Below are 72,089 nucleotides of genomic sequence, written 5' to 3' on the forward strand. Positions count from 1 at the left end.
TCTTGTGGTATTGTTTTTGTTGTTGAAGAACATTTGGCATGTATAGGCTATTATATTTTGTCGAATTGTGGGTTGTAAACTTTAAGCCATGTGAAAACGGCCTATGTGGTCGTCGAGTGGGATGCTAGAACCTATAGCCACGAGTCTTAGAAACTCAAATTTTGTTAAGGTGGCCATAATTTGTGTCATGTATGATGGATGATTAAGGCCAAGGAAAAATTCATGAAATTGGCATAGTCTACTGCAGTAACTGTTGCGGACAGCAGCAGTGAGATGAGATTGAAAAATCACTAAAAATAGTATAAGTAGAATTAAATAGTGAGTAAATTATGGAACTGATCCTTGATGAATCTATTTTTATATGGACGAAACGAAACGACCATATGAGCAGTATACTGGGAGATATTAAAGTTCTCGTGAGACAGGGCCAGAACGATTTCTGGGTCCCCTGTCGTGACTTTGAAAATTTACCATAAATTATCCAGAAAGAATTAGGAGTCATGCCTTATATGTACAGATTCCATTTTGAGTCTAGTTTCATTAGAAACAAACGGCACCAGTATTAAAGCCCTGTACAGAAAGATATTCAAGTTGTAACGAGCGGAGGTCAGAGCAGTCAATCCCTGTAACATGGGTGACTTTAACTAATAAACTGTACCAATTGGCCCAACCAAAATTCTAAAAATAAATCCATGGATGGATATATGAGTCTAAATTCAGGAAAATTTACGAAACCAGTTTCCGAGTTTTGGAACTCGAGATATGATTTTAAGGCGACGGTGACGCAGTTTTCCAGCCTGTCCAGAAATGCCAAATTGGTCGGTACTTTAAGAGGATTTGTCTCGTTAACCCTCGTGTCCGACAACGGCGTCGGTCACGAGTTAGGGTGTTACAATTTTATTGGTATCAGAGCTATGGTTTAGTCGGTTCTAGGACTACCATAGCGTGTGAGTCTAGCTATACATGCCAAATTGATAGTGCTTAATAATGTGATGACTTGACGGTTGAAATTTTTGTTTTGATTAGCGATGGAACCGGGTAGAGAGACCCTTGGCGGATGACGTTGAAAGTGTAGCGGCTGCTCTGCGCAAGGGACACCGCTGTTGAGCCTCGGTCATCCGCGAATAATCAAAATGAAGGGCGAAACAAGCCTTCTTCACTATGATGAATGAGTGGGTCGCAATATGCCGAACCAACCCGGCTGTCCAACCATTCCCGAATTTAAATACTCCACCCCAAGACTCCGCAATGCCTCCGATTCATCGATCCCGTGAGGCTGAGTAAACCACCGTGGACTTGATTAGGAAGCGTGGGGCGAGGAGTTCAAGGCCATAGTTCTTGATGATGCCGAAAAGGCCGAGTTCGCTCGATAACACCATTAGAGTGTTAGATGATATCATGCACACCGACGAATGTCTTAAGTGTGCTATATCCTTGTTATGAGACTCACTTACTATTGGTGGAGGACTTTAATTTCCATAGTCCCAAATGAGCGAGTTACTTGGGATTTCTTCCAATCCAATTTGAAAGAAATACATTAGTCAACGGTTCATCGATCGAAGCGTAAGGAATTCTTGGAACTCAAGCAAGGCGGATGATCAGATCTCGAATCGAACATGAGTTCGTAAGACTTAGTCGGTATGCTCGGAGTGTGTGGCTGATGAGGTTGCGATGTGCAAAAGATTTGAAGAAGGATTGAATGAAGAGTTAAAGTTACTAGTGGGAATTTTGGAGATAAAGGAGTTCGTGACACTAGTCGAACGAGCACGCAAAGCGGAAGAACTTGGGAGGAGAAGAAGAAGGCTGAATTTGAAGCAAGAGATTACCGTAAAAGATCGACGAGTAAAGCTCCGTTCTCGGCTGTAAAGAGGTTCGGGAGGACACCAAGAAGTCGAGGACGATGCGGGAATTTCCATTAGAGCCCGACCATTGACGGACTCGAGCTACTTCAGTAGCTAGTGTGGGCAATAATCGTCAAGAGAGACTGAATGCCCCCAATGTGGAAGACGACACCTAGGTGAATGTTGGGGTAAGTCATTAATAGGGCTGTTATGGATGCGGTTCGAAGGACCACTTCATTAGAGATTGCACGGAGCTAGATGAGAGGAATAAGACGCAAGGTGCAAGACCTAGTGGAACGACGGTGGAGGTAGGCCCCGAGAATCTCTGGAGGTAGGGGTGGTAATCGAGAGGAGCCTCTAATCGGCCGTCCGATCCGAGACCCGTGCTCTGCTAGAGCATATGCCATCCGCGCACGAGAGGAGGCATCCTCCCCGACGTTATCACCGGTACTTTTACTCTCTTTGATACTATTGTGATTGCATTGATTGACCCCGCTCTACTCACTCATATGTATGTGAAACCTTAGCATCCAAGAAGACTCTACCGTTGAGTCTCTTGAGTTCGTAATTCGAGTGTCAAACCCTTTGGGTCAATACGTGCTTGTTGATAAAGTGTGCAAGAGATGCCCCTAATAATTCGAGAATCTGTTTTCCTACCGATCCGATGCTTCTACCATTTCATGAATTCGATGTTATTCTTGGTATGGATTGGTGACCGTACATGATGCGTTGGTGGATGCAAAAGGAAAACCATTAATTTGAGGAGTGCAAATAATGAGGTAGTCCGAGTCGAGTCTCTTGATTTAAAGGAGTGCGACAATAATATCTTCTATGACCGTCAAGATATGTGAAAAAGGGTGTGAAACATACCTTGCGTATGTGGTTGGGAGTAAAGAGACGGAAAGGAAACTCGAATCGGTACCAGTGGTTTGTGAGTATTGAGATGTTTTTCCGAGGAGTTACCGGATTGCCACCGGTTCGAGAAGTGGAATTGACATCGAAGTTGTACCGGTACTACGCCGATTTCAATAGCCCGTATCGTATGGCATTAACGGAATTAAAGGAATTGAAGGTTCAATTGCAAGAATTGACGGATAGAGGTTTCGCTCGACCGAGTTTTTCTCCATGGGGGCACTTTGTATTGTTTGTGAAGAAGAAGGACGGAACCATGAGGTTGTGCATCGACTATCGTCAACTCAATAAAGTGACGATAAAGAATAAATATCCATTGCCACGAATTGACGATTTGTTTGATCAATTAAAGGGAGCCTCGGTGTTTTCAAAGATAGATTTGAGGTCGGGTACTATCGGTTGAGGTCCGAGAATCGGACATACCCAAAACCGCTTTTAGAGCGAGGTACGGTCCTCTGAATTCTTGGTGATGCCGTTTGGGCTCACTAATGCCCTACGGTGTTTATGGATTTAATGAATAGAATTTTCAGGCCATACTTGGATCGGTTCGTAGTTGTATTTATCGATGACATTTTGGTCTATTCGAGAGATGAAACCGAACATCTTTGAACACGAGGCTAGTGTTGCAAATCTTACGAGATAAGCGTTATCACGCAAAGTTCATAAATGTGAATTTTGGTTGAAAGAGGTTAGCTTTTTGGGGCACGTGATGTGCGCATCGGTGTCGGTGGACCGAACAAAATTTCGACCATAGTCGATTGGAAACCACCAAGGAATGTTACGAAGTTAGGAGCTTTTGGGGCTTGCGGTTATTACCGACGATTTGTAAAGGTTTCTCGACGATAGCCACGCCAATGACGGCTACTCCAAAAGGATGTTAAGTTGAATGGACGGAGAAATGTCGAAAAGTTTCGATCAACTGAAAGCTTATTTGATGAAGCCCCAATTCTAGTGCAACCCGAATCGGGCAAAGAGTTTGTCATTTATAGTGACGCATCCCTACTTGGGTTGGGTTGCGTATTGATGCAAGAAGGCGAGTTGTGGCCTATCGTCGAGACAATTAAAGCCACATGAGAAAAATTATCCGACCCATGATCTCGAATTGGTCGCCATCGTATTCGCCTTAAAGATATGGCGACATTACTTATTTGGTGAGAAGTGCCATGTGTATTCGGATCACAAAAGTCTCAAATATTTGATGACTCAAAGAGACTTAAATCTGCGACAAAGACGATGGCTCGAGTTGTTAAAAGATTATGAACTCGTTATTGATTATCACCCGGAAAGGCCAATGTGGTTGCGGATGCCTTAAGTCGAAATCCTTTGTTTGCTTCTGACGATGAATGTACACTTGTCTATTCTACCCGACAATGTGTTAGTAGCCGAATTGAAGGCCAAACCATTGTTGGCTCATCAAATTCGGGAAGCTCGAAAGTTGATGAGGAGTTGCTTGCAAAACGGGGTGAGTGTGTTACGAGCAAGGAATCGAGTTTCAAATTGATGATGACGATTGTTTAAGGTTTAGAAGTCGTCTGTGTGTTCCAAAGAATTGAACTTATTTCGATAATTCTAAATGAAGCCCATTGTAGTCGAATGTCAATCCACCGGGTAGTACTAAAATGTACAATGACCAAACGCCAATTTTGGTGGCCGGTATGAAACGAGACATTTCGAATTTGTTTCAAGGTGTCGATATGTCAACAAGTGAAAGCGGAACATCAAGTGCCATCGGGATTACTTGACCGATCATGATACCCGAATGGAAATGGGATCGAGTCACAATGGACTTTGTATCCGGACCGCCATTGTCGTGAGTAAGAAGGATGCGATTTGGGTCGTTGTCGATAGACTAACTAAGTCGGCTCACTTTATCCCCGACGCACGGATTTTTCAATGGACAAATTAGCGGAATTGTACGTTTCTCAGTTGTGAGATTACACGGGTGCCTATTTCTATCGTGTCGGATAGAGACCCAAGATTTACGTCGCGATTTTGGAAGAAATTGCAAGATGCTTTGGGTACCAAGCTGCATTTTAGCACCGCTTTTCATCCCCAAACCGATGGTCAATCCGAACGGATAATTCAAATACTCGAGGATATGTTGAGATGTTGCATCCTTGAGTTTAGTGGTTCATGGGAACGGTATTTACCTTTGATTGAATTCGCCTACAACAATAGCTTTCAATCAAGTATTAAGATGGCGCCTTACGAGGCTTTATACGGTCGTAAATGCCGTACCCCATTATTCTGGACTGAACTTAGTGAAGGTAAATTCTTCGGGGTTGATTTGGTTAAGGATGCCGAGCAAAAGTTCGAGTAATTCGTGAAAGTTTGAAAGTCGCCGGATCGCCAAAAGTCGTATGCGGATTTGAAAAGAAAAGATATTGAATATCAGGTTGGAGACAAGGTCTTTCTCAAAGTTTCACCTTGGAAGAAGGTGCTTAGATTTGGTCGTAAGGGCAAATTGAGTCCGAGGTTTATCGGGCCATATGAAGTATCCGAACGAGTTAGGGGTGTTACAGATACTCACTATTGTAGGTGATTAAATGTTCTGGTTTGCACATCCACAATGGCTCTATTAACTACCACAACAGCCTCAATGATTGGAAATCAATTAGAGGGTATAAATGACATCTTCTAAAGTTTTTACAACAACAAGAAAACATTTTCAAGCAAAAATCATCAATCAAACAACCTTTATACTCAATACTTCCAAAATTCTCTTGTACACACTTGTGAGCTCTTACTGTCTTTCTTTTGCTCAAGTATCTGCTTGTTTATTTGTCTAATTTATAAACATTCTAATCTTGTTAGGATTATTTCTTAGTTTGCTTCTTTGTAATTCTTTGAGAGGGTTTATCTTAAGATTTGGGGTAGAAATCTTAAGAAAGTTGCAATATTAAACCTTGTCCTCAAATGTTGAACAAATTAATAAATTTAGGAAAATCCTTAATTGTGGAAAGCTAAGGTAGTGGAGTAGGAATTGGGGTTGAACTGCTTTAAATCTTTGTGTTCCTTGTTTCATATTATTTCCTTACTTCCAAGCCAATTCACCCCCTCTTGGTAATTTGATTTGATTAATTAAGCTAATAATTGGTATCAGAGCTTATCTCTAAAAGATGATCTAACAACCCAAAAAAGATCCTCAAGGTAGCTCAACTTTCTTCTATTCAAACCGCACAAGATGACATCTTCTTCTAGCTCCATTATGGTTGGTAAGTCTCATTTCATTAATAAACATCCTTGCATCAATGGTACAAATTATTCATATCAGAAGACTAGAATAACATTGTTCATACAAGCCAACAATCTTGTTGTGTAGGAAGTCATCATGGATGGTCCATCCATTCCTCAAAAGTTAGAAGGAGAGAAGTTAGTTCTAAAGAACAAGAAGGAATGAAATGAGAAAGATAGGAGAAACATACAACTCAATCACAAGGCCATGAATACACTTTTTTATGCACTTGGTTTGGATGAATATAGTAGAGTTTCTTCATATTCCAATGCAAAGGAAATTTGGGACAAATTGGAGGTCACTCATGAGGCTACCGATTAAGTCAAGAAATCAAAGGTGGGAATTCTCACTCTTAATTATGAGACGTTCACGATGAAGCCCAAGGATGACATTAAAGGTATGCTCGATAGATTCACCATCATCATCAATAAGCTCAAATCCTATGGGAAAACCTATCCCAATGAAGAAGTAGTCTAGAAGATGCTTAGAAGCTTGCCTTTCTCTTGGAATGCCAAAGTTACAGCCATAGTGGAAACTAAAAATCTGGAGACTCTTTCAATAGAAGAGCTAATTGGTTCTTTGCTCACTCATGAAATGAGACTTAAGGGGGTGAATAAATGAGAAGAAAAAGTTGAAAAGAAGAAGGTTGGTGTTGCCCTTAAGTCCACAATAGAAGAAGGTAATTCAAATAAAGATATGGATGAGGATGAAGAGATGACCATGTTTGCAAGAAGATTCAAGAGGTTTGTGAGGTCCAAAAAAGGAAGAAAATTTAAAAAGAATGAATGACCCAAGATTGAATCTACTAAGGAGGACCCCATCATATGTTATGAATGCAAGAAATTGAGACACATCAAGTTTGATTGTGTAGCAACCTAATTTTGGGTCTAGTTGGAACAATGGTTTCGGGACCACAAATCTGAAGTAGAAAAACTTGTTTTTATTACATTTTCATGGTCTACAATTTTATGGAATGATTTTGTGAAAATTTTGTTCGAAAATTTTGACGTTTGAGCACTCAATTTAGCAAAAAGGACTAAATTGTAAAAAGTGCAAAAGTTGAGTTCTACACGTTAGAGGTGCCTAATTGTTATGAAATTTTAAATTGAAGGTCCTTAGATGGTAATTAGACCATTTGTTAAGTTAGTGGACAAAAATGGACATGAAGTAAGAGAAATTTCATGTTTTATAAAAAGGGCATTTTAGTAATTTGTTAATTAAAGATGAAATAAGTAAAATAAGAGCAAAAATTTAGTCCATCTTCTTCTTGCTTGGTTGAAACTTGAAGGGAGAAGACATAGCTAGGGTTTTTCCACTTTTCAAGCCAATTGTAACTCCGTTCTTGTCTAGTTTTTAATGCCCTTTACATTTTTTGAAGTCGTTATCACTCGATCTCTCTATTTCTACCACTAATTTGAGAAATGATTAAGGTCTAGGGTTTGACCTATGTTAGACATGTGTGCATTTTGATGTTTAATGATAGATTATACAAGTTTGATGTTTGATAAATGACCTTTGCTAAGTGATTTTTGATGAAAAAGCTTAAAAGGACCTATTTGTAAAAGTTATAAAATAAGTAGTAAAAGTGTGATTGAATGAAAAATTTGGGCTGTTATGAGTACAATAAATATTCGGCTAGGCTTGGGTAATGAAGAAATTTGATAAAAATCATTTTACGAGTCTAGGGACTAAATTATAAAATGTCAAAGTTTAGGGGCAAAAACATAATTTTTGCCATTGTGTAATTTTTGGGCTCAATTGAAAAATTTGAATATTAAATAAGTGTTTGACGATTAGGTCCCATTTCTACTATTTTTGTACCAAGGTAAGGTCGTATGTAAATAATGCATTGTTTTAATTATGTTTTAAAAACTTTATTATTGTATGAATTGTAATTGACCCTTGGACGTATTCGAAAAATTTTTGACAAGTGTGAAATCTCGGTTAAACCTTAGGAATAGATAGGATACAAATGTCATGACATTAGGGTTACTAGGACTATGTGTAAGACCATATCTGGGATATGGCATCAAAATGAGACTTCGTGTAATACCATATCTGGGATATGGCATCTATATGAGACTTCGTGTAAGACCATAGCTGGGCTATTGGCATCGATATGAGATTACATGTAAGACCATGTCTGGGATATGGCATGTACCAGCCCGATTTAGATCCTAGTCAGAACAGTGGTTTCGAGACCACAAATCTGATTCAGAAAAATATTCTAATATTATTTTTTCGTGCTTATAGTATGATAATTTATATGTGTGAAAGTTTTGTATGAAACTTTTATTGTTTGTGTGCTCGATTTGATAAAAGGACTTAATCGTGTAAAGTGCAAAAGTGACCTGCTAATAGTTAAAAGTGCATAAATACTATGCTTTATAAAATGTGAGGTCCTTATTATGTAATTGGACCATGGATAGTGGGATTGGTCATAAATGACCTTAAAATGGATGAATTATAAGTTATTAAGCCAAGGGTAAAATAGTAATTGATGTGTTAATGTTTATTAAATAAAACAAACAAATTAAATTCATCATTTTTCTTCATTCATCAATCGAAAATCAAAAGAAAAGAAAAGAAAAAAAAAGACCAAGCTAGGGTTCGGCATTCATTTTGCTCAATTAAGGTATGAATTTTGTTCAGTTTTTGATAATTTTTATGTTTTTGTGATCGTTGTTATGTGTTCTAGCTAGCCCATGCTTAAGTTTATGAAATTGTTAATGATTTGATGAGATGCCATTGATGAATTCATGAGTTTTGTGATGTTAAATGGTCAAATAAGAAAGCTTGGTGATAGATTTTTATGTTTTATTAAGTGATTTTTAGTGAAATTGCATAAAAAGGACTAATTTGTGAAAAGTGTAAAATGTGTGGTTAAAGTGTGAAATAAATGAAAATTTGGGCTGCTAGAGACTATATGAAAATTCGTTTAAGCATGAAAAATGTGAAATTATGTGTATTTTGTGATTTTATGAACTAGGGACTAAAATGTCAAAAAGTGAAATTTTAGGGGCTAAAGTGTAAATGCCCTATTTATGTGTTTGTGGATTTAAATGAATAAATGTGTGATTAAATTAGTGAAATTTGAATTTATTTAGATCAAGAACGAAAGAAATCGGAATTAGATTAGGGAAAGTCGAAGGTTGTAGAATAATCAACTTGTTTAGCCATTCTCATTCCTAAGGTAAGTTCATATGCAAATAAGCATATTTCAATTGAATAATATATGTTTGATTGTTTTGGAAATGTATTGAATTACTATGAGAGCTGAATAATTAAATCCAAGAAAGTATCGACAAAGTTACGATGTTTGAAAGCCCCATACGAACCATAGGAATAGTATAGGATACATATGTCATGACATAGGATTCTGAGATGTGATATCGTGTAAAACCACGTCTGGGAATTTGGCATCGATTTGAGATTTACGTGTAAGACTATGTCTGGGACACTGCCATCTTATATGATTTCATGTAAGACCCTGTCTGGGACAGTGGCATCAATATTTAATTACATGTAAGACCATGTTTGGGACGTTGGCATTGTACGAGCTTTTCGAGCTATCTGAGTATCCTTATTGCTTTCGAACGGTTCAACTGGCACTATTGAGAAATAAATGATCAAGTGAATGTGTATCTGATTCAGGTACCTATGAAAGGTATATAAAATTTGGCAATGAGAAGTAAGAATGAATATGATCATTTGTGATGTGAACTACATGAATATGTGATGTGTTTATAAGCAAGTGATCATGAACACTTGAGTTATATGAGAAATATGATTTTACAAATGTGTTTTGATATGACTTATATATATGAATTGGTATATAATTGTTTATATGATAAGTTTATTTGTATATGGCTTACTAAGCTTTGGAAAGCTTACTTTTTGTGTTTTTCAATTGTTTTATAGATTATCGAAGCTATTGTGAGCTCAAGGATCGTCAAGGATCGTCATCACACTATCAAACGATATTTTGGTATTTTTTAAGTTGTAAATATTAATGTATGGCATGTATAGGCTAGTGATGTTATGATCTGTGCTCTGTGTTTTTCTTGCCATGTGATATGGCATGAATGTGATTGTGATTATGGAATTAGTTTTGATATAGACTATGTGATGGATAAATGATATATTTGATGTATATATTTTGTCTTATGTGAATGGCTATCTTGATATGATTTTGTGTTTGGTTAAATGTTTTTTGAGACTAATGGATTGGTATGATTTTAGTATATGAAATTCGTATGCTATGATATGAAAATGAATAAGAAATTGATTGGTGATATTGTGGTTTGAATTATACATGTTTGAGTAAGGTTTTGGTTGCCATTTTTGTTTTGTATTATGCTTGATTTTGGACTTGTAGGGATGACCATTAAGGGTGGCAAAATTGGCATTGCAAATGGCCTATTTTTGTCCACACGGGCAGAGACACGGGTGTGTGTCTCAACCGTGTGCGACATATGGTCACGTTACACAGCCGTGTGTCCCCTGGGGTACCCTTTCGAATTAAGACAGTATACCCTACAAGTTTGACACAGCCTAGACACACGGGCCTGTCTATTGGCTGTGTGAGTGGCACACGGGCTAGGACATAGGCTTGTGGTCGGCAGTGTGGCCAAGTCAGTAACTTCTCTAATTTTCACAAGGCCTGGCATACGGGCGTGTCTTGTGGCCATGTGGTAAAGTCAGTATGTATGCCCTGTTTTTCCATAGCCTTGACACATGGGTGTGTCTAATGCCGTACGAGGCACACAGCCTGTTCACACGGGCGTGTGACCTCTGTAACTTAGAAAATTTTGTTAAGTTTTGAAAAATTTGTATGTGCTGGTTTAGTCCCGACCCCTTCCTAAGGCATGTTTAAGGTCTCGTTGACCTAAGAAAGGGACTTTGTGATGAGGTTTGACTATGATGCTATGATGTGTGGATGATGTTTGTGAATTGATTATAAAATGTTCCGATACGTCTGGTAATACCTCTTAACTCTTGTTAGGTGACGGATACGGGTTAGGGGTGTTACATTTGGTTGGTTTCAGAGCTACGATTTAGTCAATTCTAGGACTAACGTAGCGTGCGATAGTCTAGCTATACATGCCATATATTTAAAATGCGATTGTGTGATGATTCCTGACAGTTAAAATGTGTTTTTATATAGCAAATGGATCCCAAATGAGCCGTAGCCGATGATGTTGAAAGTAATGCACCTGCTCTCACTCAAGAGGCAGTGTAATCTGATTCTAGACTTGTTTCGAGTAGCCACGAGGGAGAAGCTAAGCAAGCCTTTTACCAAATGATGAATGATTGGTTCACTCAACATATTAGAACCAATCCAGTTGTGCCACAACCTTTACCCCTGCCTGATCCTCCACAAGTTCCTGTCATGCCACAAGCTATGAATCCAATTCAGTAGAGTAAGCCTCCGGTTGATAAAATTAGAAAATATAAGGCTGAAGAGTTTTGTGCTACCACTGATGATGATACCGAGAGAGCTGAGTTTAGGCTCGAGAATACGATACGAGTGTTTAATGAATTGTCATGTACTACCGATGAATGTCTTAAATGTGTTATGTCACTCCTGAGAGATACGGCGTACCATATGTGGAAAACATTGATATCAGTGGTTCCGAAAGAGCGAGTCAATTGGGAGTTCTTTCAAATTGAGTTTAGAAAGAAGTACATTAGTCAAAGATTCATCTATCAGAAACGCAAAGAGTTTCTTGAGTTTAAACAGAGCCGTATGTCTATTACAGAATATGAGCGAGAATTTGTGAGATTGAGCCAGTATGCACGAGATTGTGTCTCGACAGAAGCAATAATGTGTAAAAGGTTTGAAGATGGCTTAAATGAAGATATCCGCTTGCTAGTCGGGATTCTGGAGATAAAAGAGATGGTGGTGCTTGTTGAACGAGCATGTAAAGCTGAAGAATTGAGTAAAGAAAAAAGAAAAGCTAACTCAGAAGCTAAAGAGGTATGAAAAAGATCATCGAGTAAGTCATTTCAGTCGCATCAAAGAAATTCAGAGATGATTTTAGTCATTCAAAGGCTACTACGGGTTATTCTAGACATGATCGAGATAGACCACCTGTGAGTTCAAAAGCTACCTCAGTAGCTAGTGTTGGTAACATTAGATCTAATCAACCTGAGTGCAAGCATTACGATAAATGACATCTCGGCAATTATAGATTGGATGATCAAGCTTGTTTCAAGTGTGGATCATTAGATCATTTTATCATTGAATGTCCTAAGTTGACTGAGCAAGAAATAATACAGGATTCGAGGCCGAGTAACACAGCAGCTCGTGGTAGACCACCCAGAAATATGGGTAATGTGAGTGGCAGTCAAAGAATGACTAAAGACACGGCTGTGAGATCTGAAGCCCGAGCACCTGCCAGAGTTTATGTCATTCGCGCTCGCGAAAAAGCTTCATCTTCAAATGTTATTACCGGTACTTTCACTCTCTACGATACTTCTGTGATTGCATTGATAGATCCAGGATCGACATATTTGTATATATGCATGAACTTAGTATCCAGTAAGACTTTGCCTGTAGAGTCTACTAAATTTGTGATTAGTGTATCGAACCCTTTAGGCAGATATGTCTTGGTTGATAAAGTGTGCAAGAACTGTCTATTGATGATTTGAGATTTTTGCTTTCCGGCTGATTTGATGTTATTACCCTTTGACGAGTTTGATATAATTCTAGGTATGGATTGGTTAACACTGCATGATGCTATAGTGAACTGCAAACGAAAGACGATTGATCTGAGATATTAGAATGATGAGATAATTTGGATTGAGTCTAATGATTTTAATGGTTTACCGTCAGTGATATCTTCGATGTTAGCTCAGAAATATGTGAGAAAGAGTTGTAAAGCTTATTTGGCTTATGTGCTTGATACGAAAGTGACTGAAAAGAAGATTAAATCAGTGTCCGTTGTGTGTGAGTATCCGGATGTGTTTCCTGATGAGTTACCGGGTTTACTACCGATCTGAGAAGTTGAGTTTGGCATTGAAGTAATATCGGGAACTACTCCGATATCGATAGCTCTGTATCGAATGGCTCCGACAGAGTTAAAAGAACTGAAAGCTCAATTGTAAGAGTTGACTGATAAAGGATTTGCACGACTGAGTTATTCGCCTTGGGGTGCTCCCGTATTGTTTGTGAAAAAGAAAGACGGATCTATGAGAATGTGCATCGATTATCGACAACTCAATAAAGTGACAATCAAGAACAAATATCCTCTACCCAGAATAGATGATTTGTTTGATCAGTTAAAAGGAGCTACAGTGTTTTTGAAGATAGATTTGAGGTCGGGTTACTATCAGCTGCGAGTTAAAGACTCTGATGTGCCAAAGACCACTTTTCGAATGAGATACGGACATTATGAGTTTTTAGTTACGCCTTTTGAACTAACAAATACACTTGCTATCTTTATGGACTTGATGAACTGGATATTCAGACCGTACCTAAATCGATTTGTCGTTGTTTTTATTGATGACATATTGATATATTCACGTGATGAAATTGAACATGCCGAGCATTTGAGAACAGTGCTACAGATTTTGCATGATAAGCAGTTAATGCAAAGTTTAGTAAATGTGAATTCTAGTTGCGTGAAGTCAGTTTTCTGGGGCATATTGTGTCAACATCTGGTATACAAGTTGATCCAAGAAAAATTTTAGCTATCTTAGATTAGAAGCCTCCAAGAAATGTGTCTAAAGTCTACAGTTTTATGGGACTTGCCGGTTATTATCGACGATTTGTAAAAAGCTTTTCAATGATTGCTACTCTGTTGACGAGATTGTTACAAAATGTCCCATTGACTGAAGCTCCGGTATTAGTAAAACCAGAATTGGGTAAAGAATTTGTGATCTATAATGATGCTTCGTTGAATGGTCTGGGTTGTGTTTTAATGCAAGAAGGCAAAGTTATAGTTTATGCCTTGAGACAGTTAAAGCCGCATGAAAAGAATTATCTGACACACGACCTTGAGTTAGCCGCGATTGTGTTCGCATTGAAGATCTGGCGTCACTATCTATTCGGTGAGAAATGTCATGTTTGTTCAGATCGTAAGAGTTTGAAATATCTGATGACTCAAAAAGATTTGAATTTGCGACAGCAGAGATGGCTAAAATTGCTAAAAGATTATGAGCTAGTGATTGACCATCATCTGGGAAAAGCAAATGTTGTTGCTGATGCTTTAAACCGGAAATCTTTGTTTGCTCTACATGTGATAAATACTCAGTTAGCTTTATCTGATGATGATGCGATTGTAGCTGAGTTGGAAGCGAGATTGTTGTTTTTACAACAATTTACGAAGCTCAAAAAGTTGATAATGAAATATTAACAAAATGAGCGGAGGTAAAGAAGACTTACATAAAAGTGAAGAGTCATAGCATAAAGTAGATGTATGATGACATCTTCTTTCTCGTCTTTTCTAATGTATGTCCTTAAATCAGGCCTATCCAACAATTGTCCACTAGTCTTCTTTTGAACTAAAGTCTTTGACGGAACTAAATTCTTCTTCAGAAGAGTAACAAAACAAGGTGTCACCTCTTCATTTTCAATAATATCCCCTTGAAGAGATTGGTATGATGAAGAAAATTAGGGTTCATCCTCACAAAATGTTATATCCAGACTTACATAATACTTTCTAGATAGCGAATGATAACATTTGTAACCCTTCTATGTAGGAGGGTATCCAATGAAAACACATTTGACTAATCAAGGATCCAGTTTGCTCTCATGTCGTAGATGAACGAAGCAAACATAACCAAAAACCTTTGGTGAAACTAGGTAATTCGTCTGGCCCTATAAGGTTTCTATGGAACTTTTAAAATCAAGGACCCTAAGAGGCATTCGATTAATAAGATAAGCCGCAACTAAAATCGTATCCCATCAATAAGGCTTTGGGAGATTCATAGTGAACATAAGTGATCTAGCCACCTCCAAAAGATGTCGATTTTTTCTTTTAACAACACCATTTTGAGCACTTGTACCTGGACAACTGGTCTGATGCAAAATCCCATATGATTCCAAATCATCATTAAAGTTATACTCGATTCTATTATCAGTTCACAAAATCTTAGCATCAAACTAAGTAGTAATCAAATTATGAAAAGAATGAAAACTCGAGAAAATATCATTTTTGAACTTTAATAAAAATATTCATGTCATCCGAGTGCAACAGTCAATAAAAGTAACAAATCAATGATTACCAGATAAAGAAGTAAGGCGATTAGGGCCCCAAACATCCGAATGAATAATCTCAAAAGGAACAATACTTCTATTATTACGCAAAGGATAACTGTTTCTTGTATGTTTAGCAAACTCACAAGCATCACAACCTAAAGAGTCTAACTATGTTCTTGAAAAAAATTAGGAAACATCTTGGCAAGTACAATAAATGACGAATATCTGAACAACCTATGCCACTGAATAATCTCCCGATTGACATATTTATTGTCTCCAAATAATGATTGAGACATATTGGGCGATTGATCTAAAAGATAGAATCCATCACACAATTTACCACTGCCAATCGCCTTCCCTGTCTGGAGGTCTTGAAAAACACTGTGATTGGGAAAGAATTCAAGTTTACAATTTAAAGCTTTAGTGATAGTACTAGCAGATAAAAGGTTAATTGGGAATTTAGGGACATAGAGGATAGAAGATAAAGTGATATTAGGAGTATAAACAATAGAACCTATTCTAGAGATGGAGGTAAAGGAGCCATCGGCTAGTCGTACACCATCTTTTGATGGACAAGTAGTATAGTTAAATAAGCTTTTGTTTGACCTTATCATATGTCTATTCGCACCAGAATCAACAATCCAAGTAGTAGATTGAGCATTTAAAATAGTACTTAAGTTCACATGATTAGACTTGGCAATCGAAGTAAAGTCCAATTGAGACAAGATGCCTCGAAGATGTTGAATCTCGTCTGAAGTAAAATTTCCAGCAAAAGTAGACTTATCCTTTATTGTCATAGAGTCTGAAAAATTTGCTTGAGGCCAAGAATTACCCCCTCATTTTCCACCACGACCTCGAATGGGGTGACCATGCAACTTCTAGCACGAATCTTTAGTGTGCCAAGTTTTCCACAGTATTCACACCTCAAGTGATCCTTGGCAGACTTACCACCTGATGGACCATCCTGGTTAGCAATGAGGCCAGCTTTCTCTAAAGGTGGATTATAGAGCATACAACACGACGAATCTCCTCTTGTTGTACATAGGAGTATGCCACATGGAGAAAAGGGAATGAAGTCTTACCAAGAACTTGAACTCGAATCTGATCATATTCAGTATTCAACCCAGCCAAGAAGTAAAAACACGTTCCTTTTCCACCATCTTCTGAAATTTTTTGGCATCATTGGCACAATTTGCTTGCAAATCTTGATAATAATCAAGTTCCTACGATAACCCACTTAATTCAGCAAAATATTGAGAAACTGTTAACTCCTATTGTTTTGTACAATGGACCTTATTACGAATCTAAAAAATTTACGTATGATTCCCAACACGAGAGTAATTGGGAGCAGCAACATTCCAAATCTTTTCCACAATATCAAGCAACAAATAGGTTTTGGAAATATGGGGTTGCATATAGTTGATAAGCCATGCCATAACAAGAAAGTTCGTTGAATCCCATTGACTAAAGGTTGAATCAATGAGTTCAAGTTTCAAAGATTTACGGGTGATGTATCCCTGCAAGCCATGAGCCTTGATAAACAACAAACAAGACTTTGACCAAGCAAGGATGTCCATCAAGCTTTACAAAGCTAATTTGCAATGAGGGAATATTGGTTGAAATCACGAGCTTCTCATCTGTAGACATAATGTTGGAAAAAGTAACTAAACCCTAAAAAATATGCTTGCACAATTAGAATAAAAAACCACTAAAAAAAACACCAAATAGATCTCACAAAAAAAAACTTAGCTAAAACACACCACCACTTAGAGAAGAATGACCGGAAGAGAGCAATGAGCACAACGACAGTGTCGGGAAAAAAAACAACACAACAGCAGCAGGTGGAGTCCACGCATGGCACTTGAAACAAAGTTACAGAAACTTGCGACGGTACATGGGGCCCACGAGTGGGGCTTCTAGTCATCGGAGTCTGGGGTTTCACTGGTGAGTGGATGCCGACTCCAATGGTAGGGATGGTGAGAGAAAAAATATAGAGCTAGGGTGGAAAGTACCAAATTTGGGTTTCTAGGATTTTTGAGAAAAAATTAAAATAAAAAATCCTAAAAATCGGATAAAAAAATCTGATACCATGATGAAATGAGAGGTGAACAATCTAATGTATTGAGGTAAAAACTCTCTCAAAGTATTTATTTCTTAGAAATATGTACAACTATAAATACATGTAGGATTTAACAACTAAGGAAATAATATCTCTTAATTAGAATCTCTAAAAGTATCATTTTAATCTCTAAAGATACTATTTAATAATATCAAATAATCAAAGATTTACAATAGAGTACGAATGAGTCAACAGTCTCCAGAAAGAGAATTGAACCATAAGTTGAAAGATTAAATGATATTGATTGAAAATGGAAATTGGGTAACATATTGTTAAATGTATATGTGTTTGAAACATAAATGGATTTTTTGTATACATACTAATACAAGGCATTGTATTGAATTTTTTTTTTTGGTGAAATGAAAAATTAAAATACATCAATTACATAAAGCAACCGTTCATTTTATCAACTTGAAGTAAATCTAAGATATCCTTGGGAGCCTCATCAATGGTTTGTAAGTTTGATTTCCAGCTCAAACTGAGTTTAGCAAGTCGATTTGCTACCAAATTATGATTTCTTGGGATATACTTAATCCTCCATTCCTCTTCTGACTTGAAGATACGTTGAGTTCTACGAAGCAGAGTAATCCCTGAATCTTCCAAATTTTCATCAGTTAAGATCTGGGCAACTTCAAGATTATCTGTCACGATAACAATCCGTCTATACCCGCAGAATAAAGGTCCCATCTAGAATGCCCCAAGCTTCAGCCTCAAAAGGAGAGCACACACCTAGGAAACGATTGTACCCCACAATCTAATTTCCATCTCGATCACAAGCTATGCCTCCTGTTGAAACATAGCCAGAATCTCTAGCTACAGTCCCATCAGTGGATAAATCTACCCAAGTGTCTTCTGAGTTGATCGTAGAATTAGATCCCTGATTATTATTATTATTAATGCCAAAACTAGATTCATAGTGATGCCAAAACCAGAGACTTTCACCACTTTAGATGCCATCCAAGAAATGTGCTGAAAGATAAATAAGTTTCTATTCTTCCATATACGCCAAGCGATTAATCCAAACAGACAGGCCTAAGTAAGACCACTATCCTGCAATTTTTCATGAAAACACAGGATAAGATAAAGCCAATCCTGAAAAAGGTATAGAGAAAAACCTTTTTTTTAGTTGATTCGGAACCACAAGCCTCCACACATCTTTCACTGAAGGACAATCCCGAAGAACATGCAACAAGTCCTCAAAATCATGTCCACATAGAATACAGGAATTTATTTGACTAATTCCTCGTCTAGCTCACTCTGAATTAGTAAGAAGCCTTTGCTTGAAAGCTAGCCAAAGAAAGACTCTTACTCTCTGAGGACTCGGGTATTTCCATATGATCTTCTAATGTTCCTCCTGAGGGTTCCAAGACTCTTCTTTCAAAGAACAGTAAACACTACGAACTGAGAAGACTCTTGACACTGACCGGGCCCATATCACTCTATCCAATCCAGAGTCTAGGTGTGGAGGAGGAATGCTAATGATTCTATTGATTACATCTTCAGTCACCCAAACACAAAACAACTCCAAGTTCTAGCTACCATCGAAATTGACCATCTCCCTAACACAACAATCCAAATCAAGGTTAGCAGAAGAAGGTATTTTTGAAATTAAAGGGCCTGTACCTAGAATCCAAGGATCTTTCCAACATCGAGCATTGGCGCTATCACCAATGGACCAAGCTAGATTTTCACGAAGAAGCTGTCATATCTTGGAAAGTGCCCTCCATAAATGTGAGCACTAAGATCTATTAATAGGATCTAGAAACTGATCTTTCCAACCATATTTGGCACGAAGAAAGCACATTGTTTTTAAACACTAGATTAAAGCCAATCTTCATAAGGAATGATGAATTTTGATCTTCTAAATGCTTGAATCCAAGACCTTCTCGAGCCCTCGGTTGACAAATAGAACTCCAACCTACTAAAGACATTCGAGGGTGACCATCAGTACAGCCCCAAATAAACTATCTAACTAATCTTTTGATGTAAACAATAACACCTTTCGGAATCATCAAGGACTTAATGAAGTAATTGGATACAAAAAGGAGTACAAATTGAGCCAAAATGATTCTTCCAGCAATAGATAATTTCCTAGCTTCCCAACTCTGTAATTTTTTCCTCACCTTGTCCCTAATAAAGCTAAGAGCACTCTTGGTAACCCTATCGTGCAAAAGAGGAACACCTAAATAAGAGCTAAGATTCTGGACTTCCTGAAATCCAAAGAGCTAACTGAGTTGACTATGGACATCAGCTTCAGTATTTTTGGAAAAAAAATGTTGCTTTTTCTAACACTAATTTTATGACCCGAGATCTCACAAAAATAAGTTAGAATGTTATCCAGTAATCGAGCTTGGTCAAGTTGAGCTTTGCAGAAGATCACCAAATCATTAGCAAAGTATAGATGGGAAACAGAAAGATCGGCACAAGAAAGACGAATTGGATCCCAGTTTTTAGTTTCTATCTATGTCTGAATAAAATAACCCAAACATTCCATACAAAGCACAAATAGATAAGACGATAAGGGACATCCTTAATGAATTCCTCTATTAGGTTTGAACTTCAGAGTAGGTACTCCATTCCATATAATTTGCATAGAAGAGGAAGAAATAGCTGTCATAATCACTTTACGTAAGAAGACAGGGATCCTAGCCGCAACCAAAGAAGCATTTATAAACTCTCAACTAACTCTGGCATAGGCCTTCTCCAAATCCAGCTTAATAGCCATCCATTTCCTCCATTTTCGATTGCACCTCATAGAATGGATGACTTCTTGAGCTAAAATAATGTTATCAGAAATGTTTCGCCCAACTATGAAACCAGCTTGTTCTTGGGAGATCAGCTTAGGAAAAATCACCTTGAACAGATTTGCAATCACCTTCATTACAAACTTGTAAAGAAAAGAACATAAAATAATGGGTCTAAAATGACTAAAGTCCTTAGGGTTTTCTTTTTTAGGAATAAGCACAATCAACTTATTATTCAAATCTAGCTCAATCGATCTACCATCAAAGACATCTTTAACCCACTGACACACATCAATTCCGAGGATATCTCACTGACTTTGAAAGAAGTGAGCTTGGAACCCATCACTTCCAGGAGCTTTCAAGGGAGCCATGTTAAACAATGCCCTTTTAATCTCCTCATTAGTGATAATAGCCTAAAAAAAAGTAGACTCAGAGGAATTAAAGCTAGGAAAGCCGACATTGGAATATCTCTCAAGATAGGGGAGGCCTCTTCGTAAAGTCTTTCGAAAAATTCCATCGCCTTAAATTGCAGAATGTCATGATCTGAACACCATTCCCCATTATTAATACATAAGGTTGTGATACGATTGAATTTCCTTCTCCTCAACGTATGACTATGAAAGGATTTTGTATTCCGGTCTCCCAATTGAAGCCAATGGCATCAAGCCTTTTGTCTCCAAAGTAAATCTTCATGATCAAAAACATTTTCCAATTCATCTCGAATATCCAATTCTTTTTTGACTAAATGAGTAGATAAAGAGTGATCTAAGGCTCTCTGAATATTTTTTAGCGATCTCATTAAATTCCGCTTACGAGTACCCAAAAAGCCATAAATGTTCCTGTTCCAATCTTTAGCAAAAAAAGGTAAAATTATTTAAAGATTAAGCCATATTACCTATAGAATTCCACATTTCTCTTATAAGGTTCGGGAAATCATTGTGCTTCGTCCATCTTGCTAAAAATCTGAAAGGTTTGCCTAGTGATATGCTAAGGTCTGTCCTAGTAGATAGCAAAAGGGGCCTATGGTCAGACTTAATACGAGTGAGGTGATGGACTGTGTACTACAAAAAAACAGACACCCAAGCATCATTAGCTAAGGCCTGATCAAGTCTGACAAAAGTACCACCTCTTTTCCAAGTGAAGGATGGCCCACTATACCCCAAATCCTGTAGTACATAAGAGTCAACAAAATTACCAAATAAATTGCAATGCTTACCTACGAAGATAGTGATTTTTTTATCTGAAAGAGATAAAATAGCATTAAAATCTCCCATAATTAACCAAGGAAAAGAATGATTAGGGATAACAGATCTTAAGCCTTCCCAAAGAAGCTTTCGTTTAGACCTATTTAGACTGACATAAGCAAAAGAAATGTAGAACAAATTATTAGGACTAAGATTATCAACATGTAAGAAGATAAATTGCGGATGATTATGAATAATATGGACTTGGATAAAGCCCTTCAATCTAACCCATATGCCTCCTAAAAAACCAACAACTTCAACCCAATGTGAGTAGTTAAAACCCAGTTTATCAATAATAAAATTAGCCTTTTTACTACTCACTCTCGGTTCCACCAAGCAAACAATGTCAGGCCTGTAGTCCGCGTTGTATTCCCGAAAAGCTCGTAAAAAATTTCTACTAGCGCCCCCTTGATAGTTCCATGAGAAACTTTTTAGATTTAAAGCCATAAAAAAATTGATATAATATAAGAAAAAAAAAGAAAAAAAAGTAAAGTAAACAAATCCCCAATTCTAATATAAAAAGATATATAAAATACCAAAATAAAATAAAAAAATCCATCAAAAAAACCTTACTGTTCAGGGACATTAGCTCTTTCTTTTTCCACCCCAAGCTCAATTTCTATTTCATTACCAAGATTAGATTTTGAAAGAGCCGAAATACTCTCGACAAGTTGCTCCATCGAATCCTTTAGGTACAGTCCCTGGATTCTCGAAGTTTTGAAATGGATATTGTTGCCATAAAAAAATTTGGCATGTTTTTTAGCAGCTCCTCTACCTCTATTTCTAAGCACCTTATCTGAACCAGAAGGATTTGCCGGAGAAGAATTCAGAATCTTAAAAGAGGGAAGACTGTTACTTTCCTTGGCATGAGTGCTTTCATGGAAAGCAACTGCCGAATGTTTGCCGGAATCAAGATTTCCAACATCCAAAGGTACACCACTTCTGTCTCGCCCTGCGTCTTTCGAATCTGGCCGAATAGATAAACCTTCACCTTCAAGTCGGAGACTCAAATCAGCGCCGGGTTCTATTAACAAACCTGCCACAGCTGAAAACCACCTACCCCTTCCAGCAGCATCAGTACTTTGTTGGGCTGCTGAATTTGGATCAGCTTGATCCAATAGACCCCGAGCCTGCCCAATTGGAGTTTTTCCAATGCCCAATCCATTAACCGTCTCCTTAAAAACCTGTGAATTTTTTTCAGCCTAATAATAGGCAGATTGGGCTCCACATTAAGTCCAATATTCTCTCTAATGAACAAGCCACCAACCTCCATCGAACCTACCTACTTTAAATTACTATTATTAATGATTTTTTCCTTTTCTGTGCAACCATTGAAGTGAGGAGCAGTATTGTTCTCAAGGAAATTACCATACATAGCTTCTTTCTCTTTGTAGTGCCTAGAATCAGGCAAATCTCCCTTATAATCCTCTTTGTGCGTATCGCTATTATTAAGGATTCTGAACTGAGATCCTTCTTTTCTAGCCTTTTGATTATCTAAGGAAATTGGCACATTGTCTCTAATTTTTCGCCTTAATTCCTTTCAACGATCATCCAAGGTCTGAAATTTCTGTCTTTTTTCTCCAAACCATCATCCAAGGTCTGAAATTTCTGTCTTTTTTCTCCAAACCATCCCCGGCTGTGTTTTGAAGCTCTAATGATAAAACAGACATGGCGTTCTCCTTCTCACTGGTAGTTCTAGAATTTCTAAAAGAATAAGAATTTTCCACATGTCTGTACCTCCCATAGTGGAACAAAATTGTTGATAGAGACTCGTATTCTACATTCTGTTTATGACCATTAATCAGAATACATGACACCAAAGGCTTTTCCATATCAACGTAAACAACCATTCTAGCAAAGCACCCCCTAGCCCTGCTATCCGTGTTCATATCCAATTTAACCACTTTTTCCAACCATTTCCCCTATTTCAGTAATAATTTTATAATTGTATAAATATCCAGGTAAACTAGGAAATTTGATCTATGCCATTAGGTAAGCCTGTGTGGGATCAAAGGTTAACGTCCAAGGCTAAATAGTCAAAATATTGACAAAAAATGATCCACGGTCCTTCAGATAACGTCTTTTCACAATCCAGCTTATTCTGAAATTTCACCAGGAAATATCCATTTTCAATGTCCATCATATGTAAAGGTGTTGATGGTCTCCACATGTTGCATAATTTATTCTACAAAACCGAGAATCTAATGTTACGACCAAGAAGTTTTAAAATCACGATGTTCTTCATATCTTGAATGAGGATTTTGTGAATCTTGTCTGAGAAAGAAATGGAAGGCACCCCATTGACAACTGATTTCTGAATATCCCCATCCAAGATATCAAGATCATTTTTTCCTTCTGATCCATTGAATGTATCCTTTGACGATTGGCCGACGAGTATGTCCCTCCATGAGATAGGCTTTTCCAGAGACAAATCAATCATCATGTTATTAGTAGTATCATCTTTTTTTCCTCTGAATTTAACCTTCTTAGGAATCAACTCCTACATAATGGATTTTTCAGAAACAGTGTTTTCATAGAGAGCACTCATGTCTTTCTTTATTGTATTGAATGTTTTAAGTGGTTATATAATGAATGGTAAATAGATTGGAATTTGTTGAATGGTATGATATGGTGAATTTATTGCAGATGTTCAATGAATTGGTATGAAAAATTTTTATATGTCTATATATGATGATAGAAACTCTTGGCATGATGGAGTGTGAATTGGTTAAATATTGAACTTGAATTCATTGTGTTCATTTGCTAATGCTAATGTTGCATTGATTTGAATCATGAAAGGACCATTGAGATTTCCTGCTCAACGTACGATTGTTTCTTTCCGTGCGTAGTTTTTAGTAGATATCAAGATTTTGAAACGTGATACAACATCCAATCAAAAGTTCTTGAATCAACAATGTTTGTATAATTCCTTTTATTTTGATATATGACATATACCTAAATTTTGAGTTTAATTTGTATTTAAATGGTTATGGTGAATGTTGAATTGCCAATTTGTTGGAGTCAAATTCATAACTTGTTAATGATATATATATGTATGTTCATGACATAAATAGGTTGAAACGATTAGATGGTTGAAATGGATAAATTTTGATATGTTGAATGTATAATGTATAGGAATTTATGATGCAAGAGAATAAAATTGAGCATATGGAAATAATTAGAATACTAAAATGGTTGAATTGATATACATTTTGAACTAAATAGGTGATTTGAATAGGTACCATTCGGACCATTTGAAAACAAACGATCACATCGAGCTATTACCATGACGAGATCAAGTCAGTGAGTTGCATCACGATGAGGAACCCTTGAAGTCGTAACGTCAACCTGATAAATTGCAAACTTTACATTTTGGTCCTAATTCGACCTCGGGTTATCAAAAGAGCTTTCATAATCTCATCTAAGACTTAGATTTGATTGAAAAACAAATTGTGATTGCGTAATGTGGTTAGCGGCACATATAAAAGGGTAAATGGATTCGTAGTTGCTCTGGCAACAAATGTGGCATCCCGTAACTCGGGCTCGACAATTGGGTCAAGTATGGGGTGTTACAACTACATTAAAAAAATCTAATAATCTCCCAATTGGACTATATGTATATATTTATCACCTTATAATGGTATGTTACCATCACCTTATGATCTTAAAAGTCTACCATCTAACCAAAAAGTATTCTAAATAATTTTGCTTATCAGTAATGTTAACATAGAACTATGACAACTCTCGTAAAATATATTGTAACTAAATCCATTCATGATCAAGATTAAAATTTTCATTTCCAAATGAACAAGAATAACTAAATTTGTTCAATGCTAAAATGAAAATTAAGTTTTACCTAAAAATGGTGTGACAAATAAATCTAAATAAAATCTAGTTCTTAATAATGATCTAAAAGTTCATATTGTTTCAACTTCAACCAAATTATTGTCACCTATATAAATGTATCTTTAACCATCTTTTGGCTTATGGTAATTTTGGCAACCTTGCATAGACACATTGATGTGAATTGTTGCATTAAAATCAATTCATTGAGTGCGTCTAGGTATTGTTAATGAAGTTTTGGCACTATGGCAAAGCCTAAGGCCTTGTGATCCTTATGGCCCAAATTTGACTCCCATTTTGTATAAATCATGAGTGGGTTGTCTCCGAATTTATTATAGCTTAAATCTCACCATGTGTCAGTCCTATTTAGAAATATTTTAGTTTGGCTTCGTATTTAGTTCGATTGTAATTTATAATGCTTGATTTTAGCTGTAGTTGATTTTTATATGTATTACTTGTAATTGTATATGTACTTGTAAACTTAAAAAAAAAGTGGGTGCCTAGGTATTGAAGTCAAATTAATCTCAAAACAAACAAAATTAAGAAATGTATATCTCTTTGTGTGCCAAGCATGATAAATGGTATACTTCTTCTTTTGATGACCTGTTGTACACAAAAGAAACAAACATCCTTGATTTTTTTGTGATGTCTTATCCAAAGTTTTCACATTTTTCTTTGTATACCTCATAAAAGTTAGATTTGCCAAGAGCATACTAGTTTTAGCCTTTCTATTTTATTTTATCTTTTTTTCAATGTCGGCTATGAATTACTTTGCATGATAATCTTATCGGACATAATGCCTATGAATATTTTCAAAATGGTAAAAGGTAATCAAAAATAGGTGACGATAATTCGATAGAAGTTGAAGCAATATGACTTTTAGAATATCATAATAAAAAAAATTAGATGTGAAACGTACATAAATCCATTGATATGCTGAAATCTTTGAGTCTTGAGGTTTTGAACTTTCAAATAAGCACAACTTTTAGAGAATGCGATTCTCTTTGCTGAAGATGAAATGTCAAACAAGTTACTTTTATATATTTAATTTGGGTACATTAAAATTTTCATGTTAATCTTAATTTCAAACTAAAAGTATTGGCAAAAGTTTTAACTACCATTCCATACAAGTCAAGACAAGATTTATCTATTTTTATATTTGAGCTATCTTCCCAATATTTTGTCAAGTATTAAATATTTTAACTTCTTTTACATTTTTATCATTTTTTTTACATTTAAGAGTAATAAAATTTTAATTCATTTTATTATATTTAAATTAAGGACATAAATTGAATTCAAAATAAATAATTATAAATTTTTATGTAATAATAAAATAATTTTGTTAAAATTATTAATTATATTAGTAAAAAATACTAATATATTTATATTTATATTTATGTAGAATTTAATACATATGATATATATATATATATATATATATATATATATATATTAGATCATGGCACATCAATAATATGAGTGGAAATAATTATGTAATAAATTTATTAAAATTTGACATAAAAGTTAATTATGACTTTAGTTGAAATGATAAAGTTGAGAGTGAACATAAAATATTACGTATCTATGTCCTTAAAAGAAACATAATTATTTGAAGGATCAAATCATTTATTCATATCTTTCTCACCACCAAGTTGTGAAAATTATGTATTTGAATCTCAAAATAATAATTTTAATCAGTACAATGGTATCTATGTCCTTAAAAGAAACATAATTATTTGAAGGATCAAATCATTTATTCATATCTTTCTCACCACCAAGTTGTGAAAATTATGTGTTTGAATCTTAAAATAATAATTTTAATCAGTACAATGGTAATATACATCGCACTCTAAAAAATACAAGTTCAAAACCTTAAAATGATATTATTAATAGAAGCAGCTACAAATCAGAAATTTGAATAATAATAAAAAAAAACTATAAAATTTATGGGTGGGAGTACTTGATTGAGACATATATAGAAAACCTAATAATCTTAAACTTTATAATGATCGATATTATATTCACTTGACATGCTTCAAATAATTAAAATATCTAAAAGAATGGAGTTCATAATTATGAAGAATTGAGTTCCATGAACCGACACCAAAGTGATGGAAATGACCCACATGAGACCCAAACTGGAAAACAAGATGGGGTTACAGGGTTCCATTGGAGGTAACATCAGGACAAAGCTTTTTCATCTTTTGAAGGTGAAGACAAAACATGCAGATGCAAAAAAGGTAGAAAGAAGAAGAGAAAATGAAGGATTTAATCTCCTAAACTAAAGCATTTGGTCGGCAAAACTAAATAATGTGAAGGCTCTTTTTTCATCTTAGCTTGTCTGTTTGCTTCGTGGAACTTTGTGAAATATCAAAGATTAACAATATTATACTGATAGCTTGGTCTTATTGCAGGTCTGCCATGCGTGCAAATTTGCATATGGACCCTCTGTTGGTCAGGATTTATGACTTTAGGGGACACCTGAGGTTTGATTTGTTCATTTGTATTTTTCCTTTTTATCTTGTTTCTTATTTCATTATTATTATCATTAACCGTGGTTGTAAATTCAATGGCTTTTTCAGACTCCAAAATTGCTAGGTTTCGAGATTTTTGGTATTCTCCAGTTTTTAATTTTAAAATAAACCAATTTAGTTGGAGAAAACAAAAATATGCACTCGGAAATTTGCTAACAACACAACAAAAAATATGATTTTGTTCACCAAATGTTTTCAACGCAAGCACATATTTTGGAATTTTGTAGGTTGTTGGTGTCCACATTCTAACATGTAAAAATTATGTTACGAAGATGAAAGTATTTACCCTTATTGTTTATATTTTTCCACTTAAATTTAATCTTTAACCTTTCAAAAAAAAATACATTATTTTTTAACGAAAATGATGACTTAAACATTAATTTTTAATGTTGTTGACATAACAACTCGCATAGTAATTCATGTGCATATATGCTAGCATAACATCATTTGTCTTACATATCACATCAAGAAATAATTTAAAAATTATAAAAATTTAAAAATTAAAAAAATCAAAATTAAAATTTAAAAAAAAAATCATAAAAATTCAAAAACAAAATAGCATAAAATACATGTGGACTGACACGTAGGTTGTTGTATTTAAAACTTTAACATTTTAGTTAGTATTTTTGTTGAAAAAACTTAAATTCAACTCTTTTCAAAAGGTTGATTATCAAATTTGACCATTTTTAAAAAGTTGAGAGTCAAATTTAGCTAAAAAAATAAAGGCTAAATTGATAAAAAAAAAAATAAACGTTAAGGGGTAAATTTGACATTATACCTAGAGGCAACGACAACTTCACATGGGTGTCAAATGCTCACGACATTTTAAGTGTTTTAAGTTGGATTTTTATTGAGGGTTAATATATACCGGGGTAGGAACAAATCCAAAAATTCTTTTAGTGGGAGCCAGAATAGAATTTTAAATTTTTAGGAGGTCAAAATATAATTTTATCATTTATTAATTTTTTATTTCATCATTTCTAAAAGGTCTAAACATTTTTTTCTTGAGAGGGCCAAAATAAAAATTTACTATGTATTAACTTAAATTTTCATTATTTATAAAGAAACTAAATTGCATAATTTTCATTTTGTGGGGAAGGGCAAGGCCCCTACCTACTCCCACTTAAAATCTCTCCTATGTGGAGATACCTAAATTTGATAATTTATACTTACTTGGTACATAAACTCTTTTTAGAACTTAATTGATACCTAAAGTTGGAAAGTGTAAGTTAACTTGATAATTTTTTAGGTACTTGGTTAATATTGTTAAAATATGCTAACGTGGCACTGATGACCAATAGCATTATAACACATGGTAATCTCACATTTTGACACATGGCACTTCTAAATATTTTTATTATTTCACGTGTCAAAATGTTAGCCTACCACATGTCACCATGCTATTGGTCGTCATCACCAAATCAGCGAGTTTTAATAGTGTTAATCAGGTACTTAAAAAAGTATCAAGTCAACTTACGGTTTTCAAAATTAAGTATCAGTTAAGTCTCAAAAAAATTAGATGCCAAAAAGATATAAATTACCAAGTTCAGATACTTTCGTATGTATTAAATTATTAATACTAATTTTTTAGTATAAGATTATATATCGTGTTAATAAATTTAACATATGAAATTATATTCATAACTCATTCTAAATATACAAAATAATACTTAAAAAACAATTAATAGGGGTACAAAAGTAGGGTTCGCTAAATGGTATAAAAGTCCCTTGAAAAAAAAAAATTAATTAAGCCCCTCTCAACTTTTTGCACTCAATTGAATTTTAGAATCAATAAATTTAATTGATGCGATCTTTGGACCAATGTTAATTGTTAAAAATTAACATCAAAACTGACGTAACTGTTAACAAGTGCCAACGCTAATATCGGTTATAATGTGGAAATGTCACGTAAATGAAAAATATGTGCCTCAAATTTACAAAATATTATAAATAAAAGAAATATATCAAGTTATATGGCATATTAAATATATTAATTCTTTATTCTTATTATTAAATATTTTATTTTAAAAAATTGTATATTTCTGTAAAAAGTATGTTAAATTAGATTACTAAATTTTAAAAAGTTAAAAGAAAATTTTAATTATAAATGAATTTTTTTCAAAGAGATGGAATGAATTTTAATGAAATTATTTCCATTTTAAAAGAATTGTTTTCAAATATAAATTAAATATTTATATTGACTCCTAAAATAAATGAAATATTATATATAGATATTAAGCTGTGTGGGGTTTAATTATTATTTTAATTATATAAGAGATGACATGTCAAGTAGAAAAAGGCGTCCTTGTCTCAATCGGAAAGCTTTCACATTGGAAAATTATCATATTTATGCATGTACTTTGTAATATAGTTAAATTCTAAAGATAGTCCTTGTACTTATTTGATTTGTGTGGATTTAATCCATCTACTTTTATTTGCCCCTCTTAAATTCGATTTGCTAAATTCTCTTTCCTTTTGTTTACTTTTTATGTTATCCCCGCTTAGGAATTAAATATAATCACAAACATAACCCTCATTCTTTACCAATTTTACTAATTTAGCCCTATTTTTTTAAAAATTATACTTTTTATATTTTTATTAGACAAGTCTTGTTTTTTCTTTTAAGAAGTAAATGATGAGAATAACAAAGTTTAAAGCTGTGTTAAATGAGTACTGATAGTCTTGTTTTTCTTTAATTTTTATTCGACCTTCGTTACTTCTTCAATTCTATTTAGAAAACAAAATCAAATTGCTAATCTTTTTTTTTTAATTCTTTCTTAAATTTACTTTTTTTTCTAATTGTTTAAAACATCATTTTCCAAATCCAAGATAATTCATTAGATTTATTTATTAAATTTTCTTAACCCAAAATATAATCTCCTCCATTGTAAAATTGAAGAGAAGAAAATGGATTCTACTCCTGCCCCACGGACATTGATGAATTTCCAAAGGCCAAAAAATTGGGTTATTTGTTGAAGCTATGATTAGGTTTTCAAGAAGAAGGTGATCGACTTTGATGTTGACAAAGAGGAGGATGAGTTTAAAGTTTCATATCTAAAAAAATAGTTTTTTATTTGTTTACGAGAAATTTCTTACTTTAAACAAGAAATTAAGTAGATATACTTATTCAGTATATATCACCTTTGATTAATGTTTTATAATTCTCTAATTTTTTTATATTTCTTGAATTTTATTTATTTATTTATAAATCTATAACAATCTATTAAAGTTGTCCCTAAAGGCTTGGGAGAGCTCAATTTAGTCCAAATTTTAGGAATATTAAAAACAAATAGGGTTTTGGGCCAATTTTTGTGATATTTAGGAAAATAAGTTGATTTTGAAGAGAGAAATAAAAAATATGTCTTGTTGAATACGCTTTTTGACTTTTTTGGCACATCAATTCCTCTGGTCAGATAGTTAAATGTTAGTGAATTTGTCCTTGTTTCTTGGGTTTGATTCATCTTCTATTTATATTTGTATTTTTATTTCATGTTGTTTCAAACTGTTTTTTTATAGTTTTAATTATTTTTTTAACACATTAACTCATCTAGTTACATGGTTAAATAATAGTGCTTTCATCCTTGAGTCCTAGGTCCAATTCTGCTTCTAAACACATTTGTATTTTTTGTTTCACGTTGTTTTAAGCTTTTTATTATTATTTTAATTAATAACTCTTTTATTTATAAAATAAGATAATAAACATGTAATTATATAATAATAGAAAAATTATATATATATATATATATATATATATCATTATGTTAAAAATATTTAAAATTAATAACTCCTTTATTTATATAAATAAAATAATAATTATATAATAAAATATTATTATATTTATCATTATGTTAAATAATTTTATTTTTAAAAACATCAACTAATTTTTTGACATATTTTTCTTTATATATGATATTTATATGTCAAATATTTTTTCTCCACCTATATTGTGAGTATGGTGATTTCTAATATTATAAAATGAAATAATTATTTCAAATATCATTATTACTTTTATATGTAAAATATTTCAAATATCATTATTTTTCATCTCTATTATGGGTATGATATTTCAAATATTTTTATATGTCAAATATTTCAAATGCACATATAAAATATATAATATTAAAATATACAATATACAATATATTAAAAATAAATATTACACATATAAAAATATACAAATATTTGCAATAATTATTTGATTTTATAAATAAAAGAGTTATTAATTATAAAGATGAATTAAAAAAACTTGAAAACAATATATTTATTAAATAAAAACATTAATTAAAATAAAAAACTTCAAATAATATGAAATACATGATTAGAAGAGGAATTGAACTTTGAAGTCAAAGGAGATGATGTGTTAAAAACATTAATTAAAAAAAATAATGAAAAGCTTTGAAACAACACGAAATAAAAATACAAATGGAGAGGAATTGAATCTGAGACTAAAAAGTAAAAAACTAATATTTAACAATTAGATGAAAAGAAATAATGTATCAAAAAAGTCAGAAAGTGCGCCATGTAAGACGCATTTTCAGGTGAAAACGTGTCTAGCAGGACACATTTTTTATTTTTCCCATCAAAATTGACCGATTTCCTTAAATAGCACAAAATTTAGCCTGAAACTCTAATTTAAAAAAAAAAAATCAACATATATCTAAAATTTAGCCAAAGATTGTGAGACACAGATTTTATGACAACAAATATAAGGAATTAATTCTTTTTAAGGGAAAATTATGGTGATCACGAAATTGTGTTTTTTCTTAGTTTTTGCTTTTATTTTGCTAAACCAATTTTTTATTTATTAAAAGGATGCTGAACCAAATTAATGAAATTTAGGTTAAATTCCTATATTATATCGAGTTTCGGATGGTAAATAATTGTTATGTTTGTGTCATATTATTCTAAATTCATCTTATAATATAATTTTAAAATTTATATATTCATATTGTATTCCTGGTACTTTTATGTATTTATAGTGTTACGAATTTTATTCTTTTAACTCAAACTGGCATGCTTTTTGAGAATTTCTATTAATTTTAAAATGTTAAAATTTATTATATGTAAATGTTGACACATTTATATTATTTTAATGTTATTTTTCATATTATATTTTACATGTTATTTTTGTATGATGTCTTCATCTTAAAATTTATATAATTCGTTATAATAATTTAATTTTAACTTTAAATTCACGAATTTAAAATATTATATATTAATACAAAATATAATACTCAAAACTTCACTACAATTTCCCCAAACATAGTGAGGGTAATTCTCTAATTTTATATACTTTTTAGCTTTATATAAATTTATTTTTATTTTTAAGTTATGAGTTAGCACAATTTTAGTTAAATATCACTAATTGAAAAAAATTGAAAATTGGCATAAATAACAAATTATTTAAGAAAATAGTTTGCTTTTTCTGAGTGGACTGGTGATGGGTAAAACCACATCATTTAGGATCCACTTTGAGAAGTATTTATTATAAAATAAGAGTGGATTTAGATAGGTGGTAGAGTACGATGCAGTGCGTTTAGCTTATTTTTTGTCTCAAGCTACAGTATTATTACAATATCTAATTTCATCACTACCAATGGCAAAACTAGGGGGTTGGCAAGAGTTTTGCCCCCCTTAAAATGAATTTTTTTCCCATATGGCCCTTTAAATTTTTTAAAATTTTAAATTAATAAAGGTAAAATTACACTTTACTCTCCTAAAAATATAAAAATTTGATTTAATTCTTTAAAAGTTATAAAGATATAGTCTATTAAAATGGTAGAATTGCATTTTTTCGATCGTAAAAATTATAATTTAATTTTGGCCCTCCTAAAAAATTTTCTAGTTTCACCTCCGATCATATCATTGTTTTTACACTACCTGCAGGCAAACATGCCACCCATCCAAACTTACCCTAAGTTTTTCCTTAACATATTGTGTCATTCGGCCAGTTGGTTAATGTGTTTGCATTTGGATCATATGGCTTGAGTTTAAATCCCTTTTTTAGCATATTTTTGTTTTATTTTTAATTCATTTTAATTAATAAATTCTTTATTTATATTAATAGAATAATAAAAATATAATTTTATAATGAAAATATATTTTCGATATATATTATTATGTTTAATATAGTTTAATTTTTAAAAATATCAACTAATTGTTTTGATATATTTTTCTTATATATAATTTTTACGCCTATATTTATTTTTTACCTATATCGTGTACAATAAATTCTAATATTATAAAATTAAATAATTATTTTAAAATATCATTCTTTTTCTTAAATATGATTTTTATATGTAAAATATTTAGTTAATTTTCCATTCATGTCGTGGGTGCGAAAAATTTTAGTTTTATATATATTTTGTCACATTTGTGACATGGATCAAAATAACTATTTCATGTATAAAAATATATTTAAGAACAATAATTATATTTAAAATAATTATTTAATTTTAAACTATTAAGATTTATCATACTCACAATTATGATGAACATAAATATTTGACATTTAAAAAATATATAAGAAAAATATATCAATTAATTAGTTGTTGTTTATAAAAATAAAATATATTCAACATAATAATATATATCCAAAACATACATTTTTATTATTAGCATCTCGAGGTGAATTGACTAAAACTTGCTGATTTATCGCTGAATATCAATTGGATTTGAGATAAGTCATAACAAATTTAAGATTCGTTCACTTGTTAAAGAGAATAATTACTTATTTCACAAAGTACTAGTTCAAATCCACAATATATTAGTGTTTAAGTTGCTAATTTTGTTGTTGCTCTTCTCACTTTTTACTTCTTTTTTTTTCATGTTTACAAAAATTATTTTGTATTAGTGAGACAATGTTAGTAATGTAAAGAAATTGAAAAAAATATATTTTTAAATTGATAAAATTAGAATCTAGGTTTTAAACGGTTATGATTTGACAGAATTAGAATTTGGTTGTTGAGATTTTTTAGGAAATTGACTCTATAAATTTACCATTCTGCCCCTTCAGAAAACAATATAAATAGGAGGTCATTCTCCTCATTTTTGATAGAACACAAGAGAAAAACTTATCTCATTCTTTTTGTTCTCTAAATTCTAGTGTTTTTCGAAATTACACGAGAGAAAAATTCTATCTAAGAGATTGAGTTTTAAGAAGGACAGTCTATGACCCTTTCAATCTTTCCTAGGAATTAAACATTTCTAGGAATTAAACCTAGTGTGGTTTTGTCGGTTTTCTTCCAATTTATTTTCCGATTAGATTTTTGACTAGTCGTTTTTTTTTTAGATTCGATTCCTTTCGAAAAGAGCGATACCAATTGTGTTCTACCTTCTTTATTTGGGTGTACAAATATTAAAATACTGTATTAACCTTGGGGGGGCAACGTCCACTATACGATTACACCAATCATGACGAATTTATTTCTAAGATAGTTGTTCTTCTAAGGCAATGGTTCTTCTACGGTACAGTGATTGTTTTATTTATTTACACTAAGTTTGGTTTCCTGTCAGCGATAACGATTTTATTTTACAATAGTATATTTCCAACACAGGCTGTCATGTTAATGGTCAAATTTAAATATTTTAAAAAGTTGAAGATTAAATTTAATTAAAAGATAAAGAATAAATTAAAAAAAGTAAATATTAAAGACAAAAATTAAAGAATAAATTAACTTTAACATTTCATTTTTATTATTGAGAAGTTTATTTTAAAGTTTAAACAAAGCAAGAATGGTTTCTCAGTCTCCACCCGCTTAAGCCGTATTTGTTGTTCCCCCGTAGCTGATTTTAACCAAAGTTAATTTAAATTTGAAATAGGATCACTTCGATTTTTATTAGGTCAATCTAATTAAAAATTGAAAATTTATTTTTACTGTTGTACAAAATAAATGTTTAATAAAAAACATTTGATTAAATGCATGTTTAACTCTTTACAAGATTTAAATATTATGATACACAAATAATAATAACAATAATAAAACGATTTTTTTTAAATTTCATTCATTTTCGATCTAATCCATTTGATATTATTTTTATATCAATAAATTTGTTGTAGATATGGTTCTAATTCCTATAGTAATTATTATATTAACCCACGCAACTCAAAGTTAAAAGTAAAGTAAAATGTAATTAATGGTGATGATTTAGCTTAAAATATAGCCATCATTGTAGCCCCGATGTATCTAAGCTCATAGAAGCCTAAAATACGAGTAAAATAATCATTTGATAAGGTTATTGGATATCATTAGGGGTCTACATGTTCAGGTTCAACTAAAATTTTAGGTCTGTTTGTTAGATTTAGGTTTGGTCCGACTTGAAAAATAGGTTTCAAATTTTGTCCAAGTCCGATCCGGATATAAATATTAAAATTTGAGCTCGGCCCATCTGTACTAATTTTTATATAATTTTTTAAAATATAATTGAAAATAAATTTAAAAATATATATATATTTAAATAATACTAAGATAGGTACAACTTAACAAGCAAATATCTCTAAATTAGTAACAAAATTAACAATAAAATAAGAGTTATACAATATTCAAACAATAACAACAAATAGTAGCAACATAATCTTGAAATGGTAGCAAAATAGTGAAAAAAACAATAAAATAGCAAAAAAGTAAAAATAGCAATAAAATAGTAAAAAAATAATATTTTTTTTTTGCATAATTGGGACAGGCTAGGCTGGACCCGGAGCCAAAAAAGCCTAACTCGAGGCTTAACTTGTTTTTTAAATGGGCCTTAGCCCATTTTTCGGGCATGTATTTTTACCTAAACCCTCCCAGTTTTTGGGCAATCTTTCGACCTAGCCAGGCCTATGAACAGTCTAGATATCAATTTAATTTTTTTATATATTGAATTATAATATATTATATAAGTGAAAAAATATTATGTAAGAAATATATATTTTTAAAATTGATGTTACTAACAAGCGAGGTTCTGATTGAAATGATAAAAGTAAGATATTAAAAATTGTGTTTTAGATTTGAATTCTATCAAATGCATTTTTGTAGATACTATACAATTTAAAATAATAAGAATACTCTCATAGTAATATTTAGGCTAAATTAGCTAATTATGCCCTTTTTTTTAATTAGACTTATAAGTCGTTTTTTTTTAAATTTAGGGGAATAAACTGTTTTTTGAGAGAGAAACGGAAAGTGTGTCCTGTAACACCCTTAACCCGTATCCGTCGTTGGAACAGGGTTTCAGAGTATTACTGAAATATTCAAAACATTTTTCAATTAATTTACGTAAATTACTATTCATTATCTGAGATCATACATATTGTCCCATATGGACCCTCGAGGCCCAAAACAAGTGTTGGAGTCAAATCAGGACTAAATCGGGAACTCAGGGAATTTTTGCAAAATTCTAATTTTTTCCTAGGTGCGGGGCTCACACACTTGTGTCCCTAATCCGTATAACTCTTTGACTTTTAAAGCATGAAGAAATTGAAGTCACATGGCCAAGTCACACATCGATGTGCAAAGCCGTGTGACGAATTTTTATTTTCGAAATTTAGGTGCATTTTTCACACGGTCGTATAACATGCCTTTGTTCAAGACTGAGTCAACCACACGGCTGAGACACACGCCCGAGCCTCTGCCCGTGTGCCCAATTCTGAGCATTCTGTTTCACATTTTTAAGATGCAGAGGACACACGGCTAGACCACATGCCCATGGGATAGGCCATGTGTCACACACGGCCAAGACACACGCTCATGTGCCTACCGTTGTGGACAAAAACAAGTCATTTCCTAGCCTGATTTTTCACCCATATTTTACCATGTTCCTGCACTAAACATACCAAATACAATCCAACCATTTCAAGCATCCATCTCAAGCAAATTTCATCATTTACAAGGCATACCTCTACATGCATACATGTTCAAAATTTTACCTTAGTTTAATCCATATATTAAACTTACTAAAAACAACCACTTAATATATATATATATATATATATATATATATATATATAAAGCTAGCATAGCATGATATTACAAGTATATCAAACAACCATTACTAGCCATTCCAATGGCTAGATTACAAACATCATCATCAAGCCATAATTAACCAATTAAGCTTATACATGCCATTATACCAAAATGAAATTTCTATTTATACCAAAATGAGATAGCGGATAGTGTGATGACCGCTCTGACCGACTTCCAACCTTCGTGAGCTTTGAGCACTATAAGACAGGGAAAAATAAATGGAGTAAGCATTTTATGCTTAGTAAGTTCGTATAATGGAAAATAAACTTACCAGTCTTATTTATTAACATAAGCACACATAAATATATATTCCATCAATTTTGGGTAAGCTACCTAAACACATACACTTATTCCAACAAGTTAGTCACATAATCTCATATGAATATCAAGTAAACATAGATGAGCTCATCACATTACAAGTTCCATAAAATTTTCACCTTTCCTTGATTTAAGATTCCTTTTTCCATTGAACTATTGAAATGCCAATGGACTTCCGATTAGTATACTCAAAAGTACCCCTTTGGGCACAAACTTAACAAGCACACTCTCGAGCCATATGTTATGTTATAGGATTACCACTCCAGGCTAAATCTTTTTTAGGGCATATGCTCTATAGAGCTTAATTTGGATTGCTCGTCCGGGCTAAATCCAATCTATAACATAGGCTCGAGTGGCTTATATTCGGATTACCTGTTCGGGCTAAATTTTTCTAATAACATGTGGAATATTATTCTCGTTCAAGTATATCACCTTAATCCATCGAATTTCAACGTTCAACCGAAACATGGTAATTCGTCCACATTTCACAACTTAAGATTATTTCATAATGTATGTTATCTTATTCACATCAACACAATCTACAATTAAATCCAAGCATTTAACATACATAGTTAAGTTACACGAACTTAAATGAAAAATGGTTCGTTTTTTGAATTTCAACTAATCCAAAAACTTTTGCTTTCCTCGATCTAGTTCAGTAGTTGGTCTTTTCGGATCTATATGGATAAATTTAACTATTAATCTATCACATTTCATATACATTTGCATTCCATTGCATCTTAGGCAAAATTATCATTTTTCCCCTATTCTTTTCAAAAATTTTGATTTTGTCCCTAGGCTCGGAAAATGAAAGTCATGAAATTTAACCTTCTTTCCAAGCCTAGCTAAAATTTATAATTAACATTTACAGCACACATTTTTCACAAATTTTAGAAATTTTGATGGGTTTTTACCATTTTTTATTTTAGTCCTTAAATTAAGTTTTCATAAAAAATTACTTTGTAAAAGCTGTTTATCTATAAACAAACTTTCATTTTCTACCATAAATTTCTAATTTTCAGCATATTCATCCATGACTTAAATTTCATACCTTGATAACTTTTCAAATTAATCCCTTAAATAGAGAGATTAGACTATCCCAGTTTCAAAAATATAAAAATTGCTAAAAACGAGACTTGATTTCATACCTTTTCAAGCTTGGTAAGTTGTCGTCCTCTCTCCTAGGGTTTCCATGGAAATTTTAGGGAAGATGATATGAAATTAGATAAATATTTCTTTTTATTTAATTATCATCTTTTAATTTTAGTGATTTCCAATTTAGTCCCTTGCCTTTTCTTATTTTTCCATGGATGAGTCAGTAAGATATCTACTAACTACCTTTTAATGGTCTAATTACTAATAAGGACCTTAAGTTTTAAATTATATAGCTGTTTGATACCTATAGCTACTAGAATCTAACTTTTGCATTTTATGCAATTTAGTCCTTTACCTAATTAACCACACAATCGATAAAATTTTCGTATCAAAATTTTCATGTGACCTTCCTATCATGATGCCAACTTTAAAATAAAATAAAATAGTTTTTATTTTTAACTCGGATTTGTGGTCCTGAAACCATTGTTCGGACCTCATCGAAATTGGGCTGTTATACGTCCAGCTGGGTGCATTCTCTTAACGGTAAAAAAAATGAAAAATTTAAAAGGGATAACAATAATTTTTTTTACCTATAAATACCTCCCAAATTTATTTATTTTCACTCACATCCTATTCTCTCAATTCTCTCAATTTTTTCAAGTTCTTCTAAATTTTTTGATATTCTCATTTAAAAATATTAGTTTTTTTAATTAATTCGTATTTTATTCGTTTGGATTAAGTTTTCACGAATGACAAACTCCTTAATTTGTTTCAACAACAATCACATTTCCGCCGCTCAAGTAGTAATGGTAAGACGAAAATTTAGTTTTTGTTAATTTCAATTAAGTTAAATTTAATTTTTTTAAGATTAAAATAATTTTTTTGTCTTTCATAAGTAGGCGGATGATCGTGTTTTGGAGGCATTCATACATAATTTGAAAAAGCCTTCGATCACAAAAATTTGTGGTTACTTGCAAGAAGCGAGATTCTTGTATACTTATCGTATGCTCGGGGACTGCAAACTCAATCCTAGACTCATCAGCGCATTGGTGGAAAGATGGAGGCCCGACACATACACGTTTCATCTTCCATGCGACGAGTGTACAATCACACTGGAGGACATAGTGTTACAACTCAGTCTTCCAATGGGTGGGTCAGTTGTCACTGTTGCAACGACTGTTCCCAGTAAAGAGGACCTCTGTGTGACATTATTGGGGAATGTCCCAAAAAATTTTAATGGTTGGATATAAATGAATTGGTTGGCGAAAATTTTCGATAAGCTTTCTAGGGATGCGGCCGAGGTTGTCAAAGAACAATACGCCTGAGCTGTAACACCCCTCACCCGTATCCAACTCTGGGACAGGGTTCGAGGCATTACCGGACTTAAACATTCACAAACATACAAAACTGGGTCACCAAATTCACCCAAAATTAAAAAATTTCAAACACATGCATATCGTCCCTAATACAGGCCTTCGAGGCCTAAAACATACATCGAGGCGGTTCGGGACAAAACCAAAAAGATTCGATAAACTTTGGGATACTTAATAAATTTTCTAGCTTTGGAGAGTCACACGCCCGTGTGGCTTGGGACACGCCCGTGTAACTCTCTGTTTATGACATCAGCAAAATAATTTATACCACACGGCCAAGCCACACGCCCGTGTACTAGGCCGTGTCCTCCACACGGTTGAGTCACGGTAGTGTCTCTGCCCGTGTGGCTAACACTTAATTTATTTTTCAAGCCTTATGTTGACCTTATTTCCCCCCCCATACTTTTACACATCATAGACACAAATTATAACATCAATTTAATGTTTAATCAACCTTTGGTGAAATTAAATTAAATAATTTGCATGTTGTCATACATGTGTTTATTACCCAACACTTAATCTCTACACATTCAACAATTGTCCATGTTCAATCATTATCATCTTACTACCATGACACACATTCACTCTATGCCATGACCATCTCAAATGGTCCTGGGGCATTCATCATGTACATATGCCATATACTTCTCATACATAGTGAACAAGCATAATCACATAACCACATCACAAGACATTATCACATACCATGGACAAATAGGCTTACAAGCCAAAATCATTATAAGCCACATCTCATGGCTATATACAATGAATTAATATAAGCCAACATCTTGGCCAAAACATAAAAACACATATCAACAATTAAGTCCCTATACATGCCACTCACTTGAAGAAATTAAGTTTCAACAATACCCAAAGATGGTAGCTTGATAGTGTGAGGTTGCCTCCAACGATCTCCAACCCCGAGCTGACCTAAGGACATTAGAAGAAATGGAAGGGGGAGTAAGCTTTACGCATAGTAAGTCCATATGAAAAAAATAAGCATAATAACAACATGTGTCCTTAGATAAAACAACTATAATTACACTTTTATTCATATTCTAGTCAAGCTGTCTACTCGAGTCATAGTTGATAAATTATTTATACCCCAAGCTACATAACACTAAATTAAGATCCGTTAATTTTCCTTGAAACTAGACTCATATATCTTCTTACCATAAAATTTTCAGAATTTTTTGTCTAGCCAATAAGTACAGTTTATTCTTTAAACTCTCCCCTATTTTGCTATCCAATAACTTCGACCTTTATCTACTCAAAATCAGATATCTTATAGTACGAGACTCGGTTAATGTTTCTGTCTCTTTTTATTGAAAATAAATCATTAAGGATTTCATTAATATGAATTTTAACTTATAATTATTTTTGTAAAATTTCTAGTGATTTTCCAAATTTAAGACAGGGGAGTCTGGAATCACTCCAACTCTGTCTCACAAGAATTCAAATATCTCATAATACAAAATTCTTTTGCTTACATCATTTCCTTTATGTGAAACTAGACTCATTAAACTTTAATTTTATATATTATTCAGTCTCTAATTTGACTTCCACCATAAACGGTGATTTTTCAAACTCGGGCTACTGCTGCTGTTCAACACTATTTTGGTGCAAAATCAGAGTAGCTATCATAATTTCATTGTCACATTGATCATGGACTCATTATTTCATAAATCCCATATTCAATTACACAATGTAAGTTAACATGATATTGCAACACAATTCATAATCATAAGCATAAGGATGGTTGGTCTTTCAAATCTTTTCACTTGTTCATCGTGTATAGACATACATATGCATGAATTCGCTTACTCATCATTTATCACATTTCAATAAGGCATCACTTATGAGTATAATGTACGTACCTGTACATATCCATAGCATATCGATTAACTTTACCTTTATCACCACACCCATCTCGGGACTTTCATCGCGTTATTCATTATAATACCCGTTGAATTTCTCGAAAATCTCGATGGATAATCCATTTACTGTCAAGTCATACAAGTGATCATCTCAAGTACGCACTCTCGCGAACCTCACATCTTACAGCGGGATTACCAGTCCAAGCTAAATCCCCCGTAATATAAACTCATAAAGTATTGTTAGGATTACCAGTCCAGGCTAAATCTCCTACTACGACATATACTCAAATGAGATCAGATCTGAAATATCAGTCCAGGCTAAATTTAGATCCTAATTGGATTACCCGTCCAGGCTAAATCCTCAATGCACACATATTCTTTGGGAGGCTCGACCACTCAAGGAACACCCATACGAGATAGATCCTTTTCTATATTTGAGATCAACGGATTACCCGTCCAGGCTAAATCCTTTTCTGCAACACATGCAGGATCTCAAGTCATGTAAGCCATGGTTTATCTAACGGATTTCCCTTTTTATTCAACTGGGATTTTTCCCTTTTCATCAAGTATCTTGTTATGCATAGCTGATCATGCAATGTACATCGAATTCAACACATTTCCATGTTTATTTAGACATTAGTCCATGAAATAAGCATGGTATTGCATATAATTTTATTTAGGCATTTGTTACAATATATAATATTTATATCAACTAAATAAATATCCATCACACAGTGCTAACACATCAATTTAAGTTCAAGTATGAATAATAATATCATTACATTATCATTGGCATATGAACTTACCTCGGTTTTGAGTACGACTATTTATTTCGAGTTTGTGCTTAATGTGACAGCCCAAAATTGACCCTAGTCGGAATGTGGTTTCGGGACCACAAAACCGAGGCATAAAAATAATTTAATATTTATTTTATTGCCTATAATGTGTGTTAACTCATGTGTGACATTTTGATGTTTTGATTTAGAGTTATAAATGTGAATTTCACTAGAAAGGACCTAGTAGTAAACTTTGAAAGTATGATGGGAAATGTGTGATGACTAATTAAAGCATGCATGCAAAACAATGGACTTGCATGTCAAATTCCCCCAATAGCTAGTGGCCGGCCATGACAAGGAATTATGGGCAAAACATGTCATGAAACATGTTTGGTAAGTGGGTTATGTTGGAATAAATAAAATAAGGAGTATGGAGAAAAAAAATGTGTGTGGAAGGCTTCTCCCCTCCCCATTGCCGTGTAGGTAAGAAGGAAAAACAAAAAATTTGTTCATCCATTTCACTCTCTTTTTGGCCGAAAATGCTAATGAAGAAGAAAGGAAGTTTGCTTCATGCTTGGTTTGGGAGAGGATTAGGAGGAGGCTTAGCTATACTTGCATCAAGATTAAGGTATGTTTGAGGTTGTGCCATGAGATTCATGCATGTTTTTAGTTGCTAGCTTGATGTTCTTATTAGCCCATGGTTCAAATCTTTGCTATGTCATGGGAATGTTATTCGGCCAAGTGGATGTGGTGTTAATGCCATTGCATGCTAAATATCAAGCTTGATAATGATACATGTGATGGGGGATTGAGGACTCTTAGATTTTTCTTTTAGCATTTTTGAATGAGATACTAAGTTCTTTGTTTAACCATGACCAAATTGAAACGGTATGGTGTTGTGGTGTATTCGGCCATGGTATATCCATAAGTATGATTCATGCATGTTGCATGATAGGTAAGATTTGAGCTTTGGATATGTGTTTATATTTGGATATAAGCAACTTGAGATTCGGCCCTTGCACGTACATGAATATATGTTTGCACATGATGTATTGGTATGACATATATACTATTTCAAGGTGTATATTTGCTTATGATGATGTTTCGGTTATGAAGTAAATGAGAGATGTGTATTGAGCTACAATATGTAATGCGTTAGTTAGTAAAATGTATGCTGTTTTTGTGTGGTATTAAGTGTATAATTGGCCTCAACATGGACATGCATATTCGGCCACATGAGGGGAGTTGGTGTGCATGCATTCGGTTAGAGGCAAGCATATTGATGCCTATTCTTGGCTTGGAAAATTCGGCTAAGGAGAGTACTAACTAATGTGTTGAATTCGATTCGTGATTTCGTGCACATGTGACTCTAATGTCTAATGTATATGTGGGCTAAGTACCTTGAATTCCCCTTTCGATGCTCAAATGATAAAACCAATTTATTTGTTAAATTAAGCTCAAGAGCAAAGGGGAGCTAAATCCGATAAGGGGAAGGAAAAAGTCGTCGAATAGCCGTCGAAATCGTTCGACCACGTCCGAGGTAAGTTCTCGAGTAATGGAACTTAGATTATGATTTGATTAGATCATGCTCTTTGTGTGTGGCTATTGAGCCGAAATTGCAAATGTGATAAGTGACTTGTGTTTGAATTTTGCTAATGAGAATGAAATACGAATGTGTCATGATTTATTGATAATTGTGCTTGGCTATTTGAATGATGTCGGGCTAAGTCCCGAAGGCTTTGTGTTAAGTGACCATATCCGGACTAAGATCCGAAGGCGTTAAATGCGAGTCAATAAATCCGGGTTAAGCAGAAGGCATTTGTGTCGATTACTAAACCGGGTTAAGTCCCGAAGGCATTCGTATGAAGTTACTATAACCGGGGTTTGTCCCGAAGGCATTTGAGCGAGTCGTTATATCCGGTTAGATTCCGAAGGTACGTGATTCTGAAATGAGCAATCTTGCTGCAAAAATTTCAGTTGATGCGCTTGCAAAAATTCCAGCAATGATGTATGTTCATATGTGCGTGAATTAGTGAGCCCTTACAAGTAAGAATTCGCTCAGTCGATAGACGAGCTAGCGGCCTTTGGCTAAGTTGATCTTTTGTGTATGAATATAAGGGTGGTAATGTGAAGTAAGTATGATATTGAGGTTGTGTGCATATGAAATTATCCGTTTAGCTATATAAATGCCATGCTTTTGTTGTGCTGGAATTCCTTGCTCAAACTTACTAAGCATAAATTGCTTATTCCGTTTCTCTGTTTCTCTGTTTTATAGATTTTGCTCGTTAGCTATCGGATTCGGGATCATCGAAGTCGAAGTCATCCACACTATCAAAACCCCTTTGGTACTCTTTAGTTGAACTCTGGTTATGGCATGTATAGGACTACCCTTTGCTGTTTTTTTTCAAGTACGTTTTGTGATGTACGTGTGTACAGCCATGCGAAAATGGCTCGTAAAAGTGGAGTATGGCATTAAACCATTTGTGTTTATGTATATATATGTATGGGTTCATGATGTGATTATGGACTGAGTGGAAGTGTTGGGCAAATTATCAGCCATTGGAATGGCTAAATATGATTATATGTGGACCTATGTATGACAAAACTCTAGCTGGTCCATGGAAACCGCGAGATAGGTAAAGTTTACCTTGAAAACAGATGCTGACAGCAGCAGTGATGTGGATGTGAAAAATCACTAAAAATAGTAGGAATGGTATTAAATAGTGAATAAATTATGTAAATTAACCTTGATGAATCTACTTTCACATGGAAGAAACGAAACGGTCATATGAGTTATATGTTAAGAGATATTAAAGTTCTCGTGAAACAGGGCCAGAACTGTTTCTGGATTCCCTATTCCGACTTTGGAAATTCATTGTAAATTAACCAGAGATAATTAGGAGTCATGCCATATATTTATAGATTCCTCTCTGAGTCTAGTTTCTATAGAAACAAACGGAATCAGTATTAAAGCCCTGTACAAGTAGATATTCAATTCGTAACGCACGAAGGTCAGTGTAGTCGAACCCTGGAATAGGGGAGACTTTAACTAATAAACTATACTAATTTGCTCGACCAAAAATTCTAGAAAAAAAATATGTAGATGGAAATATGAGTCTAGTTTCTGGGGAAAATTATGAAACTAATTTTCGAGCTTTGAAACTCAAGATATGATTTTATAGGCGACAGTGATGCAGTAACCAGCTTGTCTGGAAATTTCTAAATGGACTGTGAAAATAGTTAAGTCTGTGCACCTTGTGTTCGATTCCGATAACGGACTCAGTGCACGGGTGTTACAATTTTATTGGTATCAGAGCTACGGTTTAGTTGATTCTAGGACTACCGTAATGCGTTTGGGTCTAGCTATACATGCCATTTTATGTGATTATTTGATAGTGTGGTGATTTCTGACGTTTGAATTGGTGTTTATCCATAGTAATGGATCCCGATCCCAACCGAGCGATAGCTGATGATGTGGAGAGTGTGGCACCTGCTCCCGCTCAAGGGACAGCGTCGGCGAACTCTCAACCTATTGCTAGCAAACCGAATGATGAGGCTGGACACGCTTTCTATAGCGTGATGAATGATTGGTTCAACCAATACATTCAAACTAACACGGCTGTTCCACAACCTCCATTCCCGACTAACACAACCCCGCACCTACAATGCCTCCATGAATCGACCAAATAAGGTCAAATAAGCCCTAGTTGATGAATCCGAAAACATGGGGCTACTGAATTTAAAGCTACGGATAGCGACGATGCCGAGCAAGCTGAATTTTGGTTGGACAACACTATCCGGCATTTTCGATGAGCTATCTTGTACACCGATGAATGCCTAAAGTGTACTATCTCCTTGCTATGTGATTACGCCTACTATTGGTGGTGTACTCGACTTGTTATGCCCCGAGAGCAAGTAACTTGGGAGTTTTTCCAAAGCGAGTTTGGAAAAAGTATATCATCGAGATTTATGGATCAAAACGGAAGGAATTTCTCGAACTTAAACAAGGTTCCATGTCGGTTACCGACTATGAACGAAAAATTTGTGAGGTTTAGCCGGTACGCGCGAGAATGCATTTCTTCAGAAGTTGTGATGTGCAAACGCTTCCAAGATGGACTGAATGATGATATAAAGCTGTATGTTGACATTTTGGAAATCCAGAGTTTGTGACTCTTGTCGAGCGGCGTGCAAAGCCGAGGAGCTCAAGATGAAGAAAAGAAAAGTGAAGTGGGAGCAAGGAGTTTTGTAAGAGGTCTTGGGAAGCCCTTCCCACGATCATCAAAGAAATTTAGAGATGGCTTAGGCCGATCTAGAGACACTTCGGGCTTTTTAGACGAGATCGCGATCGACCCCTGTGACCACACGAGTCACTTGATCGCCGATGTTGGGAATGAACGTCGAGACCGAAGCGGAGTGTCAAGATCGTGGCAAATGGCATTCGGAAGTCTGAGGTTCCGTGACCGCTCTGTTACAAGTGTGGATCGGTCGACCACTTTATTAAAGATTGTCCGAGGTTGCCTGAACAGAATACAAATCAGAGTGGGAAACCGGTGCTACCACTACTCGAGGTAGACCATCCGAAAATTCGGGCAATGCTAGTGGTGGTCAGAGAGGATCTAGAGATGCTACAACCAGATCCGAGGCTCGCGCTCCTGCTAGGGCTTATGCCATACGCGCACGTGAGGATGCTTCCTCGCCAGATGTTATTACGAGTACTTTTCACTCTCTTTGATACTAATGTGATTGCTTTGATTGACCCTGGTTCTACTCATTCTTATATATACGAAACCTTAGCATCCAATAAGACTTTACCTATTGAGTCTCTCGAGTTCGTAATTCGGTGTCAAATCCCTTGGATCGTTATGTCTTTGGTCGACAAAGTGTGTAAGAAATGTCCCTAGTAATTCGAGGTTCTGTTTTCGGCGGACTTGATGCTTTTGCCGTTCGATGAATTTGATGTTATTCTTGGGTTGGATTGGTTGACCGTGCATGATGCGGTTGTGAATTGCAAAAGCAAGACTATTAATTTGAGGTGCAAATAACGAGATGATCCGAGTTGAGTCTACGGACTTAAAGGGGTTGCCACCGTAATATCATCAATGTTGGCCCAAAATATGTAAGAAAGGGTGCGAAGCATACCTTGCGTATGTACTTGATGATAAGGAGTTAGAAATAAAACCGAATCTGTGCGGTGGTTTGTGATTACCGGATGTTTTTCAGAAGAATTACGGGTTTGCCACTGTTCGGAGATAGAGTTTGGTATTGAGCTTGTACAGGACCACACCGATTTCGATAGCTCGTGATCGTATGACACCAATGGAATTAAAGGAGTTGAAAGCTCGGTTGCAAGAGTTGGTGGATAGAGGTTTTGCTCGCCTGAGTTTTTCACCTTGGGGTGCACCGGTGTTGTTTGTGAAAAGAAAGAGCGGAACCATGAGGTTGTGCATCAACTATCGTCGACAATAAGGTGACAATAAAGAACAAATATTCGTTATCACAGATCGATGATTTGTTCGATCAACTGAAGGAGCCTCGGTGTTCTCAAAAATAGATTTGAGATCGGGCTATTATCGATTCATGAATCCGAGATTTGGATATACCCAAAGCGCCTTGAACAAGATATGGTCACTACGAGTTCTTAGTGATGCCGTTTGGGCTCACTAATGCCCTGCGGTATTTATGGATTTGATGAATCGGATCTTCAGACCGTATTTGGATTGGTTTGTAGTTGTGTTCATTGACGACATCTTGGTCTATTCAAGAGATGAGATCGAACATGCGGAGCACCTACGATTAGTGTTGCAAATTTTACGGGATAAGCAGTTATATGCTAAGTTCAGCAAGTGTGAGTTCTGGTTAAGCGAGGTTAGCTTCTTGGGCCATGTGGTATCTCATCGGGTATTCGAGTCGACCCGAGTAAAATTTCAGCCATACTTAACCGAAGCCTCAGAAATATTCTCGAGGTTCGGAGCTTTTTGGGACTTGCGGTTACTACCGACGGTTTGAAAAAGGATTCTCGATGATAGCCACACCCATGACTTAAACCGCTCCGTAAAGATGGCAAGTTTGAATGGACGGAAAAGTGTCGAAAAGTTTCGACCAATTGAAAACTCATTTGACGGAAGCTCCAAGACTAGTCTGACCCGAATCGGCAAAGAGTTTGTCATCTATAGTGACGCCTCCCTACTTGGGTTAGGTTGCGTATTGATGCAAGAAGGTCGAGTTGTGGCCTATGCGTCGAGACAATTAAAGCCACATGAGAAAAATTATCGACCCATGATCTCGAATTGGTCGCCATCGTATTCGCCTTTAAAGATATGGCGACATTACTTATTTGGTGAGAAGTGCCATGTGTATTCGGATCACAAAAGTCTCAAATATTTGATGACTCAAAGAGACTTAAATCTGCGACAAAGACGTTGGCTCGAGTTGTTAAAAGATTATGAGCTTGTCATTGATTATCACCCGGAAAGGCTAATGTGGTTGCGGACGCCTTAAGCGGAAATCACCTTTGTTTTACTGAGCGATGAATGTACACTTGTCTATTCTACCCGACAATGTGTTAGTAGCGAATTAAAGGCCAAACCATTGTTGACTTATCAAATTCGTGAAGCTCGTAAAGTTGACGATGAGTTGGTTGCAAAACGGGCTGACTGTGTTCCAAACAAGGAATCGGAGTTTCAAATTGATGATGACGATTGTTTGAGGTTCAGAAGTCGTTTGTGTGTTCCAAAGAATTCGGAACTTATTTCGATAATTCTGAACGAAGCCCATTGTAGCCGAATGGCAATCCACCTGGGGAGTACGAAGATGTACAACGATTGGAAACGTCGGTTTTGGTGGCATAGTATGAAACGAGACATCTCCGACTTTGTTTCGAGATGTTTAATATGTCAAAAAGTGAAAGCGGAACATCAAGTGCCTTCAGGATTACTTCAGCCGATTACGATACCCGAGTGGAAATGGGATCGAGTCACAATGGACTTTGTGTCCGGACTGCCATTGTCAGCGAGCAAGAAGAATGCGATTTGGGTTGTTGTTGATAGACTGACTAAGTCGGCTTACTTTATCCCCGTGCGTACGGATTTTTCATTGGATAAACTAGCTGAATTATACGTTTCTCAGATTATGAGTGTGACAACCCGAATTAGGGCCTAATCGGAATAGTGGTTTCGTGACCAAAAATCCGAGATAGAAATAATTGTTTTTTATAATTATTTTGGGGTTTATGATATGATTGCATGATTGTGTGAAAATTTCGTGATGAAATTCTATGCCTAAAGTGCTTAAATTGAAAGTAGGGACTAAATCGAATAAGTTGCAAAATTTGCATCCCAGAAGTTTTTAGTATGAAATTGTTTTGGAATATTAATTAGGAGGTCTTAAATAGCAATTTGACCAATTTTAAGTTCATGGACAAAATTAGGACATGGAAGGAATTTTTGAAAGTTTAGTAAGGAGGGCATTTTGGTCATTTGGATATTAAATGAAATAAAATGGGAAAAATAACACAAAATTGGTCATCATCCTCCTTAGTTGCTGCGAATTCTCCTCTCTCCATAGCTAGGGTTTCTTCAACTTTCAAGCTCCATAGTAAGTGATTCCAAGCCCGCTTTTAATGTTCTTTACGTTTTGGAATCCTAAGCTCGATTAAGCTTATGCTAGTAATAATTTAACCTAGGGTTCACATTTGGAAAAATACCCATAGGTGAAATTTGTGTATTTTGATGTTTTATGATAGAATATGAGGTTTTAAATTATGTTAAATAACTTGTGCTCTTGGGTTTTAAGTGAAAACGAGTAAAACGGCATAATCGGTAAAAATACCTATTGTTCATAACTATATGATAGAGTGAGAATTTGATGTTGTTGTAGAAGAGAAAAATGTTCAGCATATCATAAAATATAAGAATAAGGGCTGAAATTAAATTCCGAGCCTAGGGGCAAAATTGTAATTTTGAAAAGTTAGGGGCAAAATGTAATTTTTCCATGATGTGATTTTGGATTGAAATAAATAGTATGAGTATTAAATGAGCTAAATGTGTTATTATAGATCAAGAAAGACGCGAATTGATCTCGAGCAGGGAAGGAAAAAGTTTTGGACTAAATTGCAAAATTTCCACATTTTGCACCAAGGTAAGTTTGTATGTAAATATTACAATAATTTCATGTACATTCTTATATTTCAGCCTATTATATAAATATACTAGCTGATGTTAAAATATAAATCGACTATTGGAAGAATGGAAATAAATATAGAGAGATCCGGTTGAACATTCTGGAGAGATCGAATGAAATAGAGGGGCGTAGCTAGGTCACATGTATGATGCTTGAGTGCACATCATGTGTACAAGAAAGCTACGAGACACCTGTAGTAGCTAGGTCACATGTGTGATACGAGATGTATCCCATGTAGACAAGAGAGCTACGTGAAAGATAAATGTAGCTAGGTCGCATGCGTGATTCCAAGTGAAGGACACCATGTAGACAAGAGAGCTACGTGAAAGATAAATGTAGCTAGGTCGCATGCGTGATTCCAAGTGAAGGACACCATGTAGACAAGAGAGCTACGAGACAAATCGGTTGGGTCGCATGAGTGGTACTAAGTGTTCACCATGTGTACAAGAGAGCCGAACTAAACGAAGTATGATGGTGGAGTGTGTCTTTGAAACCATTAAATATCGAGGATTGATCCGAATTGTTCAACGGGATGGTTTTGTGGTGATATTGTGGTTTGGACCTACACTTATGGTGAATGAAATGTGGTGAAAATGATTTGTGGTATATACATATATAAGATAAAATGAGGTTAGCATAAAGAATGTGTGAAAGAGTGAAATTAGCATTAAAACTGTTTTTAGATGGTAGCAGTGACGTGATTTTGAAAAATCACCAAAAATAGGAGAAATATAATTAGAGGTTGAATGAGATGTGAAATTAAAGTTTAATGAGTCTACTTTCATATAAAAGAAACAGAGCAAGGAAAGGAATTCTATATTTTGAGATATTTACAATTGTATGTGACTTGCTCAGGATGAATATGTGATCCCTGTTCCAACTTTGAAAAATCATTAAAAATTGTACAAGGAAAATTAAGAAATATAGTTTACATGCCTAAATTCCTTATTGAGACTAGTTTTAAATGAAACAGACCTCAGGGTTGTTTGAATTGTGTACTGAGAGATATTGAATTCGTAGTGAACAGAGGTCAGATCAGTCGAGCTGTGTAACAGGGAAAATTTAACTAATAAACTGTACTAATCGGCTGAACCAAAATTATAGAAAAAATTAACAAAAAGCTTTATGAGTCTAGATTCAGGAAATTTTACGGATTTGAATTTCGAGTTTTGTAACCCGAGTTATGATTTATTTAGTGAATATGATGCAGAGAGACAGCTAAATCAAAGTGGAATGAATAGTGAAGTTAAAGTAGATAAACTTGAATTGTTGTGTAAACATGTTAGATTCTTTAATTAGTATTTACATACTTACTTACTAAGCTATAAGCTTACTTTGTTTCTCTCTTTTGTCTTATAGTGTTCTTGGATTGCTCGGGAGTTAAGGATCGTGAAGATCTATCCGCACTATCATACTTTAGGGTATTTGAACTAAACGTTTTGAATTATGGCATGTATAGTAGGCTTAATTATTTTGTTACGTGTCATATTTGTCTAGGTTAAAATATTAGTTTCAAGACTCGACCAGATACTTTGTACAAGCCATTAAAGTGGGCTAATATTGTTCAAGACATATGTTATACGATGCACTATCAAATTGGATGACATATTTACATCTCGATTATGTTTAATGGTATGTGTTATGTTCGGTAATACCTTATATCTGTTCCTACGACGTGTAACGGGTAAGGGTGTTACATTTAGTGGTATCGAGCTATGGTTTAGTCGGTTCTCGGACTAATAAAGTGTGTGTAAAGGTCTAGCTATACATGCCATAAAAATATTGTGATAGTGTGGTGACTCGATTATTCTAAATCGTGTCTTGTTTTAATATAGCAATGGATCCTCAAGGGCTGCGGTGATGATCTTTGCTAATGTCGCCGGCTCCGTACAAGGGACCGCTACTGTGGAAAGTAGACCTGAGACATTGAGACAAGGAGATGAGGCTCGGGATGCCTTTCTCCAAATGATGAACAATTGGTATACTAAATTTATTCGAGCAAATCCAAATGCTCAACCTCCTCCACCCCTCCTATACCTCGGGCGATTCTCAGAGGCTGCTCAAGGTATAGATTTGGTAAGAATGAACAAGCCTCCGGTTGACAAGATTCAAAACAAGGGGTCAAGAGTTTAGAGCAAAGGTCGATGATGATCCCGAGAAAGCGGAATTCGGCTTGAAAATTCTACCGTGTATTTGATGAGCTCTCATGTACACCCGAGGAATGCTTAAAGTGTCTTGTATCACTTTTGAGAGATTGACTTACCACCGGTGGAAGACTTTGGTTGCGATGATGCCAAAAGAAAAAGTTACTTGGGATTTCTTCCGGAAGAATTTAGAAAGAAATACATAAGTCGCGATTTATTGATCAAAACGGAAGGAGTTCCTTGAATTGAAGCGGGGAAAATGTCTCAGTAGCGAGTATGAACGCGAATTTGTAAGACTCAAAGCAAGTATGCCTGAGAATGTGTGTCCACCGAGGCCATTATGTGTAGAAGATTTGAAGATGGGCTGAATGAGGACATTAAAGTGCTTGTAGGAATTTTGGAGTTGAAAGAATTTGTAGTATTGGTTGATCGAGCTCTTAAAGTCGAAGAATTGAACAAAGAAAGAAGAAAAGTCGCTATTGAGGCCCGAGATGTCGAAAAAGACAGATAAGCAAGCCATTTCAATCTCAACCAAAGAGGTCCAAAGAGACAAACCCTCGAATGACTGTTTCAATTGGGGATTCACATAGAGATCGTGGTAGAGCATATTCGGGGTCTAAAGCTCAAGCTACTTCGGTGGCAAGTGTGGGTAATGTGTGACCTAGAAAGCCCGAGTGTCAGCAATGTGGCGAGCAACATTATGGTGAGTGTTGGGGGACCGAGCGAGCTTGTTTCAAAGTGGTTCTCATGAGCATTTTATTAGAGATTGTCCGGAGAAAGTTAAAGAAGAAAGATTTGAGCGCTAGATGAATACCACCGCTAGTAGAGGTAGACCACCGAGAAATCTTGGAGGTGAGACTAGTAGTAAAAGCTGTGATGAAAGATTTAACGGCAAGATCGAAGCTAGAGCACTGCTAGAGCTTATGCTATACGTGTTCGAGAAGATGCATCATCTCCGATGTTATTCTTGGTACATTTCTCTCTATGATACTATTGTTATTGCATTGATTGATCCGGGTCTACTCATTCCTATATTTGCATGAATTTAGTATCCAATAAAAAGTTGCTGTTGAATTTCTTGAGTTTACGATTAAAGTGTCGAACCCTTAGGCCAATATGTGCTAGTTGACAAGGTTTGCAAGAATTGCCCATTAATGATTCAAGGTCACTGCTTTTCCGGCCAACTTGATGTTTGTTACCATTTGGTGAGTTTGACGTTATCTTGGGAATGGACCGTTAACATTGTATGATGCTAAGGTAGATTGTAAACAAAAGACACTAGAGTTGAAATGTGAAAATGGAGAAATTCGTGGGTTGAAACAGATGAATCAAATAAATTGCCTATGGTGATTTCGCACATGTTTGCACGTAAATACATGAGAAAAGGGTGTGAAGCTTATCCGCTTATGTAATGAATATTGAGTTGCCTCAATGAAATTTGAATCGATCTGATAGTCTGTGAGTTTCGGATGTATTTCCGAGGAATTGCCCAGGTTGCCTCCGAACAGAGAGATAGATTTTGCCATTGATTTGTTGCCAGAACTTTGCACCGATCTCGATTGCTCCATATAGAATGGCTCAGACTAAATTAAAAGAATTGAAGGCTCGATTGCAGGAGTTAAATGACAAGGGATTTGTGAGACCGAGTTTCTCTCCCTGGGTGCTCTGTATTATTCAGTAAAGAAGAAGGATGGTTCAATGAGACTTTGCATTGATTACCGTCGACTTAATAAGGTGACTATAAAGAACAAGTACCGCTGTTCGAGGATTGATGATTTATTCGATCGGTTAAAGGGGCCACGGTGTTTTCAAAGATTGATTTGAGGTCCGGTTACTACCATTGAGAGTTAAGGAGTCGATGATGTCGAAAACCGCCTTTAGGACAAGGTATGGACATTATGAGTTTCTTGTGATGCCTTTCGGCTTAACAAATGCTCCAGCTATATTTATGGACTTAATGAATCGGATCTTCCGGCCATATTTGGATAAGTTTGTAGTAGTGTTTATAGATGACATTTTAATTTATTCTCGAGATGAGTCTGAACATGCCGAACACTTGAGAACTATATTGCAAATCTTGAGAGAAAAGAAACTGCTTGCCAAGTTTAGTAAAAGTGAGTTCTGGCTTCGTGAAGTCGGATTTTTGGGGCATATAGTCTCAGGTGATGGTATTCGGGTGGATCCAAGCAAGATTTCTGCGATCGTTGATTGGAAACCGCCCAAGAATGTATCCGAGGTTAGAAGCTTTTTAGGCTTAGCCGGGTATTATAGACGTTTTGTTGAAGGATTTACGATGATTGCCTCTCCTATGACTAAGTTGTTGCAAAAGAATGTTAAGTTTGAATGGACTGATAAATGTCAACAAAGTTTTGAAAAATTGAAAGCACGATTGGTGAAGCACCAATTTTAGTACTGACCGAGTCGGGAAAGGAGTTCGTAATTTATAGTGATGCATCATTGATGGGCCTTGGATGTGTGTTGATGCAAGAGGGTAAAGTGGTAGCTTATGCTTGAGACAGTTAAAACCGCATGAGAAGAACTATCCTACACATGATTTGGGCGGCATTGTTGTTTTTGCCTTGAAGATTTGGCGACATTATTTGTACGGTGAAAATGCCGAATTTTACCGATCACAAAAGTTTGAAGTACTTGATGAATCAAAAGGATCTGAATCTGACAATGAAGATTGCTTGAATTATTAAAGGATTATGATCTAGTGATTGATTATCATCCGGAAAAGCAAATGTAGTTCTTGGCGCCTTGAGCGAAAATTTCTTTTTACTTTGAGAGCCATGAACACGGGTTAGCATTGTCGATGATGGGTCAATCTTAGCGAAATGAGAGCTAAACCGTTATTTCTCCAGTTAATTTGTGATGCTCAAAAGAATGATAGTGAGTTGCGGATCAAGAGAACTCAATGCGAATCAAAGTTACGACTCGATTTTCGAGTTGGACCGGATGATTGTTTGATGTTTCGAGACAGGATATGTGTCTTGAAAAACGATAAATTGATTCGAAAATATTACATGAGGCGCACAATGGTCATTTATCGTTCATCTGGTAGCACAAAATGTATAATGATTTAAAGAAGTCATATTGGTGGCGGTATGAAAAGGGACATTTCGAATTTGTAACCAAGTGTTTGATCATCAACAAGTAAAAGTTGAACATCAAGTGCCTTGAGGATTACTTCAACCAATAATGGTGCACGAGTGGAAATGGGACAAGATTACCATGGATTTTGTAACCGGTTTGCCTTTAACTCCTAAAAGAAGGATCTTTGTTTGGGTAGTGGTTGATAGATTAACAAAGTCAGCCCACTTTATACCAAGACGCACCGATTACTCACTTGATAAATTAGCGAATTATATGTTGCTGAAATTGTGAAGTTGCACGGAGTACCTATGTCTATAATATCGATAGAGATCCAAGATTTACCTCGAGATTTTGGAAAAAGTTACAAGAAGCTTTGGGTACAAAATTGAACTTTAGTACCGCATTTCATCCACAAACAGATGGTCAAACAGAAAGAGTAATCCGGTACTCGAAGATATGCTTAGATCTTGTGTTTTAGAATTTGGAGGTAGTTGGGAGAAATATCTATCTTTGATTGAGTTTGCCTACAATAACAGTTATCAATCAAGTATACAAATGGCACCGTCTGAAGCCTTGTATGGTCGCAAGTGTCGGACTCCTTTATATTGGACCGAGCTTAGTGAGAAAGCAGATTCATGGAGTTGATCTAGTTAAAGAAACCGAAGAGAAAATAAAAGTAATTCGGGATTGCTTAAAAGTCGCCTCAGATCGACAAAAGTCATATCTGATTTAAAAAGAAAAGAGATTGAATTTCGGTGGGTGATAAAGTGTTCTTGAAGGTGTCACCATGGAAAAGATTCGAGATTTAGTCGGAAGGCAAGTTGAGTCCGCGTTTTATTGGGCCGTCTGAGATTCTTGAGAGAATTGGACCGATGGCATATCGGTTGGCCTTCTGCGAGAGTTAGAAAGAATTCATAACGTGTTTCATGTATCAATGTTGCGACGTTATCGTTCGATCCTTCACATGTGATTTCTCCAACGAAATTGAGATTCGATCGGATATGACCTATGAGGAGGAACCAATAAAGATTTTGGCTCGAGAGGTTAAGCAGTTAAGAAATAAAAGTATAGCTTTAGTGAAAGTATTGTGGCACGACATGGGATAGAAGAGGCTACGTGGGAACACGAGGAAGCTATGAGGAAACAAGTACCCAAACCTCTTTCTGGGTAAGATTTTCGGGACGAAAATCTCAAAAGGGGGGAGAATTGTGACAACCCGAATTAGGGCCTAATCGGAATAGTGGTTTCGTGACCAAAAATCCGAGATAGAAATAATTGTTTTATAATTATTTTGGGGTTTATGATATGATTGCATGATTGTGTGAAAATTTCGTGATGAAATTCTATGCCTAAAGTGCTTAAATTGAAAGTAGGGACTAAATCGAATAAGTTGCAAAATTTGCATCCCGAAGTTTTAGTATGAAATTGTTTTGGAATATTAATTAGGAGGTCTTAAATAGCAATTTGACCAATTTTAAGTTCATGGACAAAATTAGGACATGGAAGGAATTTTTGAAAGTTTAGTAAGGAGGGCATTTTGGTCATTTGGATATTAAATGAAATAAAATGGGAAAAATAACACAAAATTGGTCATCATCCTCCTTAGTTGCTGCGAATTCTCCCTCTCTCCATAGCTAGGGTTTCTTCAACTTTCAAGCTCCATAGTAAGTGATTCCAAGCCCGTTTTAATGTTCTTTACGTTTTGGAATCCGGAAGCTCGATTAAGCTTATGCTAGTAATAATTTAACCTAGGGTTCACATTTGGAAAAATACCCATAGGTGAAATTTGTGTATTTTGATGTTTTATGATAGAATATGAGGTTTTAAATTATGTTAAATAACTTGTGCTACTCGGTTTTAAGTGAAAACGAGTAAAAGCAGCATAATCGGTAAAAATACCTATTGTTCATAACTATATGATAGAGTGAGAATTTGATGTTGTTGTAGAAGAGAAAATGTTCAGCATATCATAAAATATAAGAATAAGGGCTGAAATTAAATTCCCAAGCCTAGGGGCAAAATTGTAATTTTGAAAAAGTTAGGGGGCAAAAATGTAATTTTTCCATGATGTGATTTTTGGATTGAAATAAATAGTATGAGTATTAAATGAGCTAAATGTGTTATTATAGATCAAGAAAGACGCGAATTGATCTCGAGCAGGGAAGGAAAAAGTTTTGGACTAAATTGCAAAATTTCCACATTTTGCACCAAGGTAAGTTTGTATGTAAATATTACAATAATTTCATGTACATTCTTATATTTCAGCCTATTATATAAATATACTAGCTGATGTTAAAATATAAATCGACTATTGGAAGAATGGAAATAAATATAGAGAGATCCGGTTGAACATTGGAGAGATCGAATGAAATAGAGGGCGTAGCTAGGTCACATGTATGATCTTTGAGTGCACATCATGTGTACAAGAAAGCTACGAGACACCTGTAGTAGCTAGGTCACATGTGTGATACGAGATGTATCCCATGTAGACAAGAGAGCTACGTGAAAGATAAATGTAGCTAGGTCGCATGCGTGATTCCAAGTGAAGGACACCATGTAGACAAGAGAGCTACGTGAAAGATAAATGTAGCTAGGTCGCATGCGTGATTCCAAGTGAAGGACACCATGTAGACAAGAGAGCTACGAGACAAATCGGTTGGGTCGCATGAGTGGTACTAAGTGTTCACCATGTGTACAAGAGAGCCGAACTAAGCGAAGTATGATGGTGGAGCTGTGTCTTTGAAACCATTAAATATCGAGGATTGATCCGAATTGTTCAACGGGATGGTTTTGTGGTGATATTGTGGTTTGGACCTACACTTATGGTGAATGAAATGTGGTGAAAATGATTTGTGGTATATACATATATAAGATAAAATGAGGTTAGCATAAAGAATGTGTGAAAGAGTGAAATTAGCATTAAAACTGTTTTTAGATGGTAGCAGTGACGTGATTTTGAAAAATCACCAAAAATAGGAGAAATATAATTAGAGGTTGAATGAGATGTGAAATTAAAGTTTAATGAGTCTACTTTCATATAAAAGAAACAGAGCAAGGAAAGGAATTCTATATTTTGAGATATTTACAATTGTATGTGACTTGCTCAGGATGAATATGTGATCCCCTGTTCCAACTTTGAAAAATCATTAAAAATTGTACAAGGAAAATTAAGAAATATAGTTTACATGCCTAAATTCCTTATTGAGACTAGTTTTAAATGAAACAGACCTCAGGGTTGTTTGAATTGTGTACTGAGAGATATTGAATTCGTAGTGAACAGAGGTCAGATCAGTCGAGCTGTGTAACAGGGGAAAATTTAACTAATAAACTGTACTAATCGGCTGAACCAAAAATTATAGAAAAAAATTAACAAAAAGCTTTATGAGTCTAGATTCAGGGAAATTTTACGGATTTGAATTTCGAGTTTTGTAACCCGAGTTATTATTTATTTAGTGAATATGATGCAGTAGAGACAGCTAAATCAAAGTGGAATGAATAGTGAAGTTAAAGTAGATAAACTTGAATTGTTGTGTAAACATGTTAGATTCTTTAATTAGTATTTACATACTTACTTACTAAGCTATAAGCTTACTTTGTTTCTCTCTTTTGTCTTATAGTGTTCTTCGGATTGCTCAGGAGTTAAGGATCGTGAAGATCTATCCGCACTATCATACTTTAGGGTATTTGAACTAAACGTTTTGAATTATGGCATGTATAGTAGGCTTAATTATTTTGTTACGTGTCATATTTGTCTAGGTTAAAATATTAGTTTCAGTACTCGACCAGATACTTTGTACAAGCCATTAAAGTGGGCTAATATTGTTCAAGACATATGTTATACGATGCACTATCAAATTGGATGACATATTTACATCTCGATTATGTTTAATGGTATGTGTTATGTTCTGGTAATACCTTATATCCTGTTCCGGCGACGGTAACGGGTAAGGGGTGTTACAATGAGATTATACGGGGTACCGATTTCTGTTGTGTCGAATAGAGATCCGAGATTCACCTCGCGATTTTGGAAGAAAGTGCAAGAAGCTTTAGGTACCAAGTTGCATTTCAGCACCGCCTTTCACCCCCAAAACGATGGTCAATCCGAGCGGATAATTCAGATACTTGAGGATATGTTGAGATGTTGCATCCTCGAGTTGAGTGGTTCATGGGAACAGTATTTACCTTTGATTGAATTCGCTTACAACAATAGTTTTCAATCAAGTATTAAAATGGCGCCTTACGAGGCCTTGTACGGGCGTAAATGCCGTACACCATTGTTTTGGACCGAGCTCGGTGAAAGCGAAATTTTCGGAGTGGATTTGATTAAAGATGTTGAACAGAAAGTAAAAGTAATCCGTGAAAATCTGAAGATAGCCTCCGATCGTCAGAAGTCGTACGCGGATCTGAAACGAAAAGACATTGAGTATCAGGTGGGAGATAAAGTGTTTCTTAAAGTTTCGCCTTGGAAAAAGATACTCGGATTCGGGCGCAAGGGCAAATTGAGTTCGAGGTTCATCGGGCCATATGAGATATCTGAACGAGTCGGCCCAGTTGCGTATCGTTTGATTTTGCCCCATGAACTCGAAAAGATTCATGACGTCTTTCATGTTTCGATGCTACGACGCTATAGATCTGATCCATCGCACGTAATTAGTCCACCCGAGGTGGAAATTCAAGCCGATATGAGTTATGAAGAAGAACCGATTCGTATCCTAGCTCGTGAAGTAAAAGAGTTGTGAAACAAAAGGGTTCCGCTAGTGAAAGTGTTATGGCTCAAACACGGGATAGAAGAAGCTACTTGGTAACCCGAGAACTCTATGAAAGAGCGATACCCAAATCTATTTACCAGTAAGATTTTCGGGGACGAAAATTTCTTAAGTGGGGGAGAGTTGTGACGGCCCAAAATTGACCCTAGTCGGAATGTGGTTTCGGGACCATAAAATCGAGGCATAAAAATAATTTAATATTTATTTTATTGCCTATAATGTGTGTTAACTCATGTGTGACATTTTTGATGTTTTGATTTAGAGTTATAAATGTGAATTTCACTAGAAAGGACCTAGTAGTAAACTTTGAAAGTATGATGGGGAAATGTGTGATGACTAATTAAAGCATGCATGCAAAACAATGGACTTGCATGTCAAATTCCCCCAATAGCTAGTGGTAGGCCATGACAAGGAATTATGGGCAAAACATGTCATGAAACATGTTTGGTAAGTGGGTTATGTTGGAATAAATAAAATAAGGAGTATGGAGAAAAAAAAATGTGTGTGGGAAGGCTTCTCCCCCTCCCCATTGCCGTGTAGGTAAGAAGGAAAAACAAAAAAAAAATTTTCATCCATTTCACTCTCTTTTTGGCCGAAAATGCTAATGAAGAAGAAAGGAAGTTTGCTTCATGCTTGGTTTGAGAGAGGATTAGGAGGAGGCTTGGCTATACTTGCATCAAGATTAAGGTATGTTTGAGGTTGTGCCATGAGATTCATGCATGTTTTTAGTTGCTAGCTTGATGTTCTTATTAGCCCATGGTTCAAATCTTTGCTATGTCATGAGAATGATATTCGGCCAAGTGGATGTGGTGTTAATGCCATTGCATGCTAAATATCAAGCTTGATAATGATACATGTGATGGGGGATTGAGGACTCTTAGATTTTTCTTTTAGCATTTTTGAATGAGATACTAAGTTCTTTGTTTAACCATGACCAAATTGAAACGGTATGGTGTTGTGGTGTATTCGGCCATGGTATATCCATAAGTATGATTCATGCATGTTGCATGGTAGGTAAGATTTGAGCTTTGGATATGTGTTTATATTTGGATATAAGCAACTTGAGATTCGGCCCTTGCACGTACATGAATATATGTTTGCACATGATGTATTGGTATGACATATATACTATTTCAAGGTGTATATTTGCTTATGATGATGTTTGGTTATGAAGTAAATGAGAGATGTGTATTGAGCTACAATATGTAATCGTTAGTTAGTAAAATGTATGCTGTTTTGTGTGGTATTAAGTGTATAATTGGCCTCAACATGGACATGCATATTCGGCCACATGAGGGGAGTTGGTGTGCATGCATTCGGTTAGAGGCAAGCATATTGATGCCTATTCTTGGCTTGGAAAATTCGGCTAAGGAGAGTACTAACTAATGTGTTGAATTCGATTCGTGATTTCGTGCACATGTGACTCTAATGTCTAATGTATATGTGGGCTAAGTACCTTGAATTCCCCTTTCGATGCTCAAATGATAAAATCAATTTATTTGTTAAATTAAGCTCAAGAGCAAAGGGGAACTAAATCCGATAAGGGGAAGGAAAAAGTCGTCGAATAGCCGTCGAAATCGTTCGACCACGTCCGAGGTAAGTTCTCGAGTAATGGAACTTAGATTATGATTTGATTAGATCATGCTCTTTGTGTGTGGCTATTGAGCCAAAATTGCAAATGTGATAAGTGACTTGTGTTTGAATTTTGCTAATGAGAATGACATACGAATGTGTCATGATTTATTGATAATTGTGCTTGGCTATTTGAATGATGTCCGGGCTAAGTCCCGAAGGCTTTGTGTTAAGTGACCATATCCGGACTAAAATCCAAAGGCGTTCGTGCGAGTTAATAAATCCGAGTTAAGCCCGAAGGCATTTGTGCGAGTTACTAAACCCGGGTTAAGTCCCGAAGGCATTCGTGCGAGTTACTATAACCGGGGTTTGTACCGAAGGCATTTGAGCGAGTCGTTATATCCGGTTAGATTCTGAAGGTACGTGATTCTGAAATGAGCAATCTTGCTGCAAAAATTTCAGTTGATGCGCTTGCAAAAATTCCAGCAATGAGGTATGTTCATATGTGCGTGAATTAGTGAGCCCTTACAAGTAAGAATTCGCTCAGTCGATAGACGAGCTAGCGGCCTTTGGCTAAGTTGATCTTTTGTATATGAATATAAGGGTGGTAATGTGAAGTAAGTATGATATTGAGGTTGTGTGCATATGAAATTATCCGTTTAGCTATATAAATGCCATGCTTTTGTTGTGCTGGAATTCCTTGCTCAAACTTACTAAGCATAAATTGCTTACTCCGTTTCTCTGTTTCTCTGTTTTATAGATTTTGCTCGTTAGCTATCGGATTCAGGATCATCGAAGTCGAAGTCATCCACACTATCAAAACCCCTTTGGTACTCTTTAGTGAACTCTGGTTATGGCATGTATAGGACTACCCTTTGCTGTTTTTTTTCAAGTACGTTTTGTGATGTACGTGTGTACAGCCATGCGAAAATGGCTCGTAAAAGTGGAGTATGGCATTAGACCATTTGTGTTTATGTATATATATGTATGGGTTCATGATGTGATTATGGACTGAATGGAAGTGTTGGGCAAATGATCAGCCATTGGAATGGCTAAATATGATTATATGTGGACCTATGTATGACAAAACTCTAGCTGGTCCATGGAAACCGCGAGATAGGTAAAGTTTACCTTGAAAACAGATGCTGACAGCAGCAGTGATGTGGATGTGAAAAATCACTAAAAATAGTAGGAATGGTATTAAATAGTGAATAAATTATGTAAATGAACCTTGATGAATCTACTTTCACATGGAAGAAACGAAACGGTCATATGAGTTATATGTTAAGAGATATTAAAGTTCTCGTGAAACAGGGCCAGAACGGTTTCTGGATTCCCTATTCCAACTTTGGAAATTCATTGTAAATTAACCAGAGATAATTAGGAGTCATGCCATATATGTATAGATTCCTATCTGAGTCTAGTTTCTATAGAAACAAACAGCATCAGTATTAAAGCCCTGTACATGGAGATATTCAATTCGTAACACACGAAGGTCAGTGTAGTCGAACCCTGGAATAGGGGAGACTTTAACTAATAAACTGTACTAATTGGCTCCACCAAAAATTCTAGAAAAAAAATCTGTAGATGGAAATATGAGTCTAGTTTCAGGGAAAAATTACGAAACTAATTTTCGAGCTTTGAAACTCAAGATATGATTTTAAAGGCGACAGTGATGCAGTAACCAGCTTGTCTGGAAATTTCTAAATGGACTGTGAAAATAGTTAAGTCTGTGTGCACCTTGTGTTCGATTCCGGTAACGGACTCGGGTACGGGGTGTTACACTTAACCTTGTTCAACCTCGTTCTAAGCCCGAATCTTGTTTTCCTTGACATATAATATCACATTTAGCCTAATAATTAGTCACATTATTCATATGGGTCCAAAAATCATATTTTTATAAATTTGCATTTTGACCCCTAAATTTTACATATTTTCACTTTTTCCCCAATGCTCGTAAAATGATTTTTATTCAATTTCATTGCATTTCAAGCCTAGAAGAATCAGTGTCATAACTATGAGAGCCCCTAATTTCCACTAAATCACCCTTTTACGACCAATTTTATAATTTTTACAAAACGGTCCTTTCGAATGTTTTCATCAAAAACCGCTTAGTAAAGGTCGTTTATTACACACTGAGCCTTCATATTCTACCATTAAATATCAAAATACATGTATATAATTTATGGGTAAATTTTTAAACACAAACCCTAGCTCAAATAAATGGTAGAAATAGCTAGAACATGTTACTGGGACTTCAAAAATGCATAGAACGTTAAAAACAGAGCTCGGAATCACTTACTATTGAGCTTGGAAGCTTGGCCAAACCCTAACCATGGCTGCTCTTGGTACATTCGGCTGAATCAAGAAGAAATGGACACATTTGGGTTTTAAAATTTGTCTTTTAATTCATTTTACCCTTAAACGACCAAAATGCCCTTTTTACTATTCTTTCAAAATTTACCCAACCAAGGCCATTTTTGTCCAAAAATTTATACAATGGTCTAATTACTATTTAAAATTTCATTATCATTAGACACCTCTAACATGTAGAACTCAACTTTTACACTTTTTATAATTTAGTCCTTTTGACCAAATTGAGTGCCCAAACGTCAAAATTTTCAAACGAAATTTTCACGAAAACATTCCGTGAAACCATAGACCATAAAAATATAATAAAAATAAATTTTATTACGTCGAATTTGTGGTCCCGAAACCACTGTTCCAACTAGGCCCTAATTCGAGATGTTACATGAGCATTCATCCTTTAGTTAATCGGGGGCATTTTAGTGCTTGATAAATCTCAAAATTTGGTACACATAAGGTGACTACTACACCTAGTAGACTTTAAAGAATGCAGACAACTGAGTTTGAGAATAGTCGTGTTGGTCACGTTATACCAGGAACTGTGTCGAGCCATGGAACTGGATAAGATGTCAATTGGTGGTTGCCTATTCCTGCTGCATTCAAGGGTCTAGTGGCGGCTACCATTTATACGTCCCTGAGTGAACAACCCAAACACGTTTCCGTCAGTAACAAGGTAAAAATCATTTATAATAAATACATAGTTTGTACGGCAAATGTTTTTATTTATTATAAGTTTGAACTAACATATCATTTTTACATGTGGAACCATGGGCCGAGTTACGTAAGACTACTTGAGGAGCTAGAAGTTATTAGGATGCTGTTAGATCAACGCTCGAAAGCCAAGGTTAGTTACTTATTCCTTTGAACCTATATTAATTACAAAATGATTTGAAAAATAAAATTTTGTACATAACGAAATTTACTTTTGTGCATTTCAGTTTGAATAGATGACATATGAAGACACTGATATCTTATCTTGTATCCTGCTAGAATGTTGGGCAATCAGGTGATGTGGGACGCGAAGGTGCTATTGATAGTGTACGAGACGGTCGACAACAAATTCCGTTGGCACCGCGAGAATTGAAGGAGCTGCACAAGGTGGACATGTGGAAGAAGAATGACGAGGATTGGCGAGGGGTTCACAAGAACGACGATGATGATGAGGACAATGGCATGATAAAGTTTATAGGGTCGCATCTCTGGTTGTGCATAGAAATCCTCCTCGTGTCCATCGTCCACTACCATGCTGCACATATTCTCCCCAATAATAGGATTGATGTATTTTTTTATTACTACTACGATGTAAATATATATGGCATAAATAAAGAAATCATAAATTTTCATTCCAACACTATATTTGTTTTCATTACATTCTAAAGTGAGTTATGCGTAAATTAATAAGAAATAAAAAATTTGAAACATCAAAATAATGGAAGAATTGTAATGAATATATTCTCTAAAAGAGAATAATGCTATTGACGTTGAGGCCCCAAAGTACCCTCAACATAGAAAATGTTGTCTTTGTATGCCCTGGGTTTCTACAGTACCCGCATAACCTCTGTTGTCTGTCCCTTTCCTGAATATCCATATTGTTCCGTATCAGGGTTGTATTTGAGTGACCTTTTGGGAAGCAACGTAGGTTCATGTTCGGTGCCAACTCGTATGACATATAGACACTAGTATTGTAATTGGTTGCAATAATCTTGAAGGTACTTGGTGTTTAGCCTTCACTTGTTGACATATCAAACACTTCGATACAAATTCAGAAATATCATGTTTCATTCCCGGCCACCAGTACATCTTTTTCAAATCATTATACATTTTATTACTACCAGGATGTATAAACATGTTACCATTAGGAGCTTCATTCAAAATCTTCTGTATCAGTTCTGAACTTTTTGATACACATACTCTGTCTCTAAATAATAGACAATCATTAGTCCCGATCTGAAATTTTGCGTCAGGAGTCGATTCACTTTGTATCCGTTTCGCTTGCAACTTACTATCATTTTTTTGAGCTTTAGAGATCTATTGCATAAACGTCGGTCTAACTTTTAACTCAACTATGAGTGAACCATCATCAGATAAAGACAACTGAGTGTTCAATGCCTGTAAGGCAAACAAAGATTTTCGGCTCAAGGCATCTGCCACTACATTAGCTTTTCCCAAATGGTAATCAATAATGAGATCATAATCTTTCAATAATTCTAACCACCTACGTTGTCTCAAATTCAGTTCTTTCTGTGTCATTAAATACTTCATACTTTTGTGATCCGTAAAGATGTGACATTTTCCCCCAAAAGGTAATGCCGCCATATTTTTAATGCAAAAATAATAGTTGCTAATTCAAGATCGTGTACCGTGTAATTTCTTTCATGCGGTTTTAGCTACCTAGATGCATATGCCACTACTTTACCATCTTCCATCAATACACATCCTAAACCATTAAACGAGGCATTGCTGTAAACTGTAAATTCCTTACCCGATTTAGGTTGGACTATTACGAGCGCTTCCTTCAATAAAGCTTTCAATCTATCAAAATTTTGCTAGCATTTATTAGTCCACTCGAATTTCACTTCTTTTTGCAACAATCGAGTCATCAGAGACGCTATCATTGAGAACCCTTTAACAAATCTTCGATAGTATCCTGCTAGTCCCAGAAAACTTCTGACTTCTGAAACATTCTTCGGTGGCTTCCAGCTTACAATAGCTGAAATTTTATTCGAGTCTACCCAAATACCCCCTTCTGATGCAGCATGCCCAAGAAAACTAACTTCCCGTAGCCAGAATTCACATTTACTGAATTTAGCATACAACTGTTTCTCACGCAGAGTTTGCAAAATAATTCTCAGATGTTCAGCATGCTCATTCACATCCCGAGAGTAAACCAAAATATCACCAATAAAAATAACCACGAACCTATCCAAGTATGGTCTGAAAGTTCTGTTCATTAAATCCATAAATACCACCGGGGCATTTGTTAATTCGAATGGTATCACCAAAAACTCATAATGCCAATATCTGGTTCTGAAAGCTGTCTTCGGCACATATGAATCTTTTACTCGCAGCTAAAAATAATCAGATCGTAAATCAATTTTCAAAAATATAGTGGCACCTCTTAAATGGTCAAACAAGTCATCTATACGAGGCAACGAGTATTTATTCTTGACTGTGACTTTATTAAGCTATCTGTAATTGATGCATAATCTCAATGATCCATCTTTATTCTTTACAAACAATACCGGTGCACCCCATGGTGAAAAGCTGGGTCGGGCAAATCCTCTATAAATCAACTCTTGCAACTGTACCTTTAGCTCTTTCAATTTAGTAGGAGCCATTCTATAAGCTGCTATAGATATCAGCGTCATCCTTGTCACAAGGTCTATGGAAAACTCCACTTTTCTAGCTTGAGGTAAACCAGGTAATTCTTCTGGAAATACCTCAGGAAACTCACAAACAACCGGCACTGATTGGATTTTCAACTCTGACACTTTGGTGCCCAGTACAATAGCAAGGTAAGCCTCATACCCCTTTTTAATATATCTCCATGCTGATATTGCTGAAATCACGTTAGACAGTCCATCCAGTTTCTCAGATTCAACCTGGAATAACTCACCATTCTGACACTTCAATACAATGTATTTATGCTTACAATTTACCACTGCATCATGTTGAGTTAACCAATCCATGCTCAATATTACTTCAAATTCATCAAAGGGTAACAACATCAAATTATCCAGAAAACAATAACCCTCTATCATCAATAGGAATTTTTTACAAACTTTATCCACCATAACATGCTGACCCAAGGGGTTTGAAACTTTAACCACAAATTCAGTGAATTCAACAATCATATTTTTATTAGATACACATTTTGTACAAATATATGAGTGCATGGATATAGGATCAATCAAAGCAATAATATTAGTATCAAGTAGAGAGAATGTACCAATGATAACATCTAGTGCCGAAGCATCTTCCCTTGGACGTATTGCATAGGTTCTTGCCGGAGCTCGAGCCTCAAACTTAGCTGTTAAATCCTTTGCAGTACTATGACTACCATTGACATTTCTAGAGTACCGTGGATGTCTACCCCTCGAGCTAGGATTACTTAGTTTCGGGGTTTGTTTAACGTCTTTCTCAACCCTTTTCGGGAAATCTTTAAGAAAATGGTCGAGAGAACCACACTTGAAGCAAGCCCCACTTCTCATCCGGCACTCTTCGAAAATTTAATTTATTACAGACATTGCATTATGGTTTGGGGTTTCCAACACTCCCAACACTGGTGTTTAAGGGAGACAAAGGCCTCGGGTTGGTGCATTTAGAGCTTCATTCTTTTCCCGAATACTTCCTTGAGGTAGCAAAACGCTCATGATAATTCTTTGATTTCTTTGAAGCAGATGATTGCGCATTGCTTACAAATCTTTACTTGAAACCCGAGCTTCCCTTTTCGCTTGCTTCTTTTTTTTGCTTAATTCCTCGGTCTTGTATGCTCGTTCAGCCAACACTGCAAAATCTCTTAATTCTAGAATTCCAATTAACAGCTTGATATCTTTGTTTAGCCCTTCTTCAAATTTTTTGCACATTTTAGCTTCAGTCTGAACCTATTCACTAGCATACTTGCTCAATCTAACAAATTACCGTTCATACTCGGACACTGTCATATTCCCATGTTTGAGCTCTAGAAATTCCTTCTTTTTCTGGTCTAGGAATCTCTGACTAATATACTTCTTTTTAAGCTCTATTTGGAAAAGTTCCCATGTAATATTTTCCCTAGGTACCACAGAAGATATGGTTTTCCACCAATGATAGGTCGTGTCTTTCAACAAAGATACTGCAGATTTCAAGCATTCGGCTGGTGTACATGATAACTCATTTAGAACCCAAATAGTATTTTCCAGCCAGAACTCAACCCTCTCTGGATCGTCATCGGCCATAGCTCTAAATTCTTCAGCCCCATGTTTTCTGATTTTTTCTATCGGAGCCTTACCAATTCTAACAAATCTAGCATCTTGTGGCATTTCATCATTTTGTGAAGCAGGTGGGGGAGGTTGTTGAACAACGGGATTTGTTCTCATATATTCACTAAACCATTCATCCATTAATTCAAAGAAAGTTGCTTTTGCCGCCTCACTTCGGCCCTCAAATACGGGCCTTCTACTACCACAAGATGCAGCTTGTTGCATGGAAGCTTGAGTAGTGCTTTCAGCTTCCTCAGCTCGGCTCTAGCTTGGTTGGAAGTTATTACTATATGAAAATATATTTAATAGTGGTCAAGAGACATCACATTATCATAATTTATATAATGGCATGTATAGCTAGACTGGTACTTGCTACGTTAATCCGAGAATCAACTAAATTGTAGCTCTGATACCACTAAATGTAACACTTTTAACCTGTATCCATCGTCAAAATAGGGTTTCAGAGTATTACCGTAACATTCAGAACATTTTTAATTAATTTACGTAAAGTACTATTTATTTTTTGAGATCATACATATCGTCCCATATATGGACCCTCAAGGCCCAAAACAAGTGTTGGAGTCAAATCGGGACTAAATCAGGAACTCAGGGAATTTTTCGCAAAATTTTAAAATTTTTCCTAGGTGCAGGGCTCACACGCCCGTGTGGTCTAGGGACAAGCTCGTGTAGTCAGACCGTGTACTATACACGCTTGTGCCTCTAACCAGTGTAACTCTCTGACTTTTTAATCATGAAGAAATTGAAGTCACACGGTAAAGTCACATGCTCTTGTGCTAGGCCGTGTGAAGAATTTTTATTTTTGAAATTTAGGTGCAGTTTTCACACGGCTGTGCAACACGCCCGTGTTCAAGGCCGTGTCAACCACACGGATGAGACACACACCCGTGTCTCTACCTTGTGCCCAATTTTGAGCATTCTGTTTCTCATTTTTAAGATGCGGGGGACACACGGCCGGACCACATACCCATGGGATAGGCTGTGTGTCACACATGGTCAAGATACACGCCCGTGTCCCTGCACGTGTGGACAAAAACAAAACATTTCCTAGCCTCTTTTGTCACCCAAATTTACCATGTTCCTGCACTGAGACATACCAAATACAATCCAACCACTTTAAGCATCCATCTCAAGTAAATTTCATCATTTACAAGGCATACCATTACATGCATACATGTTAAAAATTTTACCTTGGTTTAATCCATATGTTAGACTTACTAAAAAAACCACTTAATATGTATATAAAGCTAGCATATCATGACATTACAAGTATATCAAACAACCATCACTAGCCATTTAAATGGCTAGATTACAAACATCATCATCAAGCCATAATTGGCCAATTAAGCTTATACATGCTTTTATACCAAAATGAGATTTATATTTATACCAAAATGAGATAGAGGATAGTTTGATGATTGCTCCGACTGACTTCTAGCCTTCGCGAGCTTTGAGCACTATAAAACAGGGAAAAATAAATGGAGTAAGCATTTAATGCTTAGTAAGGTCATATAACAGAAAATAAACTTACCGATCTTATTTATTATATAAGCACACATAAATACACATACCATCAATTTTGGGTAAGTTACCCAAACACATGCACTTATTCAAACAAGTTAGTCACATAACCTCATATAATTATCAAGTAAACATAGATGAGTTTATCACATTACAAGTTCTATAAAATGTTCACCTTTTCTTATTTCAAGATTCTTTTTCCGTTTAACTATTCAAATGCCAATGGACTTCCAGTTAGTATACTCAAAAGTACCCCTTTGGGCACAAACTTAACAAGCACACTTTCGAGCCACATATTATGTTATAGGATTACCAGTCCAGGCTAAATCATTTTTAGGACATATGC

Source organism: Gossypium arboreum, chromosome 7 (assembly GCF_025698485.1).
Source record: "Gossypium arboreum isolate Shixiya-1 chromosome 7, ASM2569848v2, whole genome shotgun sequence".
Classification (NCBI taxonomy): domain Eukaryota; kingdom Viridiplantae; phylum Streptophyta; class Magnoliopsida; order Malvales; family Malvaceae; genus Gossypium; species Gossypium arboreum.